Source organism: Natator depressus, chromosome 3 (genome assembly GCF_965152275.1).
Source record: "Natator depressus isolate rNatDep1 chromosome 3, rNatDep2.hap1, whole genome shotgun sequence".
Lineage (NCBI taxonomy): Eukaryota > Metazoa > Chordata > Testudines > Cheloniidae > Natator > Natator depressus.
In genome coordinates this window covers 62,195,539-62,267,627 of record NC_134236.1, presented here as the reverse complement: position 1 = coordinate 62,267,627, position 72,089 = coordinate 62,195,539, and the positions used below count along the sequence as shown (strand labels likewise).

Here is a 72,089-nt window from a genome sequence, read left to right as displayed (position 1 = left end):
GGCAACCCCCCCTAGAATTGCATGCAGCTCAGCATAGAAGCGGCATGTCTGGGGCTCTGTCCCGGAGTGTCCGTTTGATTCTTTGGTTTTCTGGTATGCTTGTCTGAGCTCCTTAAGTTTCACACGGCACTGTGTAGCCTCTGTGTAGCCTGATGTAGCCTCTGTCCCTCATGGCTTCTGAGATTTTTTGAAATGTTTTGGCATTTCGTCTTTTGGAACGTAGTTCTGATAGCACGGATTCCTCTCCCCACACAGCGATCAGATCCCGTACCTCCCATATGGTCCATGCTGGAGCTCTTTTTCGATTCTGGGACTGTATGGTCAGCTGTGCTGATGAGCTCTGCATGGTCACCTGTGCTGATGAGCTCGCCTGGCCAAACAGGGAATGAGATTCAAAAGTTCCCTGTACACTTGGCCAGTACATCTGAGTTCAGAATGCTGTCCAGAGCGGTCACAATGGTGCACTGTGGGATAGCTCCCGGAGGCCAACACCTTCAAATTGCGTCCACACTAACCCTAATTCGAAACGGCGATGTCGATTTCAGTGCTAATCCCCTCATTGGGGAGGAGTACAGAAATTGGTTTTAAGAGCCCTTTATGTAGAAAAAAATGGCTTTGTTGTGTGGACGGGTGCAGGGTTAATTCGGATTTAATGCTGCTAAATCCGACAAACTCATAGTGTAGACCAGGCCTAAGACATGTTTCTCAGCAGTGCCTCTTTGGACCACTTCAAAATGCAGCTGGATTGGGATTCAGTCCCAGGCTGCTCCAAAGATACAAAATAAATCAAAAACGGCTCTCTAGTTATTTCAAGGATGGACTAGCCGAAGTTATGCTGAGGATACCACAATTAGGTACCACAGTTATGGTGCAGCATAAGAATCTAAACATACATCTAAACAGTGAAAAGGAACCTGGGATAATGAGGGAGAAGGTCAGGGAGATTCCTGGTCCTGATAAGAGGCAGCCAAACAAGTACAAATAAGCTTTACATATGTTTAAATTGTAAACATAATTGCTTTAAGTGCACAGTTCTCTCTAAATTATTTGTAGCAAATTATTTATTTGCAATATTATTTCTACAAAGCAGTTTTATAAAATTATATTAAGACACTCCAGGATATGCAACATCACTGCTTTTTGGGGGGTGATTACGGGCCTCATACCTAACAATGCACCTGAGGCACAGTGGACTCCCTTCATATATCATCACAGAAATATAACACTTGGACCAGATGGTGTTAATTAAATGACGCTCTTCTACTAACAACTGTAAGCATTTTTTAAAATTGCAGTCAAAACAGAAGCTGTTCCAGTTTGACGCACCCTGTTGTGTCTTGTTGATGACCACTCTTTGACCAGATGGTGTAAATTAAACGGTGCACTTCTGTTAACAATGTTAAGCACTTTTGAAAATTGTACCCAAAGTAGGGGACATAGATGGACTTTGGTTACTTGAATCCATAGATAAACTGAGTTTACAGCAAAAGGCCTATCAGAGAACTGTGGTTTTAAATATTGAAGTTTCTCCAATTTGTGTATTTTCATTGGGCTCTACAAATGAAGCCTCATTACAACTTAGAATTACACACCAGGAAAAATTGGACCATCTGATTTTCTTCGATGGTCTCGCCAGTCACAGAGCATGTCCATTGTGAACTGTGTAAAACAGAGACAGTATTTGTGAATCACAAAAAAGAATCTAACCCATAGTATGTCACATCCCTTGTTCTGGTTGTGATCTCTTGATCTTCACTCTGAAAGAGGATACTTAACACTTTGTAAGGAGCGCAAATTAAAGCAATGCATGGTTAATATAGAGAAGGGATCTGATTCTACACTGGCCAGTGAAGGCTATGAGCCAGAATCATTTCCAGTTTAACTTCACTGATGTACAGAGTTCCCCAGGGATGAATTTAGCTTAATCAATTTTGTCTGTGTAGAGATTGGCATAGTTTTAATGAGACAATAGCACAGAAAAACTTGGGTAAATAGCATAGCACTTCATCAATATAATCCTAACTATTAAGGGTGTCAAAGTTTGACTCAGACTCACAATTTATCAGACCACTCTGTTTTATTAGCAAAGCTGCTCTGCTAATACATTTAGAAGTGAGCCCCCCGAGTGGGGCTTGTGTCTCTTAATTTATACAGTTTTTTGGAGAACAAGTTACAGAGAAGTTACAGACAAAAGAAGAAAAAGATTTTTAGTCACCACCCTTTGAGACCCCTGAGACCAGTCACATATCTTCAATTACCTGCCACCCTTAACAATCTCCTTTAACAGCTTCCAGTTAACTTAACTAATTGCCCTTCACACCTTCCATTCTGATGCCTGCTTCTTAGACGTGCTGGCTCTATCTTAATTGCTTCTCCATTCAAAAGCTAACTGTCCCTACGTGTGCTCCCTCAGATACTTTGTAACATGTTTGGCATGCCCTCTCATATACAATGTATCCAGCATGTCCCCTTATACAACGTTATACTTATACAATGTTATACTTCCACAAGGGGAAAAAATCAAAAGAATAGCTTTACTGCCATATCACATTTGAAACAATGTTGAACAATTTTCCTTTTCCTAAAAAGAAAAGGAGTACTTGTGGCACCTTAGAGACTAACCAATTTATTTGAGCATAAGCTTTTGTGAGCTACAGCTCACTTCATCGGATGCATTCCTTTTCCTATTCATCCAGTTAAACCTAATTTTGTCCATGTTCCTGTGACAAAAATATTCTCAGGAAGACTGTGTTATATAGTCAAACACATGGAGAGAGAACATAGCCCACAGAGATAGCTTAGTCTTTTATTTTACTCAGGCACAACACAAGGAACCTACAGGCCTGTATCCTGTAAGACATTGGCTTAATCAAGTTCACATAAGTAAGGTCGGCCTGTGACGCCTAGCAAAGATAAAATGGCCCGACAGTTACTCTAGGTTTTGGGGAACTAGGAATAGCTTGCTCAACAGAGGGAGTTGGTATAGAATAAAAACAGGCAACTGCAGGAACACTGAACTGATATTGGACTTGAATATTTTAGGATAGCATCATTGGCAGTTAAACCACAAACTTGTTTTAGCAATAGGTGACGAAAATGATAATAAGCTAAAAGGCTTAGTATATAAACCTATAGGTTAAGTACATCCCTATTATGAGCAAGAAGTTGTTAGATTTGGACATGGAAGGCTGGGGGTATCTAAATGAATAGTCTGAGTCGCCACGTAGCCGGGGTTAGCTTTCCTTCAGCTCTCCATTGCTATGTTTCACTTTCCTTTGAGTGTTGGGGTCTGAACCATCGCACTTATTTGGCATGCCAGGGACAGGGCTTGTCCTTTGTCTCTCACCACCAGGTCCCCAAGGAAGAGCATACAAGTAGGCCCCTACCAAATTCACAGCCCATTTTGGTCAATTTCACGGTCATAGGATTTAAAAAAACAAATTTCATTATTTCAGCTGTTTAAATCTGAAATTTCACGGTATTGTAATTGTAGGGATCCTGACTCAAAAAGGAGTTGGGGCGGGAGGGGGGGTCACAAGGTTATTGTAGGGGGGTGCGGTACTGCTACCCTTCTGCGCTGCTGCTGCTCGTGGTGCTGCCTTCAGAGCTGGGCAGCTGGAGAGCGGTGGCTGCTGGCTGTGATCCGAGCTCTGAAGGCAGAGCCACCGCCAGCAGAAGCGTAGATGTAAGGATGGCATGGTATGATATTGCCCCCCTTACTTCTGCACTGCTGCCTGCAGAGCTGGGTCCTCAGTCAGCAGCCGCCACTCTCCAGCTGCCCAATTCTGAAGGCAGCGCAGAAGTAAAGGAGGGAATACCGTGACCTCCCTAAAATAATCTTGCAACACCCCCCCCCCCCCCCCGCAACTCCCTTTTGGGTCAGGACCCCCAATTTGAGAAATGCTGGTCTTCCCTGTGAAATCTGTATAGTATAGAGTAAAAGCACACAAAAGACCAGATTTCACAGTCCATGATGTGTTTTTCATGGCTGTGAATTTTTCTTTAAATAAAATTCTTCTTTTAAGAACTGGATTGATTTTCAGTGTCCTCAAGACCCAGGGGTTTGGGTCTCTGATCACTTGTAACCAATTGGTTAGGTTATTATTCTCAAGCCTCCCCAGGAAAGGGGGTGTAAGGGCTTGGGGGGATACACTGAGGGAATAGGAACTCCAAGTGGTCCTTTCCCTGAACCTTTGTCTAAATCACTTGGTGGTGGCAGCACACCATCTGTCCAAGGACAAATAGAGATTTATGCCTTGGGGAAGTTTTAACCTAAGCCTGTAGGAATAAGCTTATGGGGTCTTTCATGCGGGTCCCCACACCTGTACCCCAGAGTTCAGAGTGGGAAGGGAACCCTGACAGAAGCCAACAAGTCAAAACACAAAAAATAAAAAAAAAAAAAAAAAAAAATCCAAGATAGACTCCTAGCCCAGTTCATCATTTGCAGTTAAGCCACTGAGCTGGCTAGGTGACAAACATGATGCTCCCTAGCATACTAGGATACTGTATTTGCAAGTTTAAGTATAGTATACCATAACCTTACAATCCTGTCACAATGGGTAAAGACAAGGACAGAATCCTTAAAAAGTAAGTTGCAAGTGTTCTGATCAGAAGTATCTGAATGGAAATAGTAATGATAGTTTTGTTAACTTCTGGACATTTATTCTCCAGATATAAAAGTATATCTTAAAAAAGACAAAAGTTCAATAGAGGCACCATAACCATTTCCCAAACAGGATACATGATTTCTCCGTTGCCAGTATTTCCCAAACTTTTGCAAGTTACTTAATGGACAACAGGAATTGTATTTCTTTTCCAAAAATCTGCCCACCACACTCCTACCTTCTATCAACAGATGGCCAATTAGTTCTCTTAAATAATCTGTTAGGAATGCAAACTCTTTATATGCAGGAGATTATTATGAAAAAGTCAATGTAATATCCAAGTTTATTCAAGCTGTTAGTGGCATTTTAATTTCTGTCGAACCCAATTAGTTTTCTACCCAGTAAGTCGTACGAGCTCTCTAGACATTCTCCCACACCACTAAAACACGCTTTCATGCACACCGAGTTATTGGTGCTTAATTAAGCTCTTTGCTGCCGATATATGCTATTAACTTGCGGTAAGAATCCTTGAGGCCATCATATAGTGGAAAAAAAAAAGACTGTCCTCTTCAGATTTATTCTCTCACATTATTTATGAATGTACTACATAACAGGAACTGTGCAGGCTGGATCTTTATGTGTAGCATATCCACTGACCACCCGTAACGAGTGTGGCAATTTCAGAATGGGAGGGACCCCTGTTGGAGATAAAACTCAAAGGAAGTTAAAGACTGTGTGTTTCCTGACTTGGAGAGAGGGGGAAATGGTTTTGTCAGCAGAAGAAGAGGCTGTTGAACAACTGAATGTGTGCCAGTGCCATAATTTCAGGGACTCTGCACAACTGTGCTAACCTATCAATACGGAGACTGAGTGTTCACATAACATTATAGACAATGCCCATAGTAACATCTAAAGCTAGGGTTGTGTTTGCATTTTCTTTCTAGGGGGTCATTAGAAAGAATAGATGACAGAACAAGGAGCAATGGTCTCAAGTTGCAGTGGGGGAGCTCTAGGTTGGATATGAGGAAAAACTATTTCACGAGGAGGGTGGTAAATCACTGGAAGGGTTCACCTAGGGAGGTGGTGAAATCTCCATCCTTAGAGGTTTTTAAGGCCTGGCTTGACAAAGTCCTGGCTGGGATGATTTAGTTGGGGTTGGTCCTGCTTTGGTCCTAGATGACTTCCTGAGGTCTCTTCCAACCCTAATCTTCTATTATTCTATTAACAGCTGACCTGGTTTTGCTTGAAAATGAGAAGGGGGAAAGTCCACTTTCTCTATTATAATAAATTACAGAGATTATTTTTAACAGCTGTAAACAGTCATCAGCAGTTTGAAGTAGAACACTGAAATGTGGTGGTAGGGAGATAGTCCTTATGTAGGCAGGTGAGCCTTCCAGTGCTCTAGTGAAAATTGGTTGGGAATCGTGCAGTGGGGCACAGGAGGACTTTGTGCATGGTGCACTATTTTTAATGCTGTTTCATATATACCAGCCTGGCACTTCTATATTAGTTTTTCATATGTTAGGAAAGTTTAAAGGAAGAAATTTCTCCCTTCCCCCGTGAGTGAAGGTGAGCAGGAAAAGAGGCAAAGTCTCCTGGTTCAATGATCAACCGCATCTATTGCACAGTACAGAATGTGCTACTCCTATCCAGTTGGACACAGTGGTTTTTATAAAAAAATTCTTTCTTTCTTTAAAAGGACAATGCCTTGGCTACATTGTAAGAGTATTAAGGTTGCAAAGTAAAGCACTCAAAAAAATAAATCAGGAAGTGACAAAGTGAAGATTGTCTGTACGACCTCAACTCTCCCCCCTTGTGTGTAGGGTTTGTTGATATACAGTCTTATCTATATTATTTGTTTAGCAGGGCATCTTATTAAGAGAGTGCACTCTGTTTTGAATGTGTGAAACTGATGCTACGTACCCAATATACACCACTTTTGTGGGAAGAAAGTAGCTCACTCTCCCCCACTGGCTGATGCTTGGGGAGTTGGAGCCAATCCTCTTGTTCCTTTCTGCCCCCTTATTGCATCATGCAGCTCCAAGGGAAGTAGGAGGGGGAGCAGCTCATGTACTTTTCTGGTACTGCAGTTCTGGGCATTACATGAACTAAACAAGAGGTGAGGAAGAAAGGCTCTATCATTTTTATTGTCCAGTCACACCTTGGTGTAAAGGTCAGACATAACTGTGAGGGAGGATGGGGTGATATTGGCTTACAACTGAAATACCACTAGAAGCAGAGACAGTATTCCCACAGGCAAGTCAATACCATCTCTCCCATTATGAATTATCAGCTAATGGCAAAGCTTGCAGCCTACAGTGAAGCTGTATGTCCCTCATTCTTCCCTGCACAGTAGCACTCTGGACAGTGAGAAACGTGTAAGATGTGAAAAAGCCATAAATGGCTCTTTTAAGGAGCACAGCACTTGTTTGTGATGCATAGGACAAGTGAGATTGTATAAAAAGGGGAACATAAAAAGCAAAAATGTTGCCAGTCACTCAGCTGCACTCACCTGGAATACAGAGTGACAGAGGGCATGCTTAAAACATTTCTTCATGTTTGATAGCCTTGTTATTCCCAATGATATTCAAGTCTCTCAAACCAGGAGGAACATAACCACCGTAATGTTATTTGATAGGGTTTCCAGCTGATCCATGTCAATCAGGTCTTATACATATTTTTTATTTATATTCACAAGTTGTGCATAGCCCATCATAAATCATATATTGCCAGGTCATATATTGCTACATACGTTGCAGGTAAACTAGTGCCCACTTTCAGTACTGTATACAATTACAACAACACATTAAATTTGGAAACTATGCACGTAAATTACATGCACAATAGGTAGCTTCTTGTGTGGTTACTATATAGAGCCCAAAAGTGTGAAATTTCCTGGTGGATGATTTGCAACTATTTATTCAAGTAACAGCACATTCCAAAAGGTATAACCTAGGCATTTTTATGATTAGTGCAGAAAGGGTTTATAAGAAAGAAACCACAGTGATTAACCTACTGGTCCACATGGTCACAGAAATTAAAGGTAGTAAAAATGATAGCTTATCTTGACCATGTCTAATGCTCACAGGCACTGGCTTCCTCATTGCTTTGGACGTGTTCAACGCCCGCTCTGCCCTAGGCCCCACCCTCTTCCCCCAAACCCTCACCCCTGCCCTGATTCTTCCCACCCAGGTCCACCACTTCTCCCTAGCACTCCCCGTCCCCACTCAACCCCCTCCCCCCATTGCCTCCTGCACTTCACAGAACAGCTGATCACAGCAGATGGGAGGGGGAGGAGCTGCCTGCTGGTGGGTGCTAAGCTTGTCTAATTTTTTTCCCGTGGGTGCTCCAGCCCTGAAGCATCCGTGGAATCAGCACTTAAGCCAATGCTACACTTTGCTACAGGACCCATCTTCAAAGCCATTAACCCCCTAGAGAAACAATGAAAAGTTACAAGAAGAGACTTAAGGAGGTAGGTTTATTTAGACTAAAAAAAGAAGGCTAAGGGGATATAGAGAGAGCAATCCTAAATACATAAAAATAACCACCAGGGAGGGAGAGGAGTTACTTAAGTTAAAGGCCAATGTTGGTGAAAGGAAAAAAAATGGATAAAAACTGGCCATCAGCAAGGTTAGAAATCTTCATCTAGCTTGAAACCTAACAACCGGAGGAGAAAGGCTGTTGCAGAACTTCACAAGGGGAGTAGCGTGTTGGGGGAAGGGAACCTAACTAGCTTCAAGACTGAGCTTGATAAGTTTATGGAGGTGCTAGGATGAGAACGTTGTCTACAATGGCACATAGCCCATCCATGACTGGTAGTAGCAAATATCTCCAGTGACTGGAGATGGGGCACTAGATGGGGAGGGCTATGAGTTACTACAGAGAATTCTCTCTTGGGTGTCTAGCTGGTGTCTCTCACCCACATGCTCAGGGTCTAACTGATCACCATATTTGCAGTCAGGAAGGAGTTCTCCCCCAGTCAGAGTAGCAGAGACTTAGAGTTCTCTCTCCTCAGGGGGACTGAGTCATCTATCTGCCGCCCTGACCGGGAAAACCGAGAAGTCTGCTGCTTGCCAGGAGCTAGGATTCATGGTATGACGGAGAGACTGCGGAGACTCATCAAGCCCTTGGATCACTACCCCTTCCTGCTTCTCCACGTGGGCACCAATGATACTGCCAAGAATGACCTTGAGCAGATCACTGCAGACTACGTGGCTCTGGGAAGAAGGATAAAGGAGTTTGAGGTGCAAGTGGTGTTCTCATCCATCCTCCCCGTGGAATGAAAAGGCCTAGGTAGAGATCGTTGAAGCGTGGAAGTCAATGAATGGCTATGCAGGTGGTGTTGGAGAGAAGGCTTTGGATTCTTTGACCATGGGATGGTGTTCCAAGAAGGAGGAGTGCTAGACAGAGATGGGCTCCACCTAAGGAAGAGAGGGAAGAGCATCTTCGCAAGCAGGCTGGCTAACCTAGTGGGGAGGGCTTTAAACTAGGTTCACCGGGGGAAGGAGACCAAAGCCCTGAGGTAAGTGGGGACGTGGGACACTGGGAGAAGCACGAGTAGGAGAGCATGAGAGGGGAGGGCTCCTGACTCATACTAAGAAAGCAGGACTAACAGCAAGTTATCTTAAGTGCCTATACACAAATGCAAGAAGCCTGGGAAACAAGCAGGGAGAACTGGAAGTCCTGGCACAGTCAAGGAATTATGATGTGATTGGAATAACAGAGATTTGGTGGGATAACTCACATGACTGGAGTACTCTCATGGATGGATATAAACTGTTCAGGAAGGACAGGCAGGGCAGAAAAGGTGGGGGAGTTGCACTGTATGTAAGGGAGCAATATGACTGCTCAGAGCTCCGGTATGAAACTGCAGAAAAACCTGAGTGTCTCTGGATTAAGTTTAGAAGTGTGAGCAACAAGGGTGATGTCGTGGTGGGAGTGCTATAGACCACTTGATCAGGGGGATGAGGTGGACGAGGCTTTCTTCCGGCAACCAACGGAAGTTACTAGATCGCAGGTCCTGGTTCTCTTGGGAGACTTCAATCACCCTGATATCTGCTGGGAGAAAAATACAGCGGTGCACAGACAGACAATCCAGGAAGTTTTTGGAAAGTGTAGGGGACAATTTCCTGGTGCAAGTGCTGGAGGAACCAACTAGGGGCAGAGCTCTTCTTGACCTGCTGCTCACAAACAGGGAAGAATTAGTAAGGGAAGCAAAAGTGGATGGGAACCTGGGAGGCAGTGACCATGAGATGGTCGAATTCAGGATCCTGACACAGGGAACAAAGGAGAGCAGCAGAATATGGACCCTGGACTTCAGAAAAGCAGACTTTGACTCCCTCAGGAAACTGATGGGCAGGATCCCCTGGGAGAATAACATGAGGGGGAAAGGAGTCCAGGAGAGCTGGCTGTATTTTAAAGACTCCTTATTGAGGTTACAGGGACAAACCATCCTGATGTGTAGAAAGAATAGTAAATATGGCAGGCGACCAGCTTGGCTTAACAGTGAAATCCTTGCTGATCTTAAACACAAAAAAGAAGCTTACAAGAAGTGGAAGATTGGACAAATGGCCAGGGAAGAGTATAAAATATTGCTCGGGCATGCAGGAGTGATTTGGCCTTCCTGATTTCACACCTGGAGTTGCAGCTAGCAAGAGATGTTAAGAGTAACAAGAAGGGTTTCTTCAGGTATGTTAGCAATAAGAAAAAAAAGTCAAGGAAAGTGTGGGCCCCTTACTGAATGAGGGAGGCAACCTAGTGACAGAGGATTTGGAAAAAGCTAATGTACTCAAAGCTTTTTTTGGCCTCTGTCTTCACGAACAAGGTCAGCTCCCAGACTACTGCACTGGGCAGCACAGCATGGGAAGGAGGTGACCAGCCCTCTGAAGAAAGAAGTGGTTCGGAACTATTTAGAAAAGCTGGACAAGCACAAGTCCAGGGGGCCGGATGCGCTGCATCCGAGAGTGCTAAAGGAGTTGACAGATGTGATTGCAGAGCCATTGGCCATTATCTTTGAAAACTCATGGTGATCTGGGGAGGTCCCGGACAACTGGAAAAAGGCTAATGTAGTGCTCATCTTTAAAAAGGGAAGGAGGAGAATCCTGGGAACTACAGGCCAGTCAGCCTCTCCTCAGTCCCTGGAAAAATCATGAAGCAGGTCCTCAAGGAATCAATTCTGAAGCACTTAGAGGAGAGGAAAGTGATCAGGAACAGTCAGCATGGATTCACCAAGGGCAAGCCATGCCTGACTAATCTAATTGCCTTCTATGATGAGAGAACTGGCTCTGTGGATGAGGGGAAGGCAGTGGACGTGTTGTTCCTTGACTTTAGCAAAGCTTTTGACACAGTCTCCCACAGTATTCTTGCCAGCAAGTTAAAGAAGTATGGGCTGGATGAATGGACTATAAGGTGGATAGAAAGCTGGCTAGATTGTCGGGCTCAACGGGTAATGATCAATGGCTCCATGTCTAGTTGGCAGCCGGTATCAAGTGGAGTGCCCCAAGGGTCGGTCCTCGGGCCTCTTTTGTTCAATATCTTCATTAATGATTTGGAGGATGGCATGGATTGCACCCTCAGCAAGTTTGCAGATGACACTAAACTGGGAGGAGAGGTAGATACGCTGGAGGATAGGGATAGGATACAGAGGGCCCTAGACAAATTAGAGGATTGGGTCAAAAGAAATCTGATGAGGTTCAAGAAGGACAAGTGCAGAGTCCTGCACTTAGGACGGAAGAATCCCATGCACCGCTGCAGACTAGGGACCGAATGGCTAGGCAGCAGTTCTGCAGAAAAGGACCTAGGGGTTACAGTGGACGAGAAGCTGGATATGAGTCAACAGTGTGCCTTTGTTGCCAAGGTGGCCAATGGCATTTTGAGATGTATAAGTAGGGGCATTGCCAGGAGATGGAGGGACGTGATCATTCCCCTCTTTTCGACATTGGTGAGGCCTCATCTGGAGTACTATGTCCAGTTTTGGACCCCACATTACAAGAAGGATGTGGAAAAATTGGAAAACGTCCAGTGGAGGGCACCAAAAATGATTAGGGGACTGGAACACATGACTTATGAGGAGAGGCTGAGGGAACTGAGATTGTTTAGTCTGTGGAAGAGAAGAATGAGGGGGGATTTGATAGCTGCTTTCAACTACCTAAAAGGGGTTTCAAAGAGGATGGATCTAGACTGTTCTCAGTGGTAGCAGATGACAGTATGAGGAGTAATGGTCTCAAGTTGCAGTGGGGGAGGTTTAGGTTGGATATTAGGAAAAACTTTTTCACTAGGAGGGTGGTGAAGCACTGGAATGGGTTACCTAGGGAGGTGGTGGAATCTCCTTCCTTAGAAGTTTTTAAGGTCAGGCTTGACAAAGCCCTGGCTGGGACGATTTAGTTGGGGATTGATCCTGCTTTGAGCGGGGGTTGGACTAGATGACCTCCTGAGGTCCCTTCCAACCCTGATATTCTATGATTCTATGATACTTCCACCTTCCTATGTAATGTGGGGCCTGGGTCACTTGCTGAATTTAACTAGAGAAAATGGTGAATTCTCTGTAACCTGAAGTCTTTAAATAAAGATTTGAGGACTACAGTAACTCAGCCAGAAGTTATGGTCCTGTTAAGGAGTGGGTGGGTGAGGTTCTGTGGCCTGCAATGTGCAGGAGGTCAGACTAGATGATCATGATGGCCTTAAATCTATGGGTGTAAAGCAAAAAAGTGTGCTAACAAAATTGCTTTTTCTAAATCTCAAGAGTACAACTGAAATCACACTTATCTGCCAGGCAGAGAGACTGTTTCTAAGAGCATCCTTCACAAAGTGTTGCAAGCCAGGTCATCCTCCTCCTCTCCAGAGCTAAAGAAGTGCATCTCATTAAAGAAATGGTTTAAGACATCAAAGAGCAGTCAAGGCAACACTGCAGCTAGCTAGGAATAGGGTGGCTGTGATGTTGTGTCTAGGGAGCAAGAGGGTCATATTTAGGGGAAATGGAGTCACATGGTGCCTAAGGCATCACAAAAGGAGGGGGCAAGAGGTTTTCAGAGATTTGCTGCAAAAACTTTACCAAAGAGCTTCCACACCCAAGTTTCTCCTGTGATAAATGCTATGAAACAGAATTGCCTTCACTCAGACAGGAAAGATAGGGAACTGGAGACCAGTCATTCATTTTTCCATATAACAGAAATGCTGTTTTAAACAAAGGAAGGGGGTAACACCACTTGGCAAACATGTCAAATACTCTTCACAGGAAACATTAATACTTTCTTCTTGGAAAACATGTTGAGACTATTGAATGTATAGTATGGTACTCTGGTTACACAAGTTGAGGAGAATGGAGTGGGATGAACACTTTAGGAAAGCCTGGAAATTTTTTGGGTTTTGTTTGCTCAACACTGCCTGGAAAAAAGTAGAAAAAGTTAACTAGGAGCAACAGAGTGCTTGACTCACCACTAGGATGGAGCCTCCTCCTGGTCACTCTGGGAAATAGCTCACAAGGTCCATGCCCCTTCCCACGGTTGCAGGCCTCCATCTCTGGGTCTGCAGCCCCTCTCTCAGTCCACGAGCTGCAGCCTCTTCTTCGTGACTTGGCCCTCTGGCCAGGTCACCCTACTTGTTTCCCCTTCCAGGATGTGACACTATGCCCCATATTCTTCATACAAATAGTTATAATATGATTATAGCATATCTTGAATGTATTTTATGCAAGATGGGTCATGTGAGGTATCATTAGAAAGGATAAATAATCAATCATAACCTAGTTGTATGCATGTATCATTTTTGTATTTAAAATTAGGAATATTGGCTATACATCTGTACCACAAAAGTGTTTACACCTGTGGAATGCCCACCAGACAAAACGTGATCAGTCTGGCTGGTTAGCTGGTGACAAGTCAATGAACCATTAAGGAGAACAATAGGTCTTTGAAGAGGATCATCTCCCACCTTCCTGAGAAGCTTCCTGGGATGCTACAAACAGCCTTTGACTCATGCAGGGTCATGTGATCACGTCACCTGGTACTGGACTCCATAATAAAATACCAGTATTTTTCCACTCGGGGGGTGGGGGGGAGTGGAGGGAACCACACTTGAAAACAAAGGGTTTCCACCATATGTAAAATCTATTTAAGGCCAAGGAGTGACTTAAGCAGGATTCATTGTTCACTGAATCCTCGCCCAGGATGACTGCTTGAAACATCGAAGAAACAAAGACTGGGGGAGAACTGAGCCAATGCTGGGAAGGTGTCTGGCCTGTGAAAGAAATACTTGCAGCTTAAAACTCCAGGTAAGAGCATCTTGCCTTTAAGAACCTCTGCAGTCTTCTTAAAACAACATTTAGGGTGAGAAATTACTATTTGTAACTACTTTTAGTGTATTAAGCTTAGTTTGCATGTTTGTTTGATTTGCTCAGTAATCTGCTTTGATCTGTTTGCTATCCCTTATAATCACTTAAAATCTATCCTTTGTAGTTAATAAACTTGGTTTTGTTTTCTCTAAAGTCAGTTTGTAGAATTCATGACTGAAAGCTCCTCCACATTGAGCGAGGGAGCAAATTTCATGAACTTATGCTGCATAGTTCTCTGTACAGCACAAGATAATAAAATTTTGGGTTTACACTTCAGAGGGGGTGTGCACTTGAATGCTGGGCAATTCCTTAGCTGAAGCCCTCCCATGCAGAGCTGATTTCAGTGTCTGCCTTTTGCAGCTGGGTGTGTCCCTACCTGTGTGTGTGCCCTGGAGGAGGCTTGAGGGCCTGGCTCAGCAGGACAGTGTAAGGAAGCCCAGGTTGGTGGAGCAGGTGGGCTCAGTGGTACCCCAATACATCAGAGGGCACCCTGGAGTGTGTGTGGGGATACCTAAGTCTTCCTTCAGCAGTCCTGGGCAGTCTTCTCACTTACTGACACAAAGTGACACTCCAGTGGCTGCCAGAGAAACCCAGACCTGCCCCCTGCTCCAAGTTCTGGCTCAGGGATGGTTCTAGCCAGCAGTAAAGGTCAATTCCCTATTAGACCTTACTGCCTTTCCCTGAGCCCTTTCCTTACCATCTGGCACTCCATCCCTGGGTTTGCTGCTTCCTAAATCCCTCCTTCCAGGGAGCAACTGCAGGCTTCTTGGCTATGCAGCTTCCAAACGCTCATCCCTTCTCTCCAGGAGTGACTGCTGCCAATTTCGTGCCTTTATAAATCCATTCTAGCTTGCTCCTCTTCAACTAGGCTCCCTCACTCTGGGGATTATTTAGCCTCTTGATTCCCCACAGCTGTAGCCAGTCAGATTAATTAGCCCTCTTCTCAATCTGCGTTAACCCTTTCCAGCCAAGCAGGAGGTAAACACCCCATTACATAGGGTGTTAATTTTATTCGCCTTCTTGATGTGTCTGAATCTCAGTTATATTTACTGACAAAAACATTTGCAACAGTTTGAAAAACAAACCCACAAGCTTTTTCAAAACTCAGTTTTAAAAGGCTTTTGTGCGATATGAAAAACAAACTCCTCCAGTTTGTAAGCTGCTTTGTCTTCCAGTCAATTCATCAACAGTGTATGAACATTTTCAGCTAATTCATACTTTGAAATCAGTTGCAATGATTATTAACATAGTGAAGAGGAAATGTGTCTTTGTAAAATAAGATTTCTGGTGTCTATAATGTAGCAGCAGGCAATAACCCCTTTCCTCTGCCAGATGAAGATAAAAATTACCAAAATAGTAATCACAAGTAATGGTACTAATAAATTTCCCACACAGTTGTCTGGCTATGAAATGTTTGGATACAACAAAATTATAATTCAACTAGATTTATTCAAGCAGTGGACTTCCGTGGAAACAAAGCTAGATATGGATTTTTTTTAAAAGGCTTATCATTTTCAGTTGTTTTCTTTTAAGGACACTTTGGAGACTAAGAAAATAGATTAATTTCCGCAGTGTTGGTCAATGATTTTAATAGCCACTATACAATAACCAGTATTTGACACTCAACTAATACATTATGTTTGTCTTCCTTTTCAGATAAAAGATTACATGCAAAATAGTTAAAAGGCAGGTTTGCTCTAAAAGGGATAGGAGTACTTGTGGCACCTTAGAGACTAACAAATTTGTTTGAGCATAAGCTTTTGTGGGCTACAGCCCACTTCATCAGATGCATAGAATGGAACATATAGTAAGAGGATATATATATACATACAGAAACTATGAAATGGTGGAAGTTGCCAGACCAACTCTAAGAGGCTAATTAATTAAGATGAGCTATTATGAGTTGGTCTGGCAACTTCCACCTTTTCATAGTTTCTGTATGTATATATATATATCCTCTTACTATATGTTCCATTCTATGCATCTGATGAAGTGGGCTGTAGCCCATGAAAGCTTATGCTCAAATAAATTTGTTAGTCTCTAAGGTGCCACAAGTACTCCTGTTCTTTTTGCGAATACAGACTAACACGGCTGCTACTCTGAAACCTGTCACTAAAAGGGATATAATACTTCATGTCAAGAATAAAAAGATCCTAAAGTCAAAATGTTCTGTGAACAGATTCATAAAGCTGGAAACATAGTTTCCTTCAAGTTATAGTGAATATAAGCAGAAGGTAAATACAAACAGAATATTACCTTGAGACCATTGTGGACACCAAAGAGAATTTTAGGTTGGTATTACATATGTATTCATAGGCCAGGACAGACCACTGTGATCACCTTGTCTGATCTTCTATACAATCCAGGCCAAACAACTTCCCAAAAATAATTCCTAGAGCATTTCTTTTAGAAAGACATCCAATCTTGATTTAAACATCACCAGTGATGAGATTCCACCATGAACCTTGGTAAATTGTTCCATCTGTTAATTACTCACTGTTAAAAACGTATGCCTTCTTTGTAGTCTGAATTTGTCTAGCTTCAAGTTCCAGCCATTGGATTATGTTATCGGCGTAGCAGAGAAAGGTATATCACCTAAAATAGAACACCACCTATTGCAGGAGGGGGGATTTAATTATTTTTTTGGCCAAGTCTCATCATAAGAGCATACTGAGAAGTGAGAACTCATCAGAACAGAATAGTAAGCAGGGACAGCAGAAGCAATCTATGTGTTTTTGTTTTTATTGCAATACTTAGCAAAGAAATTTATCTTGAACTTAAAGATGAAATGCCAAAAGAGAATTTCTAATAGCTAAATATTTGGAATTAAAAAGGAGAAATTCACAGGTGGATTTAATACAGCAGAATAATCTAACCAGAATGCATATAATAGAAAATTTAGAAGAGGTAATATATTGTTAAAAGAGAATAAAAGGAATGTGCTCAAGGTACTGGAGCTTTATAATCAGTATACTAATGGGGACATAATATGCATAATGCTCTTTAAAAAAAAAAAATCACATAACGCATAATGTGTATTTGAGTGTCTGAATAATCCTCTGACCTTCCTGAGCCATCTTTACTTTTTATACATAATTAAATATGGAGACAAGCAGGTTCACAAAATATATAATATATACAGGAAAGAATACAGACACTGTGTGTCATACTGTTACAACAAAAGTACACACGCAGGTATTGTGTGGCATTGAAGTATTTTGAACAAAAATTGTAGATATGTACAATAACTAACGGATTTAGAAAGCCTTACCCTTAGGAAACTTAAATATTGCAAAATATTTTAAAAATACAAAAGGATCAGAGGAAACCTAGGTACAAAAAGAGCCATTTCTTTAAGAGACCACAGTCTTTAAATTGGTCTTTGCAAGCCAGCATCTTATTTCAAGAGTGAGTAATCCCAACTCACTATTTCAACATTAAATGGTATTAAATTTCTCCGTCTTGACTCTCATTCAGTGATGCTAATGGAGTTGTGAGTAAATCTAATCTTCCCACTTCACAGGACCTAACTTGCTGCCTTTCAGCAGCAAATCCCTGTAGCAAATTCTTAGCATCTCAAGTTGTAACAATGTGTGTGTGGAGCCATTTTCACATGAAGAATTTGTAAAAAATACTTTTTGTACAAAACCTAGCACACAGACACGAAAATGCATGCAGTAGCAAGACACAACTCAGAACCTTCTGATCTAATAAATACAGGCTTACACCACTTGAGCTAAAGAAGAATCACCTCGGACAGCAATTTTTAAGGGTTCTCTTTAGGCTGCTGGACAGTGCCATGTTTATGAACACATGAGCAGGTCTCACATTTCGTCAAGTAGAGCACAGTAATTCACATACACATGTAACGATGAGACAGGTAGTAAAGATCACAAATAGGGCAGGGTGGGAAACAGTTTTCCCATCCCATGAGAATCTTTGAAATTTCAAAATTTTCCCCCCATCCTGATGAAAAGTCAAAATAGTGAAAGTTTTCACAAACTAACAACCTCCCCACCCCAAAATTGGTTTGGATCAAAATATGTTGTTTTGATAATTTTGAAACATGTTTCTATATTGACCTTTTCCTCTAAAAAACCCCACCCATAAATTAAGTTAAATTTCTAAATGCAAAGTCATTTCAAACTAAAAAAAAAAAAAAGCCTTTTCATTCAGAGAAGGTAGAAACAGGAGGTTTTGACAATTTCAAGACTTTTTTCAAGTCAGGAATTCATCAAAACCCACTCCTTTCCCCGGGAACAGTTTTGGTTTTGATGAATTGACATTTTCCCCCTGAAAAAATAGTCACCGTCCCCCCCCTCCGCCCCACCCAAACAACAGGGAGGTGGAAGCTGGCTCCAGCTACTCGGTGCAGGGGAGGGGTTAGTGGGACAGTTCCATCCTGCAGGGGTGGCAGGGAGATTGTATGCTGGTCCTACCCTGGGTAGTGGAGGGTGGTAGGCTGGTGTGTGTGTTTCACTGATGGCCAGGGCGATGAATGCCACCTAGCTGAGCAGCAAGAGCCACCACACCACATAGATGAAGCATGTGGCAGCAGCTGATCTGGCCCAGCCCAGGGCAGGGATTGAGGCCTGGCTTGCTCACATCTGTGGCCCAGGCTGCCCCTGCTTTCCTAGATGGCCAGGTTTGGGAAACATCAGTACCCTGGATTCAAGGAAGAAAGGAGCTTGCCACCAATGAGATGGAGAGATAGGAAGTCAGAGTGGAGGCCTGCCAATTCAAAATCACCAGAAGCAAGAGATCATAGGCATTCCTCATTGCTGGAGATAGATGAGGATGGGAAAGCTGTGGCCATCTGACTGAAGAGGACCATAAGGAATTCCACACTGCAAGAAGTTTCCCATCTATACAAAGTCCTCAGTTTGGAAACTGTGGAAGATATCTCTAAAGATCCAGCTGGTCCAATGGAAAGGACAGAGATTCAGGACACAGCTGTGGATGTTAGTTCAGTCCAACTGTAAGAAAAGTAAGCTTGCTCACAAAGAGTTCTCCAGCCATCCAAGAAGACTGACAATGCTTGTTGGGGATCCAATACTCAATCGAAAACATTCTTCAAAGGACAAATGGACAACAGGATAGTGTACTGTCTTCCTGGAGCCAAGACATGAGATGTCACTCTAAGATTGGATGTGCTTCTGCAGACTATGGTGAAGGATCCACTGCTGATTGATTCATATTGGCACTAGTGACCACTGCGTCACAGGAAACCTCAGGTAATAAATGAATTCAGGGAACTCAAACATGCTGAAGACGATGACTATACAAGGGATCTTCTCTGAGATCCTTCCTGTCCTACAAGCAAAAGAAGACATGGCAGAAGATTGTGTAAGTGAACCACTGGCTAGGTAAGTGATGTCGGGTGTGGGTTTGTGGAACATTGGTCCACCTTTTATGAGGGGGAAGGAGGAAGGAAACTATCATTTGGAGGGCCTCCACCTCAGCAAAAGGTGAACTAATCTCCTTGTGGACAGACTGGCTAGAGTAGTCAGCAGAGTGTTAAACTCATAACAAAAAAATATTAAGACTCATTTAGTACAGAAATTAAGATGCTGAGAACAATTAACGAAGGAAGCAAAGACATTCATTAATTGTTTCTATACCAATTCTAGAAGCCTGGGTAACAAACAAGAGAATTTAGCAATTATGAGCATACATTCAATGTAGGTGGTATTACCAACACCTGGCAGGATGATTCGCACAACTGGAATGTTAAAATCAATAGTGATAACCTATTTAGGAAGAACTTTTCCCATTGGGAATGTACTTTGAAAGATTTTCTGAAATGTATTTCTAGAAAAGCATACTTTCATTGAAATGATTTTTCGATCAAGATTTCCAGCCAGCTCTATTTATGACTAGCCAGCTGTTCTGCAAAATCAGTAAGGCAGCTTCAATAGAATATACACCTCTACCCCAATATAATGCAGTCCTCGGGAGCCAAAAAATCTTACCCTCTTATAGGTGAGACCACATTATATTGGGGTAGGGAGAGGAACCGCTCCCCACCCTAGCTCACCTCCATTCCGCTTCTGCCTCCTCCCCTGAGCACGCTGCCACTGCTCCGCTTCTCCCCCCTTGGCTGGCCATGCCAATCAGCTGATTGGCGCGGCAAGCCTGGGAGGGAGGAGAAGTGGAGCTGTGGTGCACTCATGGGAGGAGGCAGAGGTGGAGCGGAGGTGAGATGGGCAGGGGGGCCGCAGCAAGTAAGGGGGGCCAGAGGAACCGCTTGCGGTAACACGAATTTGCATATAACGAGGTAAAGCAGCCCCGCTCCCCAGAGCGCTGCTTTACAGCATTATATCTGACTTTGTGTTATATCAGACCGCATTATATCGGGGTAGAGGTGTATTTGTTTCCCTGATGAGTGACAATGATATATTTTTGAAATGCACTGGGAATATTGTCTGGTATTACCTCATATTTTTCACCATTCTCAAAATAAGATGAACTAGGTATAGGCCTGAAAATATGATAGTATCTCCAATTACAAAGGGGCACTTACATTTGATCTCTGTCTCTGACTGTTAGGAGCCAGAGGGCTCTGGCTGGGAACCCCAGGCGGGCTGACAGCCAGAGTGGAAATGTGAAATAATAGCAGCCATGAAACCAACAAGAATGTCAATTTCACTGCTAGTAGGCTCCCTGCTGTGAAATTCAGCCCAGCACCTGGCTCACAGCTGAGGTTGTCAGCCCGAGGGCAGGGATGGCTCAGGGTACTCTCCTGGTCCCAAACCCTCACTGAGAGGTGGCAGTGGCAGGGCTCCAGGCTGTCGGAGCTTAGGATGGTGGGGCTGGCAGCCAACACATGATGTAAGTAATGCAATGTGTACACAGACACTGCTTTGTCCTAACTACATCAACTCCAGCGGTGAGCCCTGCACAGTTGACCGTGCCCTCACACTCTGGCTGTCAGTGCCCCCCTTCAGTTGGTGCAACTGGTCCTGGTGTGGATGCGCACCACCGGCAAAGGAGGATAGTGTGGACACCAAACAGCCAATTTAGTTACAGTAGAACCTCAGAGTTACAAACACCTCAGGAACGGAGGTTGCTCATAACTCTGAACAAAACATTATGGTTATTCTTTCAAAAGTTTACAACTGAACATTGACTTAATACAGCTTTGAAATTTTACTATGCAGAAGAGAAATACCGCTTTTAAGCATCTTAATTTAGATGAAAGCAGCACAGAAACAGTTTCCTTACCTTGTCAAAAAGGTTTTTTTAAACTTTCCCTTTATATTTTTAATAGTTTATGTTCAAAATGGTACTGTACTTGCTTTTTTTTTTTTTTGGTCTCTGCTGCTGCCTGACTGTGTATTTCTGTTTCCAAATGAGGTGTGTGATTAACTGGTCAGTTCATAACTCTGGTGTTCATAACTGTGAGGTTCTACAGTACCGTGGTGGCTGTAGGTTGACTTAACTTGAGTTGACCTAATTTTGTAGTGTAGACAAGCCCACAACAACAAAAACAAGTAACAATAATCATAGATGACTGGCAGCTAGTTGCTGCAATGCAATTCTCAGCATTGTGCCACCTATGTATCTTATGATATGTGAATAGCAGACATACTACAAGAGATGTTTAAATAAATAGCTTGCCATGGTAAACACAGCAGAACCAATGCATTGAACAGAGATGCAGGTCCTTTGGCTGCTGCTACAGTGACAAAACTTTCAAGCAGGCAAAGTGGTACACTCAGCAATTATACAAAAATTTAAAGTTATGCTTGTTTGTACCAACCTTTTCCCAAGAGTGCTAGAAACTGAAGATACTCATTACATTATCCAGTTTATCCCTTGGGATCCAGTGCAGTACAGTTAGACAGTATTTTCTCTAGTGCATTTACTAGAGTTTTCTAAATTGCCAAATCATTTCATTTATAATGAGCTAATTCACTTTACAGTAAGATACATTGTCCTGTACAAGCCCAGACATGTTCTAACTGATCGAAACAAAAGTTTAAAATTCTCTCTCCTATTTTATTAAGGTTTCCGGATCCCTTAAGCACAAATGAATACCAGGTTTCATCTGACAGTTGTATTTTTTTCGGGTGGGAGGCCAAAATCTAGACCTCTGATCATACAGGATTTATACATGAAATGCTGTCAAGTTAGAGTATTGCACCATTACTGCTATGATAAGGTACAGAATAAGTGTAAAAAAAATAAGTGATGGAACAAAAGTCCAGAAAATTCAGAGAAACAATCATTAAAGTGGGCTTGTCTGTGTTTCTAGGACAATCCTTCCCCACACCCCTTGCAATAAACCTGTGGAGGACCCTTCACTCAGAGACAAGAATCTCTTGATTTAGCATGTTGTACTTGGGTAATTTACTTGGTACAGGATACCGAAGAGGCAAAAGTAACTGATGATCAGCATGCATTGGAACAACGCCTAAATGCCTTGGTATTACATGCTTCTTAAATAAGACTGTACTAGGCACAGGCACTGTGGGTGCTCTGGGGCTCAAGCATCCATGGAAAAAAAAAATAGTGGGTGCTCAGCACCCAGGAGTGCGTACGGAATCTGAGTTCTGTGCTGCTAACAACTTCTCCCCCTAGGGCAGGGAGTTTGTTTATAAACAGAAGCAGGGTGATTAACAAAAGCCTTGTCATTAAATTAAATTAAGGATCCTTAGATGATCCTGTTCAGAGTGGCAGCCGTGTTAGTCTGTATCAGCAGAAAGAATGAGAAGTACTTGTGGCACCTTAGAGACTAACAAATTTATTTGAGCATAAGCTTTCGTAGGCTGAAACCCACTTCATCGGATGCATGCAGTGGAAAATACAGTAGGAAGGTTATATATATATATATATATATACACACACACACACACAGAGAACATGAAAAAATGGGGGTTGCCATACCAATTCTTAACGAGACCAATCGATTAAGGTGGGCTACTATCAGCAGGAGAAAAAAAAACTTTTGTAGTGATAATCAGGATGGCCCATTTCAAACAGTTGACAAGAAGGTGTGAGTAATAGTAGGGGGGAAATTAGCATAGGGAAATAGTTTTTAGTTAGTGTAATGACTCACCCACTCCCAGTCTTTATTCAAGCCTAATTTAATGGTGTCCAGTTTGAGGATTAATTCCAGTTCTGCTGTTTCTCGTTGGAGTCTGTTTCTGAAGTTTTTTTTGTTGAATAATTGTGACTCTTAGGTCTGTAATTGAGTGTCCAGGGAGGTTGAAGTGTTGATGATCCTGAAAGCATTCGCAGGCACTCCAGTTAAAAGATAGGAAACAAAGGGTAGGAAAAAATGGTCCATTTTCAGAATAAAGAAAAGGAGTACTTGTGGCATCTTAGAGACTAACCAATTTATTTGAGCATAAGCTTTCGTGAGCTGCATCCGATGAAGTGAGCTATAGCTCACGAAAGCTTACGCTCAAATAAATTGGTTAGTCTCTAAGGTGCCACAAGTGCTCCTTTTCTTTTTGCGAATACAGACTAACACGGCTGTTACTCTGAAACCTGTCATTTTCAGAATGGAGAGAGGTAAATAGTGGTGTCCCCTGAGGGGTTTCTACTGGTCTGGGACAAGTGCTGTTCAACATATTCATAAATGATCTGCAAAAGGGGTAAACAGCGAGTGGCAAAGTTTGCAGATGATACAAAATTATTCAAGATAGTTAAGTCCAAAACAGACTGCAAAGAATTACATCAGGGTCTCTCAAAACTGGGTGACTTGGCAACAAAATGGCAGATGAAATTCAATGTTAAATACAAAGTAATGCACATGGCAAAATATAATCCCAACTATACATACAAAATGACGGTGCCTAAATTAGCTGTTTCCCATCAAGAAAGAGATCATGGAGTCATTTGAAGTACTCTGGAAGCACTGTTTCCAGAGTACTGCAAACTGAATCCTTCTCACTGTGTCTGTATCATCCTGAACTCACTCTCCAGCTTCAAAAGACTTAAAAATTATCTCCAGTCATCAATGGGACAGACGCAACTGAATAATATAGCTCTCCTTAACGTTCATCAGAACAATACCAGAGAACCTAGATGTAAATAAGACTGACGACGGTTTCATCCAGAAAGCTACAGTGAAACATAATGTCTTTAAACTGGGATGATAGTGAAGACAGCTTTTAGGTGATTGCAATTATTTTAGTATACTGTAATTCAGGAGAATAATTCTGTAGTTCATAACAATTGAATCATTAAAATAGTGAAGATACCAATGATAGACAGATATTCAATAACTAGAATACGAAAGAAGTGTACAAATATGATGAAAATAGCCTTCTTCAAAACTGGCAGAGTGCCCCCCCCCCAACCACACACCTCTTCAAATGCATCCATAGGCAAACACAAAAGTTAGCGCCTATGCACTAGGATCTATAAAATAGGTTTACCTAAGGATCTTATATTATTAGAAGTGTTCTCAGTATGTCTGAGGCCCAATCCTGGACTGTGATCGGGGATGGAGGTGGATTGCTGGGCACAATGAAATGTAGGATCAGGGTCTAAGCTAATTTATGGCAGGATTAGCACAGTCTTGCTCTACTTGAAACTGGGGGCTTGGATTAGACATGCACGTTTATGTATCTGAATTACTGTCATTTAAGAAGCTTGCAGCTGAAATTTAAGTACATAGTCAAATGTGTGCTAATACTCTGAAAAAAAAAAAACACATGAAGTGCATGCAGCAAATCTATGGGTGAGGATGAGAATACTCCAGTGGCAGATGCCTATGCAGATTTTCCATTTTCACGTTCCACTGAGCAACTACTCCAATCTTTTGAGCAGATTGTGCTACCTGCACAAATTGCAAAATAAGGGGTGGTGCATAGGAACAGTCGCTCTAGGAGTGACTGAGGCGGGATTTTTGCCTCGAGGACACAATTGTTCCAAATTCCCTATGAACAGGGAAAATGCATTTCTCAGGGGCAGCATTCACTGCTGCACTACACCTTTTCAGGGGTACAATAAGCTCCCTTCTGCACACTGGTCCTGTTCTTGAACCAGAAATCAGAGTCATAACCCTGCCCATCCATTGCCTGCTCCTTTTGGGTTTAATTGTAGAACCTGGGTGCAGGGCAAGGCTAGCTCATGCAAACATGGCGACTCTTACAAGGGCAAGGTTCCTTGCATGGTTGTTTCCCCATCTCTCAAACACCAAACTTTGTATTAATGCTGGCATATGAATTCCCATCTTGCACACCTCCCTGCTTGTTGCACTGCTCTCTAACGCCATCAGATCTACACTGTTTTTTTATATAGATGAGAGAGTTATATGGAAAGTTTTGGCAGGGGATTCTCCCTAAACACAGCACTCCATGACTAACCGAAACATTTAAAATAATTATATTATTTAAAGTGTTTCTCTAATCTCTCGTACATAAATAAGTGAGTTCTTCTAGAACTCAGTAGGAAAGAATTTTTATTTCAGAAAACTAATGTACCATTCAACATAAATGTTTACTCCCTCCTAGCAATTGTGTGAAAGATCAAGCCAGGCCCATTTTAAAAGTCAGCTCCAAATAACTCTAGCTGTCTTTCAAATCAAGTCTATTAAAAAGAAAACCAGAGAGAAGAGGAAGATTAGTATTTGACTAAAATGCATCCAGATGACTGAAATCCACAAAGCAACAGGTCTGTTTACCAGGGGCAGTAAATGAGTACACAATTTAAATCACAGCAGGATGTCAAAAGATCAGGCAGCATTTGACAGTTTTAAAGCTCTGGCAAGGAAAGCCTTCTGAATGTGTTCAAAGAATAAAACAGTGATGCATATCATCACCGCAAATAGTATTTTATTCCTGTTGGTGAAAACATATTCTATATACTTGAATAATGGGTCTTACCTTTTGTAAAAATAAAGGTTGCTGATAAATATATGGTAATGCTGTAAATGCAGTCACCTTTAAGAGGAAGCCCAATTGATATGTGTTTTTCCTCAACTGATATGGCCTTAACCACCAACCAAACAATACTTAGCACTAACATAGCTCTTGCTATTTACAGGTATAAAGACTTTCTACTATAGGCAGATGTAGCAGATCATGATTTGCTCCTTGCCTTCTTGTGCCATAGAAACGTGCTCAGACTTCACTGGCTGGATCTCCACACCAGGCTGTTCAGTTAGGTTCCCTCCACTACACACTTTTACAGTTTTGTGCAGCAGTACTATTTACAACATCCCTTGTATCCTTAGCCCTTTTCCGAGGGCTCAAGAGGAGTAGATGTCTCCCTTCCTGGAGAACTCCCTGCTTCTCTCCCTTCCCTTTTTTAATCAGGCCTCAGATGATGCACTAATTAATCCAAAAGCTAACCCAGCTTGCTATCCTGATAAGTTTCAGAGTAGCAGCTGGGTTAGTCTGCAAAAAGAACAGGAGTACTTGTAGCACCTTAGAGACTAACAAATTTAATTAAGCGTAAGCTTTCGTGAGCTACAGCTCACTTCATCGGATGCATGCAGTGGAAAATACAGTAGGGAGATTTTATATAGACAGAGAACATGAAACAATGGGTGTTACCATACACACTGTAACGAGAGTGATCAGGTAAGGTGAGCTATTACCAGAAGGGGAGCGGGGGTGGGGGGGAGAGGGGAGAGAGGGAAACCTTTTGTAGTGATTATCAAGGTGGGCCATTTCCAACAGTTGACAAGAACATGTGAGGAACAGTAGGGGGGAAAAATAAACATGGGGAAATAATTTTACATAGTAATGACATATCCACTCCCAGTCTTTATTCAAGCCTAATTTAATGGTGTTCAGTTTGCAAATTAATTCCAATTCAGCAGTCTCTCATTGGAGTCTGTTTTTAAAGTTTTTTTGTTGTAATATTGTGACTTTAGGTCTGTAATCGAGTGACCAAAGAGATTGAAGTATTCTCCGACTGGTTTTTGAATGTTATAATTCTTGACGTCTGATTTGTGTCCATTTATTCTTTTTATGTAGAGACTGTCCAGTTTGGCCAATGTACATGGCAGAGGGGCATTGCTGGCACATGAGGGCATATATCACATTGGTAGATGTGCAGGTGAATGAGCCTCTGATAGTGTGGCTGATGTGATTAGGCCCTATGATGGTGTCCCCTGAATAGATATGTGGACACAGTTGGCAACGGGCTCTGTTGCAAGGATAGGTTCCTGGGTTAGTGTTTTTGTTGTGTGGTGTGTGATTGCTGGTGAGTTTTTGCTTCAGGTTGCGGGGGCTGTCTGTAAGCAAGGACTGGCCTGTCTCCCAAGATCTGTGAGAGTGATGGGTCATCCTTCAGGTTGTAGATCCCTGATGATGCGCTGGAGAGGTTTTAGTTGGGGGCTGAAGGTGACGGCTAGTGGCGTTCTGTTATTTTCTTTGTTGGGCCTGTCTTGTCGTAGGTAACTTCTGGGTACTCTTCTGGCTCTGTCAATCTGTTTCTTCACTTCAGCAGGTGGGTATTGTAGTTGTAAGAATGCTTGATAGAGATCTTGTAGGTGTTTGTCTCTGTCTGAGGGGTTGGAGCAAATGCAGTTGTATCGTAGAGCTTGGCTGTAGACAATGAATCGTGTGGTGTGGTCTGGATGAAAGCTGGAGGCATGTTGGTAAGTATAGCGGTCAGTAGGTTTCCGGTATAGGGTGGTGTTTATGCAACCATCGCTTATTAGCACAGTAGTGTCTGGAAATGGATCTCTTGTGTGGACTGGTCCAGGCTGAGGTTGATGGTGGGATGGAAATTGTTGAAATCATGGTGGAATTCCTGAAGGGCTTCTTTTCCATGGGTCCAGATGAGGAAGATATCATCAATATAGTGCAAGTAGAGTAGGGGCATTAGGGGACGAGAGCTGAGGAAGCGTTGTTCTAAGTCAGCCATAAAAATGTTGGCATACTGTGGGGCCATGAGGGTACCTATAGCAGTGCCGCTGATTTGAAGAAATACATTGTCCCCAAATGTGAAATAGTTATGGGTGAGGACAAAGTTCAGCCACCAGGTTTGCCGTGACATTATCGGGGATACTGTTCCTGGCGGCTTGTAGTCCATCTTTGTGTGGAATGTTGGTGTAAAGGGCTTCTACATCTATAGTGGCTAGGATGGTGTTTTCAGGAAGATCACCGATGGATTGTAGTTTCCTCAGGAAGTCAGTGGTGTCTCAAAGATAGCTGGGAGTGTTGGTAGCGTAGGGCCTGAGGAGGGAGTCTACGTAGCCAGACAATCCTGCTGTCAGGGTGCCAATGCCTGAGATGATAGGGTGTCCAGGATTTCCAGGTTTATGGATCTTGAGTAGAAGATAGAATACCCCTGCTCAGGTTTCTAGGGGTGTGTCTGTGTGGCTTTGCTCTTGTGCTTTTTCAGCAATGCCCCTCTGCCATGTACATTGGCCAAACTGGACAGTCTCTACATAAAAAGAATAAATGGACACAAATCAGATGTCAAGAATTATAACATTCAAAAACCAGTCGGAGAACACTTCAATCTCCCTGGTCACTCGATTACAGACCTAAAAAAGTCGCAATATTCCAACAAAAAAACTTTAAAAACAGATTCCAATGAGAGACTGCTGAATTGGAATTAATTTGCAAACTGAACACCATTAAATTAGGCTTGAATAAAGACTGGGAGTGGATGTGTCATTACACAAAGGTAAACTATTTCCCCATGTTTATTTTCCCCCCTACTGTTCCTCACATGTTATTGTCAACTGTTGGAAATGGCCCACCTTGATTATCACTACAAAAGGTTTTTTTTTCCTCCTGCTGGTAATAGCTCACCTTACCTGATCACTCTCATTACAGTGTGTATGGTAACACCCATTGTTTCATGTTCTGTGTATATAAAATCTCCCTACTGTATTTTCCACTGCATGCATCCAATGAAGTGAGCTGTAGCTCACAAAAGCTTATGCTCAAATAAATTTGTTAGTCTCTAAGGTGTCACAAGTACTCCTTTTCTTTTATCCGATAAGGTAATTACATTTCATTCCTCAATCAGGCCTCTCTGGGGGAGCCAATTAGTGCCAGACTGATCAGCAGCTCCCAGGTCACCTTCCTTCACTCGTCACAGTAGGCAAGTGTAGTTTCCCCCTAATTTACAGAAGGGGTAATATAGGCACAGAAGGTGTTAGTGAATTGTTCAAGTTCCCATAGGGAATCAAGAGCAGAGCAGGAAACAATCTAGTGGTGGAAACCAGGGACTATTGAAGTCAACAGTGAGTTTTGCTGTTGACTTCAGCAGAGCCAGGATTTCACCTCAGGGTCTTTTGACTCCAGGCTAGTACATCTTGCCCACTAATACCTGTGGCACTACTTTCCCTCCTTCCTATCTCCCAAGACAAGTTCCACTGGAAGAAGGAACTCTGTAGGAAAGATAATATAGCTTGAAGCATTATTAATGTTCCTAAGGAAAAGTGAAGGGGTGGGGGCAGTGAGATAAGTCACCTGACCCTACAATCAGAATCATAGAACTGGAAGGGACCTCGAGAGGTCATCTAGTCCAGTCCCCTGCACTCAAGGCAGCACTAAGTATTATCTTGACCATCCCCAACAGGTGTTTGTCAAACCTGCTCTTAAAAATCCCCAAAGATGGAAATTCCCCCACCTCCCTAGGCAATTTATTCCAGCACTTAACCACTCTGACAGTTAGGAAGTTTTTCCTAATGGCCAAGCTAAAATGCTCTTGCTGCAATTTAAGCCCATTGCTTCTTGTCCTATCCTCAGAGGTTAAGAACAACAATTTTTCTCCTTCCTCCTTGTAACAACCTTTTATATATTTGAAAACTCTTATCGTGTGTCCTCTCAGTCTTCTCTTCTCCAGACTAAAGAAACCCAATTTTTTCAATCTTCCCTCATAAGACATGTTTTCTAGACCTTTAATCATTTTTGTTGCTCTTCTCTGGACTTTCTCCAATTTGTCCACATCTTTCCTGAAATGTGGCACCCAGAACTGAACACAATACTCCAGTTGAGGCCTAATCGGCATGGAGTAGAGCGGAAGAATTACTTCTCGTGTCTTGCTTACAATACTCCTGCTAATACATCCCAAAATGTTTGCCTTTTTTTGCCACAGTGTTACACTGTTAACTCGTATTTAGCTTGTGATCCACTATGACCCCCAGATCCCTTTCTGCAGTACTTCTTCCTAGGCAGTCATTTCCCATTTTGTATGTGTGTGAGGCGGGGTAGTCACCCTACCATGCCTCGAAGGGTTTAAAACAGCCCTAAGAGAGGGCTGTAGCTGGAGAAAAGCTAGCCTGATTAGGGGAAGTAGCCACAGATGGGGCCATGCCCCAGTCAGGCCACAGCTGGCCCTATAAGAGGGCTGTTAGCCAGGAGCTGAGAGAGACACTCTCTCTAGCTTCATGGAGAGAGGAGGACGATCTGGCTGCCCGGGAAGCTGAGGAGGGTACCTAGGGCAGAGGGAGCTGGGGAGCTCCAGCCTAGCAGAGCCCCAGGCTGAAGGCTGAGATAAAGGCCCACAAAAGGGTAGTAAGGCTGCAGAGGAGCAGCCCAGACCTAGACAGAGGCAACTGGTCTGACCCCCCTTGCCGATGTTGAATGGTACAGACTGCAGTCTGCCCAAGGGAGTGGGGGCTAGATGATGACTGACAGTAGCCACTGAGACAAGGGAGGGATCGGGGGTTGGGGGTTCCCCTGAGAGGGGAGACTCAGACTGTGGGGGTACTGCCTGTTAGAGAGCTTATTCCTTCACTCTCCCACTTCCCTGGTCCTTCTCGCATGAACAGAGAGCAACAATACCCGAAGTCCGAAGGTGCAAACAATTCGATGTTTATTGGGGTGAACTTCCAGCAAGCTTAAATACAAGTTCCTTTTTCCTTATTTTCGAATCCCAACTTACTTCCTGTTTGCCCCTAATTTATATAGTAATATTCTTAGCTATACCTTAACCAATCATTCTACTGAAATTTAACTAACCAATCCTAACATATTGTAACATGATTAGCTAACCAATTATATCCCACCACCTTAATTAGATTACACCCAGCAAAATTAATTATACAGCAGACAGAAGCAATCACAGAACCAGACAGAGATTATACAGACAAACAATAGCAAAGAGAGAACTATAATGACAAAACAATACAGAAGTGGGGATTTCACATCCCAGCTATTGATAAGTGAGTTCTTGCCAGACAGGATGCTATCAAACTAAGTTTCCTTTTACATTTTCTAGGCAGTTCCCTTTCTCTGGAGGTGATAGGCACTATCAGGACAGGACTGTATTCCTAACAGCCCAATAGCACCTTCTTTCAATGTGACTAGTTTGGAATGTGAGGATGTGACCGGTCGCTTCCTGGCTTATGGCTGCCTCTGCTGCTTAGCCAAAGGCCTTAGCCTAAGAACAGGGCCTCAAACAGTCACAGTAAGAGAGGGCCCTTACACCAGCAGACAGTGATTTTGATTCTTTCTTTTATACCTCTAGAACTAGCCAAGTGATAAGAATACCCCTAAATTCTTAAAGTACAGGCTTTTGCAGACAGGCCTGAATATCTATATCCTAACACTGCCAGGGGGAAGAACCCTAATCTAGAAGGGCTTTGGGGCCCCAGGAGGGGCACAGGACCAGCAGCAGGCGAGACACCAACCGGCAGAGGGTGCTTCTAGCTGAAAAGAGCTAATTCCTTGGACAACTAGCCGGAGGCACCACAGCAGTGAGTTGTTGCTCCGCAACAGTGTGCAACTGATTGTTCCTTCCTCAGTGGAGTACTTTGCAGTTGTCCTTATTGAATTTCATCCTTTTTACTTCAGACCATTTCTCCAGTTTGTCCAGATCATTTTAAATTTTAATCCTATCCTCCAAAGCACTTGCAAGCTCTCCCAGCTTGCTTTGTCCACAAACTTTATAAGTGTACTCTCTATGTCATTATCTAAATCATTGGTGAAGATATTGAACAGAACCAATCCCTACAATAGCCCCTCTTATTCCACAATCCTTGGACAGTCTGGAATAACCCAGTGTGTTGGAAAAGGGAATGGGCTGGGAGTGGAAGATTTGCCTCTTTTGAGATCAGGTAGCATGGAAGTACTCCTCTCTACTTGTGGATCTCAAGGAAGATGATCTAACCCATGATTTTAGACAGACTCTGTATCCATACTCCTGGTATAATACATTTTCTAGTTCAAATCTCCACAAGCACTCCCTTACTTCATGCTAGAGGCATAAAAAACAATAAAGAATACCCAGCAGAGAACCATTCCTTTATCTTATACCATCTGTTTCTTGTCTCTAAATCAATGTTTGCTGCACTTGACTGATTTTTGCCCTGCTTTCATATACTGCTGCTTGCACATACTGCAGATTAATCTATTGCACAGTAGGATTTTAAATACTTTCACAAAATCAGATAAATTATGACGTTCATTCATGCTGATCAATTTAGCAATGTACACGAAATATTCACCTCAATTTGTCAAGCTTGGTTTTCCGGTGATGAATCCGTACTGGCTGTTCTTTATTAAATTTACATTCCTTGTACTATAGCACCATCTCCGATATCTTCCAGATGACTGAAATCAGGCTCAGTTGTATAGTTTTTTGGCAGAGCCCTTGCTTTTTTTGCTTACAGATGGGAACTACACGTGCAACCTTCAGCCCTCTTGTACTATCCTTTGTCTTTTAATGAGACAAAGAACTCTCAAAGGTTTTCTGATTTCCCTTGGTGCCTCTTCCCATTTAAAACCTCAGAGACTCACAAGTTTTCAAAAGAGCTGTTCTACTCAACTAATTCCTCATGATATTTTTGCACCATAGCATTTAATTACAAGATTACATTTTGATACCAGTTGGGGCACCTCATTTGCAATGGGGCAGTTCATTTGCATATTGTTAAACTAGACTGCTAAATACAGGAAAACAGGACTTCAACTGAGGGACTAGAGTCATTAATTGCAAAAAAATAATAAAAGAATAAATTAAAATAATAATAATCACCACTCTGGGTAGCTTAAACCAGTGGGATTTGCCTCTACTTACCATCTAGGTGTGCTTTACTTCCACTGTCAACAGATACTCCTAAGGTCAAAGGACTCCGTGTTCCTTCCACGGCTCCCACTGTGTGGAGCAAAACAATTTAAAATGCTCTATTTTTTGGACCATATTATTCTGCAATTTTGCCTTCTACTCTCACATGCTCTGCAAGATTGTGGAAACTGAATGGGGGAAAATGAGAGTGTCACAGGCCAGGGATCTGCAACAAGTCTAAGCTACAAACTTAAGTCTCCCAAGCCAGACACTCTCCCCTCTCTGCTTTAAGGATTTCCCCCAAACAAGCAGGGCCACTGCAGCTCTGCAACCTGTCCCACAACATGGCAAAGGAGAAAGTGTTCAGGCCAAAACAAATAATTTCATAGAGGAAGGCTGAATATGCCAACAGCACTGCTCTGTGGGGCTCAGACAAGTAATTCTGTTTTATTTGAATAACTGTAAGTCTCTTTTGCTCCCTTGACAGTTAAACAGAATGTTCTGCCCAGCTTTGTCCACCAAGGTAACAATTTAATTATGCATTTGTGCAATAACATCTACACTGCTACAGCACTTTCCAGCGATAACATAATCCCTATCTTTTGTCACCTAAACATTTCCTTTTCAAATGCATGTGACAGTCGTGTTGGAATCCACTGGCTCACCTACTCACACTCACTGCCTGGTGAGAGAATGAGCTCTCCATACCGATGGAGAGAGATTTCTTGTCCACAATTATGCCACTATGGATGTCCAAAAGTTTCTTCAGTCTATTACTCACTCTCTATCTAGCAGCAATACTGAACGTTTCTTCAAGGAATGTATTCAGCCAAAATCTTTTTGGTCACAGAAAATGAATCTGTGTTCTCCAAAACAATGCTGCTGAATTAGAAATTGTAGCACCTCAGTATGAAGAATATACTGTGGACAGTATTTCTAGCAAGGTGGTATTATTAAAAAAAGAAAGAAAGAAAAGAAAAAGATCAAACTATGGACAAATCAAACATTTCACTCAAGGGGATAATAGGCAATTGATTTCATATGGTAATAAAGAGGCAGCCATTATTGTGCAAGTCATGACTTGATCAGTTTTATATTCCCCAGAAAGTTCATATACTAACACAATTTCTATGGAACCACCTCCTCTTTAATATTTCTTTAAGCTATTATTTTCATTGTGATACAATATCAAAGCAATCTAAAAAAACAAAACAAAACAAAAAACCCACCATCCACTATTAAAAAAAAGCACCAATGTACAAATCTCTGCTTCCCTGCAGCTGGTCAATATTCTGCTTGAAGCTTTGCTGATGTTTATTAATGAGATCAACAACTGTGCTTTCATTAGGAAACTTTAGTGGCAAACTCCAACCACTCTTTTCACTCTCTGCTTTTTGAGTACTCTGTGGATGAGGATAGAAAATACGACGTAATGTGTGCAGAATGCATATTGTGACAGACGCTGGCAGACCAGATGCCAACTTATGCCAAATCCCCTGGGTCCTCACTTGTTATGTAAAGCCTCCGCTCAATCCAGCAGAATGTGATTGTAAGATTTGTAACTTTTCAGTCATTGATAGTATGATCATTAAGTTCAGTAAGCTTTTGCAAACTTTGTAACTTTAGTTATTGTTCCTTTTAAGCTTTGTAACTCTTGCAAGCTTTGTAATCTTTTTCAGTTACCACTTGTATAAAGCTACAAGCTTTGCAATACCCCATCACCAATCAAAGAGAGTGTGAAAAAAGGAGTGTGTGGGGGAGATAAGGGAGTGTGAACAAGGGAGTGTATGTGGGACTGGGCGGAGAGGAACTGCAAGGAGAATAGAGCCCAGAGACAGGTGTGTCTGATGTAATCCGCCCTGAGAAGGCAATCATGGGGTGCTGTGAAGAAAAGAAGAACCTGGTATGCATGAAAGGAACGAGGCCTAGGAATGCTTCTAGCTGACGGACACAGAAGAGAAACTCAGTGTACGTGACAGGAGCCGCCCAGTTCCAGCACAAGGAAGAAGGCATACACACAAGCCCCCTGCTTCTTGACCTGCTCGCCGGCCCAGATCCATGACCACAGGTGGGACCGCTTCGGCTTCTCGGCTTCCTCTGCTGTCTCCAGTAACTCTCCGCCTGTGTGAGTGTGTGGGTGCATGAGGTTATGAATGCATTGAATGTGTGCGTACAGGAATAAGCCCCATCCCTCTTCTGTTTGATCCAACAGCAGTATCTAATAAAACAATATAAATGTAACCCTGGGCTGTTTTCCAGGGAAACTGAGGTAACATCATTGAACACTGACAAATGCATAGCTGGAAACCAGTCTGGTGTGTTACTCTTGTCAAAATAGATATTAGTTTTAAGAATGTGTTTAGACTTTATGAAATGCATGTAGGATGCTGCATGTATTAATCTTACTTATAATATCTGTATCCCACATTTGCTCTGTACCTATAAAATATGTTTGCTAAGACTGTAACCCTCCCACCCCCAAGTCAGGGGAGAAGCATTACCAAGTGTGGAATGCTAGTTTACCATAAGAGGTGCCATCTTCTCCCTGACAAAAGAGAGCCTATAGACACCAGACAAGCCATTGTGGAACATCAGTGGACAGAAGATTTTGTAGATTGCTTCTCTCACACCAGTGAAGAGGGTACATGCAAAAGTCCTCATCCCATCAAAGCTTGAATGCTAGGGAAGGGCATAAAAAATCTCCATCAAGGAAGAATCATCACTATGCTGCTTGAAATTTGGAGAGGGCAATATTTCAAAGCATAAATTTAGGATCCATGAGCTGCTGGGCCGGATTAACCCCAAAGGACATATAAATCTAATAGCTGCTACTATCATCTTCTGGAGTAAGAAGTAACTCATTTGTGTGTGTATCATTTACCTGCTTTAATCTTATAAATTAATTATTTCTTTTCTTAGTCGGAAAATCTTTAGTTAGCTTATTACAGGATTGGCTACAAGCATTGAGAGATTTAGGGTGCAATAGACCTGGGGTAAGTGATTGGTTCTTTGGGACTGGGAGTAACTGGAATATTGTTTCAGAGTGGTGATTGTGTTAGTCTGTTAGCCAGTCCTTGCTTACAGACAACCCCCCCAACCTGAAGCAAATACTCATCAGCAACCACACACCACACAACAAAAACAGTAACCCAGGAACCTATCCTTGCAACAAAGCCTGTTGCCAACTGTGTCCACATATCTATTTAGGGGACACCATCACAGGGCCTAATCACATCAGCCAAACTATCAGATGCTCATTCACCTGTACAACTACCAATGTGATATATGCCATCATGTGCCAGCAGTGCCCCTCTGCCATGTACATTGGCCAAACCGGACAGTCCCTACGTAAAAGAATAAATGGACACAAATAGATGTCAAGAATTATAACATTCAAAAACCAGTCGGAGAACACTTCAATCTCACTGGTTAATCGATTACAGACCTAAAAAAGTCGCAACATTACAACAAAAAACCTTCAAAAACAGACTCCAATGAGAGACTGTTGAATTGGAATTAATTTGCAAACTGAACACCATTAAATTAGGCTTGAATAAAGACTGGGAGTGGATGTGTCATTACAAAAAGTAAAACTATTTCCCCATGTTTATTCCCCCCCCCCCACACACTGTTCCTCACATGTTCTTGTCAACTGTTGGAAATTGCCCGCCTTGATTATCACTACAAAAGGTTTTTTTTTCTCCTGCTGATAATAGCTCACCTTAACTGATCACTCTCATTATAGTGGATAGGGCAACACCCATTTTTTCGTGTTCTCTATGTGTATATATATAGATCTTCCGATGAAGTGGGTTTTAGCCCACGAATGCTTATGCTCAAATAAATTTGTTAGTCTCTAAGGTACCACAAGTACTCCTCGTTCTTTTTGGAATATTGTTGTGATTTTTGATGTAAGGGACCATTTATTATAAGGCAGGCTTGCCTGGTTGCCAAGATAGACCAGAGTGCTCAAGGAGACTGACTCCATGGTAAGGCTGTTGCAGCACTTTAGGAGTTCACATTTGTTACTGGGTAGTGAATCTAATTATAGTACATACAACCAGTTTGTGGTCTGTGCCTTCTTTCTTGACAGGCTGCCCTGACATTGGCACTCATAGTTGTGAGCCACTGCAGACAGCCTGATACATATGTTGTGGTCTTATTGTTACACCAGTGATCTAGAAGTCCAGGGCATTTGGGATCTATTTCATGGACAGAAAATGACATGCTCTAACACTTTAAGCACTTGCTAAACTTCTGTGGCTAACTTTATCATCTGTAAAATATCACCTGTATGAGACAGTGTGAACTTTGTAGGAGAACTATCATATCTTTATATGACAAGGACTGTATTAATGCAAGCTCTTATGATTATAGGTGTAGTAGGGCTAGGAGTATACACACACATACCACCTCAATTAAAAATGATTGTTCCAGTCATGCCTTTATGTTTTTATCAGGAGTGTTCATTTATGTCACCCATAGCATTTATGTTTTTTACATAATTTATATGAAGACAAATATCAAACTCTTGGTACTACAGCATGGTTTCCTCTCCATGCAGTGAAGAGTTTAGGAATATTTGAAAATATGGTGAAGATAATGGCACTGGGTATCTTAACATAACAAGACAAGTTAGAGATAGGATAATATATACAACAAACAAATTATGGGTTAGGCTTTGAATGAGAGATGAGATAGCTGTTAGACTTGTAGAACGGAAGTAGTTCAGAGGGAAGACCAATTAATCATAGTTTTATATGCATCAAAATATGGCTTTCAGAATCAAACAGAAGGATTGCAGGTAAAATTTTGATATGAATAGCTGAGACATAGAGAAGCAAGTAAAACAAATGCTGGAAGTCACAAAGTTAAATCCTTCAAAACTATAGCATGGATGTACTGAAAGTAAAAGAAAAGAAAATACTTCAGGAAAAAAGTAGATTTCTAATCCAAAAAGGGGGAAAAGTGCTTTATTCTTAACGTGCCAGAACTCACAAAATATTGATCTCTAGCTTCAAACTTTATTCCAGAGACAAATGGGAATACTATGATTTTGCCCTTGGCAAATAAGAGAAGACACAGGGAAAGAAAGTTAAAAGGGAAATGAAAACAGATTGCCTTAGAAAGGGCTCAAAAAAGTTTTCAAAGTAGTATCTTGTCGATGGATGTCAACAAAGAAAGGGATTTGTCAAGCTGATTCAACTTGCCAAGAGCAACAGGCAGCAATATTGGTAGTAAGTGTTTTCTTATACTGTGCAAAATGCTCTCCACACTAACTAATCAGATATATACTAAATAATTGGATATATTATTGTTGAGCTCCAACAGTGTGCTCAACATCAGAAAAAGCCCCATAAAGTACAGAGTCCCCAGGCAGACAGCTTATAAACCAAATTGGCCAAGCCCATTAAATTTGGGACATAAGGTATATACCAGCTATCAGGAAGACTTTGGTAAAGACATATAGAGATTATACATGGCAGGCAGTCAGGCTGAAAGCTAATCACAAAGAAAGGCAAGTGCTTAAACAAAATGCCTGAGGAGATGTAAACAAGTGAATAACATTCTTTGTTAGAAAATTACTACAATAAGAAAGCTGCAGGACAACAAATCAAAAGAATAGAAGAGTTAAAAGAAAATGTAAATCTACAGCTCTGCTAACAGGCATTAAAATTAGGGTTTATGGGCATATTTTAAAGATGTCAAGGCCCTGACTCCAGGGAAATGAATAAAGAATGAGTTAAATGAAGGAGCATATGGACGTGTTTTAATAACTACAGGCCAAATAATGCTGTCCTTAAATCCCTGCAAGTCCCATTGAAGTCAACAGGAGTTTTATTAAGATTAAATTAGCCCTATGTTGTCACACACACAGTGGTTTCTTCCTAGAAATGCAGACAGTTTACAGTGAAATAGTCAGGAGGAGAGAGTTTCATTCTCCTCCCAGAATTCACTTCCGGACTTGTTACAAAGAGCTGCCATAACTCACTAAGTGTTGAGCTGCAAACTAACAATGCAGCCAAAGTATATGAGCATTTGAGCAGTATGCCCAGCCATTTGATGGCATCAGCAGACTGGTGGATAGCCAGTGGCCCACCAGTGAAATAAGTCAGTGGGTACTCGTCACGGATATGCGACAGTCTGAAGTTGACCACAGCTGCATCGCAGATCATTAGAAAAAATGCTTTTTTTGGGAGATTGGCCACACAGTTGCCCTGTCCAGTTTGAAACTGGTTCAGAAATAACCATAGGTGCCTTAGCAGATCAGCACCTGGTGGACAGATCATAGAATATCAGGGTTGGAAGGGACCTCAGGAGGTCAATCTAGTCCAACCCCCTGCTCAAAGCAGGACCAATCCCAAACTAAATCATCCCAGCCAGGGCTTTGTCAAGCCAAACCTCTAAGGAAGGAGATTACACCATCTCTCTAGGTAACCCATTCCAGTGCTTCACCACCCTCCTAGTGAAAAAGTTTTTCCTAATATCCAACCTAAACCTCCCCCACTGCAACTTGAGACCATTATTCCTTGTTCTGTCATCTGGTACCACTGAGAACAGTCTAGATCCATCCTCTTTGGACCCCCCTTTCAGGTAGTTGAAAGCAGCTATCAAATCCCCCCTCATTCTTCTCTTCTGCAGACTAAATACAGTAACTCCCCACTTAATGTCCTCTCACTTAACGTTGTTTCAATGTTACGTCCCTGCTCCATTACAGAACATGCTTGTATAAAGTTGTGCAATGCTCCACTATAATGTCGTTTTGGTTGGGTCAGTGACGAGAGAGTGATTAACAACTGTCATTGCTGACCACTCATTGCACCAAGCAGGTTCCACCATCATGTCCTGTGGTGGCATAAATGATTATAAAGGGTATCTAGAAGATAGGAGAGCTGGCGGGTAGTTGAAGAGGTCTGCTTACAATGGCAGGTCGCTATTCTCACGGATCTTGGCCAGCACCATGAGAGAGGCCTTCTCACCGCAAATATGGGGCCGTGCTATGTTACTAAATGCGTTGGGGGTTTAATACAAGCCTGGAGTGGCCAGTATTAATTTTTAGAATCCTTGCAGCCCCCAACCTTCTGCACTCAAAGTGCCAGAGTGGGGAATCAGCCTTGACAGGAGGCAAGGCTCCGCCCACGCCCCACCCACCTGTCTAATGGGGAGTAGCCTGTCAGCAGTGGCTCTCCCACTTCTGTAGGGCCTGGTGGCATTCTATAGGACGCTTTAAGCCACAGGTACACAGAGAGGCTTATGACTGAGCCCCAAGAGACCATTAAAGCAGGGATACATTTGTGGTGGGGTTTAACTAATTGTGGCTGTGTGCCAAATAGTGTATTTCTTTACCAAAAAAAAAAAAAAACAACAAAAAAAACCCCAGCAACCGACCACCCACAAAAATTTAATTGTAGTGTTATAACTGGGGAATGGTTTTCCACATACTGTACAGGTGTTCTGGGTGTCTGAGAAATAGAAATTTGAGAAAAGTCTGTACAAAACCCAAAACACGCACTTGAAGCGCTTAAAAACAGAGAGGCTAGTTTTACTCCCATGCCTGTTGCAGAGAGGGAATGTCTAATGTTATAAGGGGAGGCGACAAATATAGTTGATATTTCTGTTCTTCAGTTTCTGCTTTCATAACCTGATGCCTCTGGAGGCCCAGTCAGTGGTATGGGGAGCGGGGTGGGGGCGGGGGAAGAGTATCTAAGTGAACGTCTAACTCAGTCAGCATTAGCTCATGCAGGTACTCCATGGGCAGGGGGGAAGCCAGAAAGAAGAGGATGATACCTCAGGGAGTGGCTGTCCTCACCACTTTGCCTACTGTGGATCCTAACCCTCTGCATCATCTGCAGTGGAGCATCTATGGGGTAGGTGATGCTGTACAGACAGCACCCTGGCCTTCACAACCCCAACCTCTCACCACACAGAGACATCTGTTTTCAGGCCTGCTACTTCCAAGGAACATGTGGGTGGGGGTGAGGGTAGAGGGGATGATCATTTAGTTTGACAGTGTAGAAGGATGGAACTGAGAATCTCTTGATTAGCGAATAGCATCATGCGTTCAGTATGTCCTTAAGTGACAGACGTGCTCAACTTTGCTTTGAGATCTCCAGCCGTAAGAGCATGAGAGACAGCCCTTATGATTAACTATTATTCATCCATTGATCTAGAAATCCCAATCATTGAACTAGGCAGGATATAGTAAATTTAGACTTTAAATAGAAAAGTAAGTGTCATTTATTGCCAGATCTTACGCTGTTATTCAAGTCACATAATGATAACAGCATATTGCAAGTTAATTTGCAGGGTCTGAAGTGGCTAGGCAAAGCAGTAAAACAGATTTATAAGAGTAAATCCCAGACCAAAAAAAAAAAAAAATCACAGCCTTAGAATCAATGTCAAGATTTACAAAAATCTGCCAATCATGTGACTAATCCACTCTGTTCCCAGAACAGTTCAGAACTCATCATAATGTGAAACAGTGTTCTGCCGACCCCATGTTCATTTCTCCTAACCCTAGATGACCCAGGAGGATTGTAAATTGCAGAATGTTGAAGATGACAGCTAAAGTTCAATCACTGCTCAGACACAATTTGGCCATAATCCAGTTTATTATCTGAGCTAGAGCTCAGTCTGACCTTGAACTTCAAAGGCCAAATAAGTAAGTTAAAAGTAGTTAGATAAATCTGAATAAAATATTAAAGGTGCAGTAAACATTTTAAAAATTTACTGTCAACTTTTTGTGGTTCAATATTATTAAACTAAGCTTTAAATAGGAGTTTCTCCCTGATCCCCCTACTCAAGCACTGTGGACAACACCACCAACCTGCCTGTCATTCAGGCCTGTAACTTGAATGTCTATCTGGCTCTCTTTAGGTTCTCACACCCAGGCTATGTCTAAATCTTGCCGATTCCTTCTGCATAACATCTAAGATGTAGCCTTTCCTATCCACTCACACCGCTGAAGTTCTTTTCCAGGATCTCAGCATCTTGCATCTCAATTGCTTCACCATCCTTTTCTCCAGCCTTGACAAGTGAAGCCTTGCCCTGCTCATATCTATTCAGAATGGGCTATATAATATAAAGATAATTTTCCTAGCCTGTCACTTGAATCATGTCATCTCTCTTTTTGCATCCCTCCATTGACTCCTCTTCTCTAGAACAGCTTTGTCTCAACCTTTTCGATACCAGGGACTGGCTTGTTGCCTTCCTAAACTGTCAGGAAGATCCCAGGGACTGGCATGGGTCCACTGACCGGTTATTGTGAAACACTGCTCTAGAGCATTAAACATAAGCTATCTGATCCCCTGATGAGGGGGCAGGGCTAAGTCAGGGAAAACAGTGGTATAAAAATCCAGCTTTTAAGCAATTAGAGGAGCTACTGAACAAGACCAGCAAACAGGGGAGTTTTGTGAGGGAATTTAAAGAAGTGTGACAGCCAGATAAATTTAGAGAATGTTTTTTAGGTGTAAGTCAATAACCTGCCACCACACACAACACAAAGAATACCCTAGAGTAAAAAATGCAGGCAGAAGTCAAAAAGCAGAGTGTCAGCTATCCAGTTTATTGCACTGAATACAGCATGTATAATTAAGTGCCTTGCGGGCAGGTGGCATGTGTGCATTCAGTACAAGCAGTTCATGGCCCTCAGAAACAGAATACAGGCTCTTGGAAACCAAGGAGCTGAACTGGAGGAGCAAAAGGAGACAGAAGTACATAAAGGAGACTTTCCAGAACACAGAAGAGCGGTCCCACCCCCACTCTAGCCTCCTCTGTGCTGTTGAGGAGGGTAAAAGTCTCAGGGAAGGAGAGCATCAAGCTGGAGCAGAAGGAAACAATCCCATAGTTTGGACCCTCCTTTCTGATGATATGATGGTATCCTCTTGCATTGAGATGACCTGTCTGGGGGAGGGGACCAATGGCATTAGGAAGAGACAGATAATAGTAATGGGGGATTTGATTATTAGAAATAATTGATATCTGGATTTGTGGTGACTGGGAGAACTGCATGGTGACCTGCCTGCTGAGCATGAAGGTTGTGGACCTCTTGAGACATTGACAGACTTATGTGCAGTGTTGGGAAGAAGCAGGTCATCATGGTACAGGCAGGAGAGAGGTCCTGGAGGCCAAACTTAGTCTGCTAAATAAGACATTAAAGTCCAGGACCTCCACGGTAGCATTCTCTGAAATGTTTCCAGTTCCATGCAGGGCTAGCTGACAGGCAGAACTGCAGGGTCTCAATGCGTGGATGAAATGATAGTCTTTGGAGGAGGGATTTAGATTTAATAGGACTTGGGGCACCTTCTGGGAAAGGAGTAGTCTATATAGGAAGTATGAGCTCCACCTAAACCAAAAATTGAACCAGATTGCTGGCATGTAAAATTAAAAAAATGTTGTAGGGGAGTTTTTAAACTAGGGCTGGGAGAAGGAATGGAGGAGCACATGGTTTGTATAGACACATCCCTTAGGGGAGGATTTATTAAAGGGGGACTCTCTATATAGCTTAGTAAAGAGTAGAAATTAGAAGTTGATAATGAACAGGTAGAAACTGAAGAGGAACAGTGGAAAAAAAAAAAGCTCCCATTCAATCACATCATGTAAAGGCAGACAACTAAATATTGACAAATTTTAAAGTGCTTGTATACAAATTGAAAAAGTCTAAATACTAAGGCCATGTCTACACTTACCGGGGATCGACGCAGTGGGGGGAGTGGGGGATTTAGCAGGTCTAGTGAAGATCTGCTAAAATTGACCGCAGAGTGCTCTCCGGTCAACTCACTACTCCACTGGAATGAGAAGATTAAGGTAAGTCAATGGGAGAGTGTCTCCTGTCAACACAGCACGGTGTAGACACCGCAGTAAATTGATGTAAGCTACGTTGACTCCAGCTACATGAATAACGTAGCTGGAGTAGCATAATTTAGGTCGACTTACCGTGGTACTATAGACAAGGCCGAAGATGGATGAACTTGAGAGCCTGGTATTAAATGAGGATATTGATATAATAGGCATCACGGAAACTTGGTGGAATGATAATGGGATATGGTAATACCAGGGTACATTGTATAGGAATGACAGTAGGTCGCACTGGTGGGGAGTGGCCATATATGAAAAAAGCAGAGTCAAATACAGTAAAATCTTAAATAAATTAAACTGTACCATAGAGTCTATGATATGGCTAGAGATTCCATACTTGAATAATGAATATAACAATGGGAATATACTGTCAACTGCCTGACCAGGATGATGGTCATTGTGAAGTGCTCAGGGAGATTACAGAGGCTACAATAGTACAGAAAACGCAATAAGTAATAATGGGGGATTTCAACTATCCTCATATTGGTTGCATACATGTCACTTCAGGACAAGAGGCAGAGATAAAATTTCTGGACACCACTAATGAATGTTTTATGGCGCAGTTAGTCGTGGAACCTACAGGGGAGAGGTAATTCTTGATTTAGTCCTAAGTGGCACACAGGATCTGGTTCAAGCGGTGAATGATTAAAGAATTAGAAAACATGCCTGAGTATGATAGGTTGAGCTCCTTGAAAGTCTGTGTAGCTTAAAGTGAAGGTTAAGGGGTGACTTGATTACAGTCTTCAAGTATCTAAATGGGGAACAAATATTTAACAATGGGCTCTTGAGTCTAGCAGAGAAAGGTATAACATGATCCAATGGCTGGAAGTTGAAGCTAAACAATTTCAGACTGGAAATAAGGCTTACATTTTTAACAGCGAGTAATTAACCGTTGGAACAACTTGCCAAGGGTTGTGGTGGATTCTCCATCACCGGCAATTTTTAGACTAAGATTGGATGTTTTTCTAAAAGATATTGCCTAGGAATTATCTTACGGAAGTTCTATGACCTATTATACAGGAGGTCAGACTAGATGATAATAGTCCCTTCTAGCCTTGGAATCTATGACATTTAGAAATAATCAAATGGTTTGGAATTCCATCTGCTTAAGATACTTTTATGCCTTTCCTCCTAAATAGGCAGGATGGGGATACTCAGATTAGAAGGGACTGAGCCAAGCTACATTGCATACATCCTATGGGAATTCTACTGTACCATACCACTGAAAATCTTAGTATAATTAAAGCTGCAGAGCCACAAAATTAATGAGATTTCAATTGTAACTAATGTGCAAACAAACAATAAGACAAACATACTGACCACCTACAGTCAAATATGTCAGATTTGTTAACAGTATAAAGCAGCGGTCCTCAAACCATGGGTCGAGAGCATCCAAAGTGGGTTGCGACCCCCTTTGAATGGGGTTGCCAGGGCTGGCTTAGATTTGCTGGGGCCCAGGGCTGAAGCCCAAGCCCCATTGCCCAGGGCTGAAGCCAAAGCCTGAGCGCTTCAGCCCTGAGTGGCTGGGCTCAGGTTGCAGGCCCCCTGCCTGGGGCTGAAGCCCTTCAGCTTCATCTTTGGCCCCTCTGCCCAGAGCAGTGAGCCTTGGGAAGGCTCAGGCTTCGGTCCCCCCTCTTAGGTCATGTAATAATTTGTTGTAAGAAGGGGGTCAGAGTGCAATGAAGTTTGAGAACCCCTGAGATATAGCTTTTTACTTCAATGGTCTTTAGAAGAAAAAGAAAGTCACATGTTATGTATCAATAGCCCTGTGATAAATGAAGAGGAGTAGCAGCTCCCTTTTACGGACACCCAGCCAGCCAGTAGCTATAAAATCCCTCCTAGTAGCTGTTCTCTAATTGCACAACCTGTAAAGGGTTAAAAAGTCTCACTGCTATGCATAGGTAAAAGGAGGTGAGTGGACACCTGTCCAAAAGAGCCAATGGGAAGGCTAGAACTTTTTAAAATTGAAAAACAACTCCCCTTTTGTCTGTCTGTTGTTGTTCTCCTGGAGAGAGGGAGACAGGGTAGCAGCATGCTGTGAGAAGCTTGGGCCAGGTATGAAAAAATCATCAGTAGCATATCTAGAAACTACTCATTTGAAATCACAGATATGTAAGTAGATCAGGAAATGTCTAGGAAGACATGATTAGGTTTATCCCTTTTATTTCTTTTTGGCTTGTGGATTCCTCTGTGCTAACCCCAGATGCTTTTGTTTTGCTTGTAACCTTCACGTTGGACCGTAGGAAAGCTATTCTTAGTGCTTAATCCTTGTAGTCGCTCTTTTAAAATCTAGCAATAGCCTGAGTTCCCAGATATATTTTCTTTTTTTTTATTAATAAAATTTACTTTTTTTAAGAACAGAATTGGATTTGTGCGTCTTAAGAGGTTTGTGCACATGTTGTTTGATTAGCTGGTGGCAACAGCTGATTTCCCTTTTTTCTTCTTCTTTCTCAGCTCTTCCCCGGGGGTGGCGGGAGGTGAAAGGGCTTGAGGGTACTCCACAGGAAGGAATTCCCAAGTGCACCTTCCTGGGCTTTCAAAGGGGTTCTGCACTTGGGTGGTGAAAGCATCTACCAATCCAAGGTCAGAGAAAATCTGTAACCTTGGTAGATTAATACAAGCCTGGAATGGCCAGTATTAAATTTTAGAATCCTTGCAGGCCCCCACCTTCTGCACTTGGAGTGACAGAGTGGGGAATTAGCCTTGACAAGCCCTCATACATGTGTGACAGGGTTCACTCACCACTCCCAGGCGCCTCCCCCTGGGAATTACCTCTGCCACATGTTGCATCCTCCTCTGGCAGTGTCTTCCCTTGTTCTGTCTTGCCCTGCAGCCCCTCTTGCTCCAGGAACTGCAGCTACCTCTTCATGACTCAGCCCTCTGGCCAGGTCACCATACATGTTCCCATATAATGTTCCCATATAATGAAGTCTTTCTGGAACAAATCAGGCAGTCCACTGTCCTCTGCCTGTTCAGTACCACATCCCCAGTAGCCCATTTCTGTTGCTAGCTTTCTAGCTTATATAGGTCCTGCCTCTGCCTGCCCAGCTGAGCCTTGTGTAATTAATCAATCCCTGCTCCCTGGCTGCTCTTCTTCAAAAGCAATGAATGAGACTTCAGTAGTAATGAATGACAGCAATCACCTTCTGACTGCTTTTTGGTAGTCTACTCTGAGTGAAGTGAGTTGGGAGTAGAGCTGGGCAAATATTGCAAGAAGATTTTCCATTAGTATTCACCTGAATTTAAAAATGAGTTTGCTTGGGCTGTGCTCATAATCCTTTTCTGTTTGCTTTCTTGACCATTTTAGTGACGGAGTTTAACTTGCATGAATGGCCATGGATAGCAAACCTTAAAAATTATATTTGAGAGTATCTGTGCAAGACAATAGGACACCACTTGGCATAGGAGGGGGGCAGAGATACCCAAGCTACACACTAGAGCCTGGCACAGAAAACTCAAAAGGGAGTAACAAGGATCTTACTATGTTCAGTGCAACTAGGACAGTGCAGTTACTCTGAATGCAATGAGAGGAAACACTCTACACAAAGCTAGTAAATCTCATAATAGCCCAAGACACCATTAATGAGGCAAGGACATTTCTGTTCTAGAAAGAAAAGATTAACATGTTCTAAAAATTCCCCAGTTCCATGTACAGTTACATCTCCAAGAGAATCCAGGTTCTAGCAGCTTCATCAAATAATCGTCTTATCTTCGTGTATGTGCAACATGCCTCAGGTGGCACGTGACCAGGATTCATCACTGAATTTGGTCTGCTGATTGGATCATTAGCTTCCCCGGCCTGGGCCGGGTACTGACGGGAAGCACGATATGAATGCTAATCCATGCCCGGCAATCATCCTATTAGAAAACAGAAAGAATGCTGTGTGGTTTACAAGACCAATCACAAGTATCCCACACAACTCAGGTTTTCAACATCGAGTATGGAATACTCTAATCAATCTGTTCACAATCAAGATTAAAAAATTTAAATTAAAAAAAAAATAAAAAATTCCAACTGACTCACATGTACACACAAATTGGGCTTCTAGGAAATCTCTAAGTGCTTGCAGACATTCCAAAAGAAGGAAAAAATAATTAAAAAAAGATTGTTGAGTAAATTACTATTTCCAAGTTATTTACTTAACTATTCTGGGTAGCATCCATTCAATTTCTAGTTCTCAACTATCATCATATCATAGCCAACATTAAGTGGTACACTTGATAATTTCAGGAAGGAGGCTAAGGACAATGAATCATCAGTGCTGAAAGGAATCTCTAGTAGTCCCATCCCGTTGACTGGAAACTCTCCAGGCTACACTGGGCACCAAAGATAGCAATTCCACAAGTTTTTAGTATTCAACTTGAATGCTTTCTGCTGCAATTTAAGCCAGTTACTAACTCTTCCATCCCTTCTGACTAATAGAAATGTTTTGTCTCTGTTCTAAATATCCTTTTACATATTTGTAGAGCATTATCTTCTCTCATGGTCTTCTCTGCAGATTAAACATGCTTTATCTTTGCTCTTAGATCAAGCTTTTGAACTCCCCGGTTTGTCTTCTTTTGAAGAGTGGGTCCCCCATACTGATGGTAATATTCCAAATAAGCTCTAGACTATCCAGTGCCAAAGAATGTGGCATAATTGTCACATCTCATTTTACCGAGACTTGTAATATAAGAGTTTTGTTTCTGAGGTTATGGAGAGATGGAGAAAATTCAGTTGGGTTGACAAAACTCATTGTTGGCTTCTTTTACATTTCCTCACAGTACTAGGGCCAGAATTTCCCCATTGTATACATGTGCATCTTACTGTTTATTTGGTCCTATTTTTACAGCCTAAACCACACTACACTATATTTTAATCCTAGTTGCATTAGTTGTACTACCAGCATATTTCAATGTAATGGGCAGTATATAGACCTAGCAGGGAACAAACACTGAAGTATTTAAAAAAGGAACAATCACCTCCTGAGCTGCAGCCTATGGGCAGGCTAACAGCAACAAGGATAGGAGGCAGAACAGGGTAGCTATTGGGGAAAGAGCCACAGCGAAGGGGCTCCAGAAGGTCAGACCAGAGGAAGCTGCCCAGAGATACCAGTGCTCTGCCAGAAGGGATCAGAGAAGATTAAGAAGCAGGAGAAACCTGCAAGACCTCAAGGTAGGAAGCGGCCCAAATAAGTCCCTGACTGCAGCACCCAGAGAGCAGGGACCCAAAGGAGAGGATGGGCCTGGGTCTCAGACAAGGAAAGAGACTGCTAAGAACCCTGTCCAGGGGTGGCAACAATAACAGGAATATTGGACTTTGCTTTTATATGTTCCTGCTTGAACTTTTCTTAACAGGGCTACAATAAAGTAAAGGAAGAAACGTGTAAAGCAGCAACACCAGAAAAGTGGTTAGAAGAGGCCCTGAGATGCAAAGGCACTGACTTTTGCTGTTGCTGGTGGGTGCTTGCTGCCATCCAGTTTCACTGTGCACCATGTATATGCTCCTGCCACCTACTTGTGGCTCGTGGGTGCTGAGCACCCCCCCCCAACACACACACTCTTTTTTTCTTTCCCAGTGGGTGATTGAACGCCAGAGCACCCATGGAGTCAGCGCCTATGCTGACATGAAAGCCCAAACTCCTGGGACTATGAGAAAAAGATCCATCAAGGGGGGTGGTAGAACTTTGGGTGAGGCCAGACTCTTTCCAGTCTTGAAAGGGCAGAGACACAAGTAACCCAGCCAAAGGACTGGAGTTACAGAAGATGACAGGTTTAATTTATGTACCACACAAGGGAAACAGGCTGGAACGGGAGTTCCATGGCAGCCTGCTGCACTGGGCAGGGGGGGTACAGGACTGAGATCCCTCAGTTACATTCAATACCACTAATTAGAAGCAATGGCTATATATAAATATAAAAGAGGTGTAGAAGTTACTAAACTAATATTCAACTCTTTGCCTTTTACTGCCCACAAGGAGCATCCCTGAATTCTCAGGAATACCATAAACAACAGATGATATGAGAGAATGAAGGAACCTTTTATATTCTGCACAGCTTTATGAAGATATTAGCTGACCTTTAGTTAAAATCTCATTCCAGCTGTTTAAATAACTGCAGATTAGATATTATAACCATGCATAGTGAGGGAATACTTTTTTCAACTTTAGAGACTTCCAAAATTAAGCTATGCAAAACCATAAAAGTTCTATTTCTGTAATTTTCCTGTCTTTTTACATCAATAAACTGACTGCTTTTTATTTAAGTTTTCTATCATACCTATAATAAAATATGCTATTAAAAAAAAGCATTGAGAAATGGTATTCTTTCCTATCAAATCAACTGATACCCAGAGGAACATTTTGAAAAGTACATATGAGGTGTAAGAGCTTAATACCCATTGACTTTCAATGATATTTAGTCACTTTTGAAAATATGCTCTGAACCTAAAGAACCTAAGGGTATGTCTACACAGCAAAAAAAGAGAGCAAGCAAGTCTCAGAGCCCAGGTCAACTGATCCTGGCTTGTGGAGCTCCTGCTTTGAGACTAAAAATAGCCATGTAAACATTTGGGCTGAGGTTGGAGCTTCAGCTCTGAGACCTTCCCCACTCACCAGATTTCAGAGCATGGGCTCCAGCCTGAGCCAGGATGTCTATGTTGATATTTTCAGCCCTGCAGCAAGCCAGAATCTATTGACGAGGGCTCTGAGACTTGCTGCTGTGTGAGGTTTTTTGGGGGGAGGTGGAGGGTGGGCGGGAGTGGAGGGGTTGGTACTGTATACTGATGGTACTTCCCATCAGCGATTTAGACACTTTTTAAAATTTTACCCCCCAATCTCTCAGATCCTACTTCAACAGTTGTATTTTGACTTCAGGTAGGGAGAACGGTCTCCATTTAATTGTTTTCAATTAATAACACTATTTAGCCCTTGGGTATGGGACAGTGAAAGAAGTGTGGATTTAACCATATCCTCCTTCCAGGGGTCATTGTGTTCGATACGCTGTCCCAAATGATCCCATACTCAGAAGAAATATTTGTTTTCTCTTTGACATTAGTACCATGTAGCTGTATAGTAAGTCTCTTGTCAGACACATGTAGACATGCCCCAGGCAAAACTCCTAGGCTGTTGAGATGACTTTACCTGTGATGTCAAATGTGTTATCAGGGTTCAGTATTAATTAATCTTAATTGGTGTGTCAGCATGGTTCACACTTCTCAAAGCTATTGTTTCATGATTGTGGACTACATTTGGTTACACTCTAGTTACATGTGGAAGGCTATATTCCCAAACATGAGAGTTGGGGCAAATCTAGATGTGTTGCATCGATACACTAAGCCAGCTAGATCTGGCCCACTGGCTGACTGTTTGATACCTACGCACTTGAAATGGAGAGCTTTACAAAAGGATCAACACTGGAGCAGGTATAGCACTTCTGTCCAAGAAGAACACATATGCCAAACAAAGTGAGAAGGCTTTGCAATATTTATCACTGCCTGAAAGCAGAGGCCCCAGTCCCATTAGAAACTGGAACAAGAAACGAAGATCTAGAATCTACATTTCATAGAGATCAGAGAACCAATGTTGTACATGCTTAGCGAGCTGTTCTGGTTAAACCGTGGGCTATTGCGTTTAGCACAAGCTGGAGTTTCCAGTCACCTCTTAAAGCACAATAGATATAAAGAATATGTAAGCTACAGTAGCTATGTCGTGCCTGAGAGAGGTAAGCATAATCTTCTGGCAAGATGAGAGCAGAAAACATTTCTTGCCACTGTTTCTACCTGCTGCCTACCATTTCTCCCAGAGGTTGCTGTTATTTCAGTGCATACGTGTGTGTTATTTTGATTGGGAATGCCTAGCAATTTCTACCAGCTTAGGTTAAAAACTTCCCCAAGGCACAAATCCTTCCTTGTCCTTGGATGGGTACTGCTGTCACCACCAAGTGATTTAAACAAACATTCAGGAAAAAGACCACTTGGAGTTCCTGTTTCCCTAAAATATCCCCCCAAGCTCCTTCCCCCCCTTTCCTGGGGAGGCTTGAGGCTTATCCTAACCAATTGGTTACAAAGTGAGTACAGACCCAAACCCCTGGGTTTTTAGGACACTGAAAATCAATCAGGTTCTTAAAAGAAGAATTTTATTTAAAAAAAAGGTAAAAGAATCACCTCTGTAAAATCAGGATGGAAGGTAACTTTACAGGGTAAGAAAAGATTTAAAACAGAGGAATTCCCCTCTAGGTTTAACTTCAAAGTTACAAAAAACAGGAATACACTTCCCTCTAGCAAAGGGGAAATTCACAAGCTGAAACAAAAGATAACCTTGCCTTGCCAAGGCGCCTTGCCTTGTTTACTTACACTTTTTGTAATATCAGAGACTTGTTTCAGGATTGCTTGGAGGAGATGGATTTCCCTGACCTGGTGCCTCTCTGCCTCCCAAGAGAACACAAAGAAACACAAAACAAAAACCTTCCCCCACAGATTTGAAAGTATCTTCTCCCCTTATTGGTTCTTTTGGTCAGGTGCCAACCAGGTTATCTGAGCTTCTTAATCCTTTACAGGTAAAGGAGGGATTTTATGCTACCCTTAGCTGTATGTTTATGACAACTTCCCATTTTGAAGTGCCTCCCAAATAACACTTTGTAATCCTTGCTTATTAACCTGCAGTAAATATGCATGTGGAACTGCCATTGTTACAGCCTTTAGAGATTATGTATTGACAACAGGTTTTATGTAATGAACAGCTGTCAAATCTTTCACATGAATTACTTTAAGACAGCAACCTAATGTCAATAGAGTAAGAACATTACTCTTTAATATTTAAAGTGTAAGATGTTTGAACAGTACGGTTAACACTTTGATTATTAAATTATATTGAAGAATGATGGAAGTTAGTTTATGATCTGTCACTGGACTCTATTATTCTTAGGTCTGATTATGAATTCCTTATTTGGTCAATCTCCCACTAACTGGAGAAACAGAAGTTTGGCCTCAGAAGTGCATAATCAGTCTAAAAAAAATAATCATTTTTCAGATGGTAGCAGCAAGCAGGATGTGCAAAAAAATCAAATTAAAATTTCTTAACAAAAACTATCAGGTAAAATCCAATTAAAGGGATGTTTCGGTTATCCAAAAAACAGTGTAATGACCATGTAATCTGATTATTTTTAAGACACTGATAGAATACACCCCTCTTTAAACACACCCTGCACACTATTGTAATAATCCTTTCAAATCAAGCCTTACAATCTTTGTACAAACACACAATTTGCTGGTCAGTATTGTCCTGGTAAAATGTGTGGCAATACTGTACGTGAAGTTAAGATTCTCCTGTAGGGTATTATTAACACATGTTCTAACCTCACAGCCCTGCCCAAACAAATAAACTGAAGTTTGCAAACAGGTCTCTCCCAAACAAAGAAATGTGTGCTCTGCTTAATTTGCATTTAAGCAGTAAACAGAGGCATCAAGGAGGCAGGGAAGACAAAGGAAGTTCAAACAGGTGAAAAAAAAGACAGGGACTAGCCTTCCATATAGACTCTTAGTCTCCAGGGTCTCAGCTGGAAATGTTTTTCAAGAGGGAGACTGAAACTATAAAAAGGAGGGACAAACACCCCAAGGCACCCCCGCCTATTGCGTTCACTGTGCCTGAAGAGACAAAGGAAGTAGATGTTGGACTCTGGAGAAAAGGCACTGATTAGAGAGTTTGGTCAGTCGGACTGCTAAAAGCATTTGGGGAGAAAACTTTGCTTTGAATTTAACATCGTTTGTTAAGTTAGGGACCAGTTGTCTTTTCTCTTTATTTTTCTTGTAACCATTTCTGAATGTCCTACTTCATTACTTGTACTCACTTAAAATCTTTGTAGTTAATAATTTTATGGTTTTATCTAATCCAGTGTGTTCAAGATGAAGTATCCGGGTAACTCTGTTTGGGGGTAACAAACTGTGTGCATATTATTCCTTTAAGGCAGTGGTTCCCAAACTCGTTCCGCCACTTGTGAAGGGAAAGCCCCTGCTGGGCTGGGCTGGTTTGTTTACCTGCCACGTCCACAGGTTCGGCTGATCACGGCTCTCACTGGCCGTGATTCGCTGCTCCAGGCCAAAGGGAGCTGCTGGAAGCAGTGGCCAGTACATCCCTTGGCCCACGCCGCTTCCAGAGGCTCCAATTGGCCTGGAGCAGCGAACCGCAGTCACTGGGAGCTGCGATCAGCCAAAACTGTGGATGCGGCAGGTAAACAAATTGACCCGGCCCGCCAGAGGCTTTCCCTGCACAAGCGGCGGAACAAGTTTGGGAACCACTGCTTTAACGAAATAATGGACCTAGGATTTTTGTACTCTCTAGAAGAGGGTTGTGCAGTACAAAACATAAGTTTCTGAGGAAAAATCTCAGACTGGGAGTGTGTTGGTCACACTGTGGTAAATGCTTGTGGCCTGAGCTCAGTAGTTCTTCTCCCTTAGTTGAGGGTCAGGCCTTTAGCTCTGGATGGGCCTAGACCACTTGTCCTAGTATCCAGAATCGGTACATAATTTATGCAATTATGAATGTCCTCTAAATGTCTTTCATATCAACTGCTTTGAGCCTCAAAGTTCAGAAGTTTGGTTTACAGAATCATCCAGAGGCTTGGTTACCTAGCCACCTCTCTTTGCTCTGAAAAAATAGGCTGCGACTCTGGGGCAGAGCGAAGAGAAGAACAAGGAATTTTCATGAGATTTCTGCAATTTTCTTCTTCTGAGCCAGAAGTCTCGGTCTCTTTTGTGATATTTCAACTCTTGCCCTTATTCATGAAGGTAAATTCAATGGGACACCAAAAGCGAAGAAGTTTTAAGAGTTATCCCGCTTATTTCTGAATCTCAATACGTCGCAGTTTTAGTTTTTGATGACTGTTCAGATCTTCTTTCATTTGCACTTTTCCCACTCTCCATGACAGCATCTCCATTTTGAGAAGTAATTGTCCCTCCGTGTGCCCTCCCAGTTAGTCTTTTCATTAAAATAACCACCATGATAGTGTTTTTATGATCTTTCTTTCACTTATGTTATTGGCTGTAGCAGATGGCTTTGCTAAATCTAATGCTGAATAAGAATGTATTATTTACTTTTTTCAAGATTAAATCTGATAGTGTCTTGAGTTTTTAATCATGTCTTTGATTTGAGATTGTTCTTCTGATCAGTTTTCTCTGTGCAGTGAGAGGGATTCTGGACATAAACTTGTGTGTGTCTATATTCATTTTTATAGTCTTCATGCAGTGGAGAAATTGTTACTGATACTCGTTCATACATTTTCTTCATAAAGTCATAATTCAAGGGTTTCGCATTTTAATATAATGCTCACAAACCTCCAATGCTCTGCAAATAGTGACTATGTGCTACAACACTCTGCTTTACTGACCCAAGACGCCCTTTCTTCTTATTTTGTATTCCGATGAATCATAACTTGTCCAAATTCACAGAAGCTTACTTTTTCAGACCTGTTGTATATGTATTATATATTCACATGGCCCCTTCTTCTTTGTATGATAGGTATGCTTGTAATAAAATATTTCTTTGGATTTCAGTATCTTCAAGCAACTTGGGTATTTTCATAGGATCCATTTTATCTTAATCCCAGTGAAATATATTGAAATATTCAACGCTGTAGGCCATAACACATGGAATAAAGCCATTGCTTAAATTTAGCTGCATTTTTCAGTTGTGCTACTGATGGCTAAGTAAGCTTAAACTGGTTATTTGACTCTTCCAGTTCTCTCACATGCTGCTTTCCATACTGATCAGGTGCTGTTTTCAATCTCATCACTGTTCACATTGGTGAGCCAGGAACTCCTTTACCTATAGGCATCTTATAATAACCAGCCTCCACTGTATGTAGCAATTGTGTCTTAAACATAAACTAGATCCTATACAGATGATGACAACAACATTTCAACTTAATCTGTTCAAATGTTTTGTAAATTGTATTATAAAATCAGTAAGTGATAGAGAAGTAAAGCAAGAGCTGGAAAGATTTACACCAGACCAAGCTCTAAGACTTTTAGAGAGGTTTGAAAATAGCTGTACTGCTGACCACCATCCAATCCTGAACCTCTTAAAGCCACATCCCCTGAATTTTAAAGAAAAAAATGGTTGTGAATTGATTAATATTTACTGTACTTAACAGGAACATTATTAATGGAAAGTTGAACAAGGTTAATAATTACACTGCTTGGTTTTATTATGCCACTGCATCCTTTCCCTCCTCTCAGGCTTCAATTCATTTTCACTCTTTTTTCCTAGAATAGGTCTTGGTGGATTTTTCTGTTACCTTCGTAGTGGAATGCTAAACTTTTATACTGTTTAGCCACTCGGTGGCAGCATGTGCAGCATAAGCTCACAACAGCCATTCCTGGGCGTGCATTAAATAATCACATCTCTGGTGTCTCTCTCTACAAAGGAGGCTCTTTAGCCAGCCCATATCTGCTAGTAGCACCCCTGCAACCTCCTGTGTACAAGAAGTACATAACATGGTGTCAGAAATAAAGGTATCCTAACTGGTGCCCAAGGAGAGCGGAAACAGAATGAAACTGCAACAAAGGTGGTAAGCTCAATCTCAAACATGCCACTCTTCAATGCACCAGAATCAACAGACTGGAAGCAGTATTTTGCAATATTTCACATTGCTACAAAACTTTACCAGGAACCTAGAGATATTAAGGGGGTTAATTTATGCTATGGAGAAGCAGGCAGAGCAGCTCTTTAAGCTTTTACTGAAGACAGTCACAATGATGACTACAAAAGGGTTCTGGCTGTGTTTCATGCATACTTTATATCTAGAAATGTGGTATATAAAAGAGCATGTTTTCACCAAAGAATTCAAGAACCAGGAGAAAATGTTGACTTTTATAAGATCTTTTGCATGTGTTGGCTGAAAATTTTGATTTTTTTATTTTGGGACTGCAAAACATGAAAATATAAGAAACAGACAAGAATCTCTCATAGCGACTACAATTAAAGACAGATTTAGATCTCTCCACAGACACACAGATAGCAAAGCTGTCTGAACTAGTCAGACAGCAAAACAAAAAGGCAGGAGCAACTTGGAAAAAAAAACCCCAAAACCCTGAAGCTAGCTTAAAAGCTGTAAAAAGACACAGCCTGAGTGCAGATAGTCATTACCATAAAAGTCCTAAAGCTATAAGAAAATTGCAGGCAAATGACAAAGCTTTTTAGAATAAATGCATAAGGTGTGGAAAGGTTTCAGAGTAACAGCCATGTTAGTCTGTATTCGCAAAAAGAAAAGGAGTACTTGTGGCACCTTAGAGACTAACCAATTTATTTGAGCATAAGCTTTCGTGAGCTACAGCTCTTCAGTGCTCAATACATGTGTCCAGCTAAAGGTGAAAGATACAATAAATACACAAAATATGGACATTTTGCAATTGTTTTGCCACACTAAGGCACTGAGTGTGCTATGAATGCAGACAATCATGAGCCACTGTTTCTGGGATCTATCATGTGTGATGACACAGAGCCTGCTTAGAGAGTGAAACTGAATATTCATGGAAAGACTGTTGACTTTAAAATTGACTCAGGAGCAGATGTGAGTGTCACTGCAGAAGGGGCTTACAATCACTTTCAACAATTCCCAGAGCTGTAATCACCTGACATAGTCTTTACTAACCTGAAAGTATTCTGAACCGCATGGGCTAGTTCACCACAGAAACTTACAAAGACAAAAACTTTATGTTCAGAGTGCATGCATGTGCTTCTCAGCAGCAGCCTGGGCCTAGTGAGAAAGGTGGAAGAACTCAAAGAATTTGGTGATATTGGACTTTTGAAAGATCCAGTACAAATAGCCTCAAGAGAATATTCTGAACCACATTGTGTACAAACACCTCTACTGTACAGACCTTGGAACACACTGTAGTAGAGAGACCCTAGGGCACTGGGTCTGGCTCAAGTCTGTGAACCAAAGTCAGGCCACGTATTAAAGCAGATGCTTACAAGTTCACTGTCCAGTATATGAACTTGGCAAAGTTGTTGCTAGTGTACTAGGCATTAGATATTTGCACAAATATATTCCAGCTAGTACAGATACATCCCAATCTAGTACAAGATAAGATAGTTTGATAATACAATGAATAGGGATGTTTTGTCCAAGATATCAGGAACAAGGGGAGGTAATGAATAGATGTCATGAAATACGTAAGGTAATGTAAAAAGAAAAGGAGTACTTGTGGCACCTTAGAGACTAACAAATGTATTTGAGCATAAGCTTTCATGAGCTACAGCTCACTTCATCGAATGCATCAGATGGGTAAGTATCTCAGTTCTCATTGCCTCAGTTCCCCATCACTAAAATAGGGAAAATACTTCCTTTCCCCGGCCTGTGTCTTGTCTATTTAGGTTGTAAACTCTTCAGGGAAGGGAATGTCTCTTACTATGTACAGTGCCTAGCACTCATGTAGGGCCTCTCTAGGTACTAATAAACAAACACAAGGATTGCCACCAGAACACTGGCACAAAATCTTTGTTATTAACCTCTAGCTAGTCCATGTCTTAAACATTGTAAGTACATATGCTGGCTGCTGTGAGGATGGCAAGGTCCTTGCTATCCTCTCCCAGATTCCTCAACGGTTCTCTTCACGCTGGTCAGTTTTAACTCTGCTGCACCTGGGCTCAGCATGGGCACTGCAGCATTCCAGCTGCAGATTTAGGAAGTCGTTATTGTAGGGCTTATGTTCCAGTTCTTCCAAATTCAACTCAGCACTGCTTCAGAGGGAATTTCATCTCAGCCACCAATTTAAACAATCCAGTGGCATAAAGAAAAATACAAGGGAGTAAGGAAGTTGTGAGCATGCTCTTCAGGCTCCAAGACAAACTACAGCGCAAGCCCAACTACACAGAATTCCAATAGCTTCAGGCACTTCCCCACACCCACCCTGGAAGGAAGTTCCATACAACAGTCACATTCACGTCTCAGGCCTCTCCGCACCAGCACTGGCCACCCAATAGTCTCTTTATAATAAAGAGACTGTCCTATGAAGAAAAACTCAATAGTCCTGTGCCAAGTTTTCCTTTCTCCAGAGGGGCTCTGGGCTGGTCTCTTCCTCAGGAAGCAAGAGACAGGAAGTGTCTTCTCCTCCCTAGTCAGCCATCTACCATGCTCTCCTCTTCCCTGTTTAACTGCCCCTTCATTACCTGAGAGCAAGTGCAGGGGTAACAGGGTGGGGCTGAGTGAACCCACAGCAGCTCATTAACCCTTGCTGGCTCAGCATGGGGTTGGTATGCTTCTTCATAGAGCTGATTTTATCTCTGTATAGGATGTAGGTGAGACTGACACTGGAATAAAGCATCCAGTTATGGGATTCACATTCTTAAAAGAACGTTGAAAAACTGGAGACGGTGCAGAAAAAAGCCACAAAAATGATTCAAGGGCTGTGGAAAATGTGAGAGATTTGAACTCTCAATCTGTTTAGCATATCCTAAAGACAATTGAGAAGTGACTTGATTACAGCATGTAAGTGCCTTCCCAGGTAGAAAATATTAGGTACTAAAGAGCTGTTTAGTATTGCAGAGAAAGGAATAATGAGAACCAGTGGCTGGAAGCTGAAGCCAGACAAAGTAAAATTAGAAATAAGACACAAATTTGTAACTGTGAGGGTGATTAACCACTGGAACAAACTACCAAGGGAAGTGATGGATTCCCCATCTCTTGCTGTCATTAAATCAATACTGAATGCCTTTCTAGCTGGTATGTGTAACCCTTCTGCCCATCAGAGCTGGCAGCAACAAGGGCCGGGTTCAGAATCTAGGGGTTCCATTCCAATAACACAATGCAAAACCGGCTCGAGCCCCGACCCAGTGACCTGGGACAAATATATACCACCCCCGCGGGGCGCCTCTAAGAGGCAATACTTCCCCTCTCACAAGCACAGAGTCTGAGTGTAGCAAAAGCCTTTTAATAACAGAGAGAAACAATGTGGCATTATTATAACACAACCCATGAGCAAAAATACCCACCCCAAGCAGACTGGGCTGTGTCCTTTCCCTTTGGTTCTTGAGTCCAGCAACCCAAAAGTCACCCGAAGTCCCAAAAGTCCAACAACCCAAAAGTCTCTGTCCCTGGTCGGTGCAGCGCCAGAGTTCGAAAGTTTATCTGCAGAGTTTTACCTCCCGACCTGGGTGGAGATGGGGGGTTAAGGGGCACCTTACATGGTCCGAAGCCGATTGCCCCACCTCCCCATGGGGCTTCGCTCCGCTCCACCAGCCATCCCACGAATCACTCCGCTCTGCCAGCCACCCCATGAGCTGCTCCAGGCATCTGACAAACTGCTCTGCTCCACCAGCCGCTCTGCTCCACAAGCTACTCTGCTCGCCATCCCGCAAACTGCTCCGCCATATATCTTCAGGCTCCCCCACTACTTAACACAACACTCAGTGATTTCAGCTCTTAGTAAGTTTAGCTCTTTTGTGATTTCAGCTTGTAGCAGGGGAGCCTCAGTCCTGGCACACCATTGGCCCAAAGTGAATTCAGCTCAGCAGCCTGTAACTAGACTCCTAATGGAATCAAAATTAGCTCTGATATTCCACAGTGGAGAGAGGAAATGCAATTAGCATACAGGGCCCTCACCAGGGGGCCCATACCACCAGGTATTAATACCTGTCCCCAACCTCTCTAAATTCACTCAGTTTTGGAACCCATGTCCCTTGCCTAGCGAGTGTTGCTTGGTTGATGGCGAGTCCCTCCATCATAAGAAAAGGCCAAGTACAGTTCCACTGTCCTTGATTCATATAATCAGGATAATAACAATTTATTCTTCCTGCCCCAATGACAGAGAAACTGGGGATCCCACAGCAGCCAAAGTGACCATTTGGGCAGCTATGGGCTCATGCGAGGCAGGGTGGGTGTGCCTATGCAAATGAGATCAGCTCTTGAAGTTTTTTTCCACAACTTGCCACAACTCACCATCAGATGTCAGGGTGGAGCTCATCCTGACTCTGCTTACATCTGTATTAGCCAAACACAAGTTTTTGTGCTCTATACAAGGGTAACTGAATAAAATTATAGTCTGTTTGTGTTATACAGGAGATCAGATGAGCTGATCTAAAGGTCCCTTCTGACCTTAAAATCGACATACAAAGCCCCCTTCCCAGCAGACCTTGCCAAAACCTCAGATGATATTTCAGGTCACATAAATCTGGGGACTAGACCTCATGGTCTGTCCTTCTCTCCTGATTCTGAGGGAGAGGGGCTTGTTGAGATCACATGGCACCAGTCTGACCACTGAGAGGAGAGGAGCGTTCCATCCCACTTTGTATCTGGACCATGGCTCTCTGAGCCAAAATAGAGCTGACAGTCTGAGGGTTTGTCTACATGGCATGGTAATGTGCACTACAGAGGTGTGAGTTTAAAACACACCAATGTATTACACATTAATTGATTTGTGCAGACCCTGCTGGTGTGCACAAAATGTTCCCTAGTGAGCTTTAATATACATGGACCAATTAATGCGCTACACAGTGCACTTTAGAAATCACACCCCCGTAATGTGCATCACCTCACCTTGTAGAAAAGCCCTGAGTTTCTCCACTGAACTCCAGATCACTTCCCACAAACATCTTTGTCTCCCACAGCAGCAGTATTCCAATCCTAGAGGCACACCTTCTTTTGCCTTCAGAAACAACTACAGAATATGTTTGCTCAACTATCTCAAAAGAAAAAGAAATTAACACAAAAGAGAGATTTTTTGTTTTTTCCCAGGCTATTAAAAAAAAGAAAAAGAATAGGCCATGAAATACAAATTCTTTAGTCATTTTTTGCTTTGTTTCGATTTTAAAATCATGGAGCTTGTTTATACAATGTTTCTTACTTATAGGTAATGCTGTCTTGACATATGATGACAGAAGTTTTGAAGGGTTGCACTATTACTACTAACTGACATATTGAAAAGTATAACAATGAAGTCTGCAGACATCCAAGCTACATCTATCACTCCTACTCTACATATCCATTTATCTATCCTATCAGCTTTCCTATTGTTTGCTTCTGCATGAACACACACACAAGCCTAGCTAAGCTGCCTAGAAATGTGTCACACACTCCAGTTTATGAAACCAATAACTGATCTCAAGAAAGTGACATTGATTTCCATTCACAAGATGAAAAACTGGAAAGCTTCTATGGTTGAGAGATTTAAGCACGCTTCCCCCCGCCCCCGGCTCATATCTGTGCATGCTTATTAGTTGCTAATTCATTTAACTGAAAAACTCTGTGTAAAATAGAAAAAAACGGTATAACTATAGTTTAAGAGCCTCAAATGGGCCCTTACTTTTGCATTTGTTCTTTCCTGGCTCTCCCTTTCGTATATGTTGAATAGCATTTTCTTTTAATAACAGTGAAGAACAAAGCAAGGATTCCTCCTGACGACTATATTGGAGATTCTTTTAATTTCAGTTGCTAAGGAGAGAAAAATAGAGCAAATTAAATATTACAATGGGTGAAACTTTGGTTGGGATTAAATATGAATTACATTCCCATAACGAAGACTATCTCAGTGAAAATGCTAGTCTATTCCACAAAGCAGGAAAAAAACAGACACATTGATCCTTGGCTGCCATCAGTTCATTTATCCTGGAAAATTACACAAAATTTCAAATTGATCATCAGTTTTTTCTTACCCCGCTGAATGATCTGAAATATACCATCTCATTCTTCTGCAGTTGTATAAACAGACACTTTAATCAAGAAGCCATGTCAAGGGAAATCATAGCATTTATATTAAACATGATTTTTTTACTAGTCTCTGTCCAAACAACAGCTTGGGAGAATACTGAAAGTCCAATATTTAAAATATGACACAAATTCAAATTACAGACTCTCACATATTAATGATGTACAAAAAATATTAAACAGAGTTCAGTGATTCTATATATTTATATGCTTACTGTGTCTAAAACCCACTGAATGCCAGAATATGCTGTCTTTTACTGTGAACACAAAGATAATTTTAATGAAAATAGCATCCAAAGGACTAATGTATATTCATTTAGTTTTTTCCCCCAATCTCCAACAATTTTATCAAGTTTATCCGTAGTTAATCCTAAAGAACTACTTTTGCAGAAAGATCTCAGAAAATTTTAAGGATGAGCACACTATTCACAATGCACTGGCAGAGAACAACGGAGATGTGTGCAGAGATTGAATGATCTGCAAATTCATGCTGTCTGCAGCAACTCCAAATTATAGCCCTGACTCTCAGATATCAGCCAAGCTGCTGACAGACATATCCCCAACACAGAACAGTGAGTATCAGCTATCTACTTGAAAAGCGGTGATTCAGAATATGATGGTTCACCATTTGTGCTCCTTATGACGGGGTGCAGTGCAACATATTGGCATACAGAAATTTTAACAAACTAAACACAAAACAAACAATTCTATACTGACTACCTGATGCTAGTCAAGAGACTTAACCAGCTACAATCAGAATACTATGTGATTCACTATGTCTATGAATCAACACTAACTCCATGTGTCAACCCATCTTATAGCAATTGTACTGTGTTATGTATCACATCTCATTGTAAACAGAGCCCAGAATGTGTCTGCCTGGGCCTTCTGCCTCCCTTCCCCCCACCCCCCAATATTACTTAGAGTTATTATTTCAGAATGACCTTTTACCATGTAACCCCCTTTAACTTCTTGTTTCTAGTTACCTCTTCACCTTGGTAGTCATGTTTCCACCAAAGTGGGATCTCTGGAAAATATTGTCACCTCTTGACTTTAGGCTGTAGAGAGGCTCTGTATCAGTATGCATAACAAGTGCAAAAGGCAATTTAATGAATGAGAGTGCAGTGAACTATACAAGTGAGGAGGTTTCAATCTCTCTCCACCCAGGAGTCAACATCAGGACAGTTGGGATGCAGAGACTCACGACTGTAGCAAAAACACTTGTTGCTGATCTAAGTAGGGGGCCTATCACTTGAATTCTCTGGGGGAAATTGCTGTTAAAAATAACAAGACTGAATGACAGCCTGATATTTCCCCTCACTCTTGGAATGGAATGTGCAGTGCAGGCATGTCTGTAAGCAATATGATGCAAAAGCCCAAACAATACATTATTTTCCCTACAATAATTATAATTTGGAGCTGAACAAACCCTGAGGGTGTGGGTTGTGTGTGTTAAATGAACAAGAGCCTCCAGTTTTTGTCCCTCCCTCCCACTCCCACAGGTGCTTGGAGCGAGCAAATCCCAAACCTCCAAGGAAACTCTACCTATTCCCTGAATAGTAACCCTACTCCCAGGTTTCAGACCTAACTTTACATTGTCTACTGCAGGGTGGAAGAAGGAGAGTGGTCCCCTGACATCCCTCTACCCTCTTTGTTGGGGACAAATACCCCTTTCCCTAGAGTCTTTTGGCAGTCTGAGTGGCTGTTCAACCAGCTTCCTCCTTTGGGGAAGAGATTTAACTCATGCAATTAACTAAAAAAAAATGAATTGCGATTAAAAAAATTAATCACAATTAATCTCAGTTTTAACCGCATTGTTAAATAATAGAATACCAATTGACATTTATTAAATATTTTGGATGTTTTTCTACATTTTCAAATATATTGATTTCAATTACAATACAGAATTCAAAGTGTACACTGCTCATTTTATATCATTCCTATTACAAATATTTGCACTGTAAAAATGATAAACAAAGAAATAGTTTTTTTCAATTCACCTCATACAAGTATTGTGGTGCAATTTCTTTGTCGTGAAAGCATAACTTACAAATGTCGATTTTTTTTGTTACATAACTGGACTCAAAAAAAAAAAAAGTAAAACTTTAGAGCCTACAAGTACACTCAGTCCTGCTTCCTGTGCAGCCAAATGCTAAGACAAACAAGTTTATTTACATTTACAGGAGATAATGCTGCCCGCTTCTTATTTACAATGTCACCTGAAAGTGAGAACAGACATTCACATGGTATTTTTGTAGCCAGCATTGCAAGGTATTTACATGCCAGATATGCTAAACATTCATATGCCCCTTCATGCTTCGGCCACCATTCCAGAGGACATGCTTCCATGCTGATGACGCTCGTTAAAAAAACAATGCGTTAATTAAATTTGTGACTGAACTCCTTGGGGGAAAATTGTATGTCTCCTGCTCTGTTTTTCCCGCATTCTGCCATATATTTCATGTTATTGCAGTCTCAGATGATGACCCAGCATGTTGTTCGTTTTAAGAACACTTTCACTGCAGATTTGACAAAACGCAGAAAAGGTTCCAATGTGAGATTTCTAAAGATAGCTACAGCACTCAACCCAAGGTTTAAGAATCTGAAGTGCCTTCCAAAATCTGAGAGGGATGAGGTGTCGAGCATGCTTTCAGAAGTCTTAAAAGAGCAACATGCTGATGCAGAAACTATGGAAACCAAATCACAAAAAAGAAAATCAGCCTTCTGCTGGTGGCATCTGATTCAGATGGGATGAAAATGGATATGCGTAGGTCTACATTGCTTTGGATCACCATTGAGCAGAACTCATCATCAGCATGGATGCATGTCCTCTGGAATGGGGGTTGAAGCATGAAGGGACATATGAATCTTTAGTGCACCTGGCATGTAAATATCTTGCAATGCCAGTTAAAACAGTGCAATTTGAACGCCTGTTCTCACTTTCAGGTGATATTGTAAACAAGATGCGGGCAGCATTATCTCCTGCAAATATAAACAAACTTGTTTGTCTGAGCGACTGGCTGAACAAGAAGTAGGACTGAGTGGACTTGTAGGCTCTAAAGTTTTACATTGTTTTATTTTTGAATGCAGTTATTTGTTGTACATAATTCTACATTTGTAAGTTCAACTTTTATAATAAAGAGATTGCACTTGTATTAAGTGAATTGAAATACTGTTTCTTTTTTACAATGCAAATATTTGTAATAAAAAAATAAAGTGAGCACTGTACACTTTGTATTCTGTGCTGTAATTGAAATCAATATATTTGAAAATGTGGAAAACATCCAAAAATATTTATATAAATGGCATTCTATTATTAACAGTGCAATTAATCACGATTAATCACGATTAATTTTTTAAATCACTTGACAGCCCTAATATTATGTCTACCTAACTATGACACTCTGTACCCCATGTTCACCACTTTTGTATGGTGTTGCCTTTTATTTATTTAAATTGAATTTGGTAATGCTGTTTTACACCGCCATGGGTTCGGCTCGGGTGGCAATTATCCACAGTTCCACCCAGCTACCTTCTCCCACTACTTGTGACTTGGCTCCTGTATACGTCCAACAATGAGGAAAGGCCAGTTGTTGTCAGCTCAGTAAGAAGGTTTTAACTATCTCCTTGCCAAATACAGGACAGAGTCCAAACATCTCATAACAATCCCTAACACAATATTAGGATTTTGGTTCAATAGTGAGTCAGAGGCAGATATTCCTTCTACCGAATCAACACCACTTCCTGTAGCACCTGGATTGTTCTTGAAGGATTATCATCCAAGTGTTGGATTTGAGGTTAGCCAAGCTACAACACACCTTGCCGCTTTGGTTCCTGTAGAGTGCTGGGGTAGGCAACAAGATGACCAGACACATTTATAAAATTACCACCTAATAACTAAATGATTGGTCTGAAATAAGTATTTTATCTCACAGATGATGCATTGTTCTGTCAAACATCTAATTAGTTATGTCACTGATGAAATACAGCAATTTAATGCAATCAAATATGACACAAAAGGATTGGGATGATGCATGATGCTGCATGCACAAAAGTGTGTGTGTGTATCAGAGGTAGAAGGGGGGAAAGCATTTTGAATCGGATCCCTACCATTCCAGACACTTACTCACTGGAATTTGAACTAAAATTATAATCTTATGTCCCATATGATACAATGTAAACTATCTAAGGGTTAAAAAGAAAATTGAGAGATTCAATGTCTTGTTTACCACTGTTCCCTGTCAGCCAGCTGCAGCATCAGTTACACAATGGCTGAGCCAACGGCAACAGAAAAGTAATTAATCATTTAGTTCTAAACACCGCATGTCTGGTGGCAGAATCAGTAGGCTGCAGGCCTGCAATCCACATGGGACTAGTGATGAAACAGTAAATAAATTTTAAGAAAAACTAAAGCTACTTGAGCTTTGGTTTTATAAAGGTATAAAGATATGGGTTTTCTTTTTCAGCTTTGCTACCTATTAAAAAAACATATTGGGGGAAAAAAAATCCAAGGCTGGATGTACAATTTTGGCTTTTTGGCCCACTGCCTGGGTGGGAAAAATCCAATAAGAAATTGGAAAAGTTAATTTTTTGTTATTTTGTTTGAGGTTGTGATTAAAAAGTAAAAAGCCATAACAAGTAACCACGATGAGTGGTCCTTTGGAGTTTGGCTGACAAACTAAAAGGAAAAATGTATATCTTGGTGTAAAATTTAAGGAAGGACATGGATTGAGATATCAACATTAGCTTCTTCATCCCCTTTGTCACTACAGCATTGATTTTTTTTTTAAATATAAAACCTGGTGAATCTTCTACAGTAGGATTGTTGTGGTCTTTTTGACATCGCTTTTCAAGATATCAGTCCATGGTAATTTAACATAAGTGGGAGCTTACAGGATTTGTGAAGAGAAAATCTGTGAAGTTGAAATGGTCCTGTGCTCTACCATTGCTATTAATCTGCACAGAGCTTTTTTTTAAGAATCTGGGTGTTTGTTAATTAATAATTATAATTAATAAACTACTGTTGCCAAATTTCTAGGTTTTAGCTTCTCTTGTGATTAAATGCTAATTATCTGACCATTTTGTTTGGGTTCTAGAGGCCATTACATCCCCACCACTCCATGGAGGGAATTGAGTTAGTTCAACCGCTACCCAAATTAGGGCAGTAAGTATGGGGATTAGGAATTTAAATTGTAGAGCAACTACTGCAACTTTCAGCCCAGGAACTCCCTCCATGTGAACACTGCATGGCTGTGGCTCTGCAGGTTTGTGGGAATTCATGGCTGACTGGTAGCAGGACAAAAGCTGGGCGCATCAACTCAAAGCAGAGTTGTTCCCTTGGAAAGTAGTGCATTTTCTAACGGAGTACCTCAGATTTTTTTGCTGCTTAGAGCAACCGTAATTTATGATCTGTGGCTTCTAGTCCCTTGGCATGAGGTAGTGATCTGTTAGCCAAGAGAAGCATGAGCTCAGAGCTAGCTTTGGTAAGGGCCTTCTGTTTTGAGAGGATGCTTCAAAATCCACGGGGTTGGGTCCAAGAGTTTCTATAGTTACTTCCTTTGGCTCCAGTGGCTAGACAGCCACACAGGTTCCCCTCTGACAGTCCTAATTCATCCCCCTAATGAGGAACACCTTCAAAGCTGTTTGAGATCAAACTATTTTCTGAGTATTTTGCCCAAACTTGCCTCCCACGGGAGGGGATGATTTAGGCCTAGAATTTTCATCTTTTTTGCACCCTTTATTAATTCTACTTTTTCCAAATTCCTCCCTCTGAATTGTATAGGGATAAACACAGCTATACAACAGTGGATACTTTCTTAGAAAGACCAAAACCACCCACAAGTTATTGTTATTGAGCCATGTGACACTTTTTCTGAGTGTCACATGGCTGTATTTCAAGGAATCCCTGTTGAGGTTACAGGGACAAACCATCCCGATGAGTCGAAAGAATAGTAAATATGGCAGGCGACCAGCTTGGCTTAATGGTGAAATCCTAGCGGATCTTAAACATAAAAAAGAAGCTTACAAGAAGTGGAAGGTTGGACATTTGACCAGGGAAGAGTATAAAAATATTGCTCGGGCATGTAGGAATGAAATCAGGAGGGCCAAATCGCACCTGGAGCTACAGCTAGCAAGAGATGTCAAGAGTAACAAGAAGGGTTTCTTCAGGTATGTTGGAAATAAGAAGAAAGCCAAGGAAAGTGTGGGCCCCTTACTGAATGAGGGAGGCAACCTAGTGACAGCGGATGTGGAAAAAGCTAATGTGCTCAATGCTTTTTTTGCCTCTGTCTTCACTAACGAGGACAGCTCCCAGACTGCTGCGCTGGGCATCACAACATGGGGAGTAGATGGCCAGCCCTCTGTGGATAAAGAGGTGGTTAGGGACTATTTAGAAAAGCTGGACGTGCACAAGTCCATGGGGCCGGACGAGTTGCATCCGAGAGTGCTAAAGGAATTGGCGAATGTGATTGCAGAGCCATTGGCCATTATCTTTGAAAACTCGTGGTGAATGGGGGAAGTCCCAGATGACTGGAAAAAGGCTAATGTAGTGCCAATCTTTAAAAAAGGGAAGAAGGAGGATCCTGGGAACTACAGGCCAGTCAGCCTCACCTCAGTCCCCGGAAAAATCATGGAGCAGGTCCTCAAGGAATCAATCCTGAAGCACTTACATGAGAGGAAAGTGATCAGGAACAGTCAGCATGGATTCACCAAGGGAAGGTCATGCCTGACTAATCTAATCGCCTTCTATGATGAGATTACTTGTTCTGTGGATGAAGGGAAAGCAGTGGATGTATTGTTTCTTGACTTTAGCAAAGCTTTTGACACGGTCTCCCACAGTATTCTTGTCAGCAAGTTAAAGAAGTATGGGCTGGATGAATGCACTACAAGGTGGGTAGAAAGTTGGCTAGATTGTCGGGCTCAACGAGTAGTGATCAATGGCTCCATGTCTAGTTGGCAGCCGGTGTCAAGTGGAGTGCCCCAGGGGTCGGTCCTGGGGCCGGTTTTGTTCAATATCTTCATAAATGATCTGGAGGATGGTGTGGATTGCACTCTCAGCAAATTTGTGGATGATACTAAACTGGGAGGAGCGGTAGATACGCTGGAGGGCAGGGATAGGATACAGAGGGACCTAGACAAATTGGAGGATTGGGCTAAAAGAAACCTGATGAGGTTCAATAAGGATAAGTGCAGGGTCCTGCACTTAGGACGGAAGAACCCAATGCACAACTACAGACTAGGGACCGAATGGCTAGGCAGCAGTTCTGCGGAAAAGGACTTAGGGGTTGCAGTGGACGAGAAGCTGGATATGAGTCAGCAGTGTGCCCTTGTTGCCAAGAAGGCCAATGGCATTTTGGGATGTATAAGTAGGGGCATAGCGAGCAGATCGAGGGACGTGATCGTTCCCCTCTATTCGACATTGGTGAGGCCTCATCTGGAGTACTGTGTCCAGTTTTGGGCCCCACACTACAAGAAGGACGTGGATAAATTGGAGAGAGTCCAGCGAAGGGCAACAAAAACGATTAGGGGTCTGGAACACATGACTTATGAGGAGAGGCTGAGGGAACTGGGATTGTTTAGTCTGCAGAAGAGAAGAATGAGGGGGGATTTGATAGCTGCTTTCAACTACCTGAGAGGTGGTTCCAGAGAGGATGGTTCTAGACTATTCTCAGTGGTAGAAGAGGACAGGACAAGGAGTAATGGTCTCAAGTTGCAGTGGGGGAAGTTTAGGTTGGATATTAGGAACAACTTTTTCACTAGGAGGGTGGTGAAACACTGGAATGCGTTACCTAGGGAGGTGGTAGAATCTCCTTTCTTGGAAGTTTTTAAGGTCAGGCTTGACAAAGCCCTGGCTGGGATGATTTGATTGGGGATTGGTCCTGCTTTGAGCAGGGGGTTGGACTAGATGACCTCCTGAGGTCCCTTCCAACCCTGATATTCTATGATTCTATGATTTTTCCTGATCACTCAAAATTTCCATTCTTTCAAAAGCACTGACCGTAGCCTGACATGTAGCTCATTCACTCATGGAAACTCAGTGCAACTGGTCGTACTGGAACTGATGGAAGCACTGCTCAGTGTTTACTCTCAAACTGCAGCTGGTATATTTCCATAATTCTAGTGTAAATCAGTATAGTTCTATTTAAGTCAATTTCATCTGAAGTCACTGGAGCTACTTTGATTAATAGCAAATAAGGAGCAGCGGCATGTCCCTTTTTATGTTGGCAGACAATGTAACTCTAGACTTTTCCTGTCCAGCAATCAGCAAGGATCGTCTCCTAAGTGCCTCTTCAGTAAAACTTAAATTCCAGTTCTGAGTAGACACAAATAGAGGATCTAAAAGTTAAAAGCCCACTCTCTTAAAAAATATACATGCAAAAATTATAAACTTTGTGCTAAAGTGCTGTTAGCCGATGGCCAGGGATGTTTGGTGAGGTGCCAGCTATGCCCGTTTATACCATCCGTGACTTTAACCGCTAGGACGCACTGTCCCTTCGCGGCGGGCAGCCTGGGCTAGGCTGACGGATGCCCCAAGGTCCTAACCACCCGTAACTTTAACTGCTAGAGCTCAGAGCTCCTTCGCAGCGGGCAGTCGACACTGACTGACAGGTGCCCCAATGGCAGCACTAAGAGCCTCTCCACACCCGTGACTTTAACTGCTAGAACTCAGGGCTCCTTCGCAGCGGGCAGTCAGGATTGACTGACAGGTGCCCCAAGAGTTTGCCCCGTGGAGGCGGCACAACTCAACGCTAGGCTCTTAGTACTCTCACCTAATGGCCAGGCTTTATAGCCAAAACGGCTGGGGTTCTTTAATTGTGTTGGCTGCTTCACAGTAAACCAGAGAAACAAGTCAGGCTTATGCACAAATGGTTACCAAAATTTATTAAACTAGATTCTAATCATGTGGTTACAAAATTGCTAGTGCCTACTTATTTAAATGTAGAGATGTTACACACACAAACAAGTTACAAAACTGAAGCTACAATCCCAAAGAAAGAAAACAAAGTATAGAGCTCTATTTCAAAATATGTGTACACTAAAGATAGGAGATCAGGTGTGGGTGCTTCTTACCCTCCTTGCATCTCTCGATTCCAGCGGTGCCAAGCCAGGATCGGTCACTCAATTCCGCGGAAAGACGAATAAGGGACAAGGCTTAGGGACCCTCTTAGCTGCAGAAGCCTTGGGAGGCTGTCACTTATCTGACCAGCAGATAGATGGTGAAAAGCACTCAAAAATCATGGTGCTGTAGGTCCCCTACTTATACCTCTGTACTCCTTTATTCTCTTTCTCCTTTCTTATGCCAAATTGGGGCTGGTCTGTCTGGGTGACGCCAGCTCTCACAAGAGTAGTTTACACTTGCAAGGGAGAGAAACAATAAGTGTCAACTACTGGACATTCCTTTTATTAGGGTAAATATTTTCCCACCTAGGATGTTGGTGTGTGTGCATCATGCTGTTTTAGTAGGGGCTAAGAGCCATGTCTGTCACAGGGCCTCTGCCTGCTGTGAGCCCAATCGTTGTATATGTTCCCAGAGGCACATTGTAGCAGCACACCTGTGCTTTTCACAGCTTCAAAGGCTGTGCTGCTATTTATGTTAAGTGCCCTGTTTTGGCTTCCGCAATGCTGGTCTGAGAGGGGGGGGCTGGCTGTCTGGCTACAAGTGCACAAAATGCAAAAATGGGTAAGAA

General features: G+C 42.1%; 1 pseudogene; it reads right to left on the bottom strand.

Moving 5' to 3' along the window:
• LOC141984485 (uncharacterized) overlaps positions 1-346 on the bottom strand; it is a 2,441-nt pseudogene extending 2,095 nt beyond the window's left edge.
• Positions 347-72,089: the final 71,743 nt, after the last annotated feature.